The sequence below is a fragment of the Nelumbo lutea genome, chromosome 1 (assembly GCF_056320005.1).
Source record: "Nelumbo lutea isolate HS-2025 chromosome 1, American lotus-T2T, whole genome shotgun sequence".
Taxonomy (NCBI): Eukaryota; Viridiplantae; Streptophyta; class Magnoliopsida; order Proteales; family Nelumbonaceae; genus Nelumbo; species Nelumbo lutea.
The window spans coordinates 93,116,297-93,188,385 of NC_142684.1; the positions used below are offsets into that span (position 1 = coordinate 93,116,297).

At 38.9% G+C, this 72,089-nt stretch overlaps 4 protein-coding genes and 1 pseudogene across 4 annotated transcripts in view; 2 read left to right on the forward strand and 3 right to left on the reverse strand.

Moving 5' to 3' along the window:
• The first annotated feature begins 11,921 nt into the window (after positions 1-11,921).
• LOC148876165 (pathogen-related protein-like) lies at positions 11,922-13,342 on the forward strand. The gene is made up of 4 exons (XM_088977031.1): positions 11,922-12,074; positions 12,182-12,314; positions 12,425-12,723; positions 13,181-13,342. The coding sequence occupies exons 1-4, from the start codon at positions 11,922-11,924 to the stop codon at positions 13,340-13,342; spliced, it is 747 nt and encodes a 248-aa protein (XP_088833157.1).
• Positions 13,343-16,311: 2,969 nt separating this feature from the next.
• Positions 16,312-17,026, reverse strand: LOC148876166 (adenosylhomocysteinase pseudogene; annotated as a pseudogene).
• Positions 17,027-19,474: 2,448 nt separating this feature from the next.
• On the forward strand, positions 19,475-20,931 carry LOC148876167 (pathogen-related protein-like). The gene is made up of 4 exons (XM_088965178.1): positions 19,475-19,694; positions 19,791-19,923; positions 20,046-20,347; positions 20,719-20,931. The coding sequence occupies exons 1-4, from the start codon at positions 19,557-19,559 to the stop codon at positions 20,860-20,862; spliced, it is 717 nt and encodes a 238-aa protein (XP_088821304.1). The 5' UTR covers positions 19,475-19,556; the 3' UTR covers positions 20,863-20,931.
• A 5,358-nt stretch (positions 20,932-26,289) lies between these two features.
• On the reverse strand, positions 26,290-36,523 carry TRM11 (tRNA modification 11 protein). Its single transcript, XM_088975743.1, has 6 exons — positions 35,757-36,523; positions 32,680-32,891; positions 31,827-32,144; positions 31,617-31,691; positions 30,927-31,001; positions 26,290-27,255 (listed from the first exon to the last, which is right to left on the reverse strand). Exons 1-6 carry the CDS (start codon positions 35,968-35,970, stop codon positions 26,701-26,703), a joined length of 1,449 nt encoding a protein of 482 aa, XP_088831869.1. The 5' UTR covers positions 35,971-36,523; the 3' UTR covers positions 26,290-26,700.
• Positions 36,524-71,477: 34,954 nt separating this feature from the next.
• LOC148876169 (uncharacterized protein C57A10.07-like) overlaps positions 71,478-72,089 on the reverse strand; it is a 6,466-nt gene continuing 5,854 nt past the window's right edge. The window contains exon 3 of the mRNA XM_088948718.1: positions 71,478-72,087. Within this exon, the coding sequence (XP_088804844.1) occupies positions 71,767-72,087 (321 nt within the window). The 3' untranslated portion in view covers positions 71,478-71,766. The remainder of the gene's footprint in view (positions 72,088-72,089) is intronic.

Below are 72,089 nucleotides of genomic sequence, written 5' to 3' on the forward strand. Positions count from 1 at the left end.
AACCATGGGCTAAACCGTTCTGACCTGGAAACCGGAGGCCAAAATAGTTAGTTTTCGAGTTGGTTAAACCTTGGATTTGAAGAATGAGTAAGAGGTTTCACAACGTCGTCTGGGTATTAAGTCAAATATTGAACCTCTTTAGTGGGTTAGCCTGCTTGGGCGTTGGCACCAACATCCATTAATGTAATTTTGACGGATTTTTAGGGCCTGCTTATGCGATATCTTTGCGACACTTGACCTTGTTGAATTGCAAATGTTTCTGTATATGAATGCAAGGTTTTTAAAACTGACCCGAACAACAAATCGGTCAGGGGTCTGCTTTCTAGGTCAAACAATCTGATAGTTTAAAATGAACAGTCAGCCTGTTTTGACAAAAAATATAAAAAAAATAAAAAACAGTCAAAATTATTGAACGGTTTAAATGGTTCAACCACCCATGTCAGCGGTTTGCTAACCAAATCAACATTTTTGGCAAAAATCGGGTTTTAGGGTCCGATCATCCGGTCCAATCCAGTTTTGAAAACCATGCATGAATGTGAATTTAACATGTGAGAACATGGGTGCTTTTTGGCAAGTATTTTCGCATAGTCCTTTGATTATTTGAAAGATTTAGGGGCTGTTTGGCAAGTCTTTTTTGAAAGATTTTCTAGAAACATTGATAGTCAAAAAACGATGTGAGTTTTTGTATAAAGATCTTAACAGCTTGAAGACCGTTTGGTTAATGGGTATCTGTTTGCGCAAAGATGAGTTGAAAGAAAGGGGAAAAGCTCCATTTGCAACTTCCAAAAAATAGCCCGAAATGGGCTTCCCGTGTCTTTTTGGAGCTACGGCTTTCGGTGGCTAAATCTTTTCCCAACCAAATGAGAAAAGACCAAAATGCGAGCTGCCAGGCTTCTAAAAGGCCGACAACCCGCACGAAAAGACACGCCAAACGAGGCCTTAACTATCAATTTTTGTCTTTTCTAGAAGGGAAAATTCCACTTTAGTACCCTGAACTTTCAAGGTAGTGTCAAGTTAGTACCCAAACTTTCAAACGTGTCACTGTAGTACCTAAACTTTCAAAAAGTGTCAAGTTGGTTCCTACTATTAACCGACTGTTACTTATCTATTGAAAATGTCAAAACTACCCTTCAAAAGAAGACATTGTTCATTGTCTTCTACCTTGAGACTAAACCGGTTATCTTAAAAAAAAGAGAGAAAAAAAAAGAAATATAATAGATGAAAACAATAAATGAAAGCAAAGAAATAACTAGACAATAATGTGTTTCAGATCTAAAGGTAGAAGACAATGACTTCATTAGTCTAGAATTTCAAACACCTCAACCGATTTAGTCTCAAGGTAGAAGACAATGAACATTGTTTTCTTTTAAAGGATAGTTTTGATATTTTCAACAGATAACTGATGGTTAGTTAATAATAGGGACAAAGTTGACACTTTTTAAAAGTTTGGTTATTGCAATGAAAGTTCAGAGTACCCAAAAATACCAAAATGGCTGAAAATTAGGAAATTTCAAATGAAAATTTTGGACTTTTGTAGTTTTGTGTCTCAAAAATCTTTTAAATCTATTTTTAACAGCTTGAAAGATCAAGATAGTTATCAAACAATCTTCGTTTTCAAAAAGTTCATTGCATTTTTTGGTTTGTTGGGCTGTCAAAAAATCTATTTCCCCCATTTGGACTCCACTCCCCCAATCCTGTAGAAGTATTTCTCAAAAGTCCACAGAGTATCATGAAAGAAATACATGATGTCAAGTTGTGAAGAAGGCAAACAACGTTGAAGATGGAGAAAAGATCCGAAGAAGGTTTCCAGATGATAAATAGTTGGAAATCGATTTTAAACACTGAAGCAAAGAAACTATTACTGGAGAGTGGAAGACTTAGAGGCAAGAACTTGATAAAAATTAGGGAAGACAGGAAGGCAATGATATTATCATTCGAAGAGGCGGTTCTATGGTTGAAGGGTTTTATTGATAGTGTAATACAATCGGTTAGAACAATTAGTTGGAGGAATGCACTAGAAATGGAAAGAAAGAGGTTCAAAGTGGAGCTAAGGCACAATGGAAAATGATGGTTTATTATGATTTCAGAATACTTCGGTGCCAGGAAGCCGATGGTCTGCTTACTAGAAGGGAATAAGACACAAGGTTGGAAGGCTTTCATAAGGGATTTGCAACATTTTCTCATCTCTGTGAACAGGCATGAGAAGTAGGGGAGAGAACAAAGTTTCGTAACTATTGAAATATTCAGAGCAGCACTTGAAGCAAAAATATTACAATGTAGGAGAGGTTATATTGAGTTCCAATACTGGTTTGAAGTTGTAGCTAGATGCTGAACAAAGTGACTGGGAACATAGCTTGGTGATATCAGTTAACAAGGAGATAAAAGATTGGAGGAAGGTTTTAGATTCAGTTGTGAGTAATCTGAACTTGGAGGCTGAGACTGCGTTGAAACCCTTTTTAGCAAGGAAGGAAGTTTTAAGAATCAATGATAAGATTGACAGGGGTTTTACTGCTTTCGAATGTGAAGAAGGCATGGTTCAAGTGCAAAAGTGGAAGCCATTATATAATGAGATGGAACAGCCTGGCAGAAGCTTCTTGTTCAAACTAGTGGGTCTTCTGTTTCATCTCTGTAACGAAGTAAATGTGATAAATATCGTGAGTTTCTTGGGAGGAGAAATAGAGGATTGTCTGTTGCAAAACTTTCAAGCTGCCAAGGTGAGGATAGTTGGGGTGAAGCCTGATTCGATTCCAAGAATAATAGAGGTTCTTGCGAATGGAAGCTGCTATAAAATATGGCTAGTTTCAGAGCTGGAGGCAGAGCTTTAGGGACGAAGCTCTAAGGTTGAAGACGATGCTGACGTGGAAGGTTGGATTACTAGGGGCTTATAGGTGGAAGCAGAGTTAGAAACTAGTGGTCAACTGAAAGTGGAAACTGAAAAGTTGATGGGGGAAGTCCAAAAGTCATGCAAGTTAATTAAGGAAAATAATTTAAATAGTTTTGAATTAGTCATAACCTCAAAAGGCCACCCTACTTTTGCTGATGTGATTAAAACAAGACCTGGGCCGCGAGTTGAAGCATCTAAACCGGTAGGAGGTCAGACCGGTTTAACTCTTGGGTGAAATCCTAATCCATGTGCTTGCCTAAGTGCGCATGTAACTCGGTGTTTGCAGCGGGAGACAATAGACGATAGTAACCGTCTATTTTCTTTCACCTTGAAGAAGGCTAACAGAGAAGGTGCGACTTCCCCTAGAAGGTCGATACTCGAGTTCATTATAGTGGGTTTCTCACATAACGTCGAACGATCTTAGGGCAGGGATATCTTCACCAGATCGGCCAAATCCCAGGTATGCCAGAGATTTCAATGTGGAGGAGGGTTTTGAAGAAGGCTAGGTGGACTGTACTGAAGATGCAGACACGGAGGAAGATTTGGAAAGCAAGTCGAGTATAGGCAGCGCTAAGTTTGGTAAAGGTGCAGAAGAAGAGATCACCACAACTCTTAACTTGGAATCTCTGTTTCAAGAAGTGCAAGCTGGGGAACCTCTTTCTCATGCCAATCAAGAGCTAAACATTCAAAACAGAGTGGAAAATTTCCCTATTACTGTCAGTGATAAGCCTGTCTCATTCTCAGGAGATGCTTATCCCAATCTTTTGGTCAGTCAGGAACTGGATAATGAAGTATTCCAGATTTTCTAGAAGCAAAATAGAGGTACAAAAGAGAGAAACAAATAGGAGGGTGAGAGAAGTGATCTCTGGTTAACAAAGGAGATGGAAAGGCCTTCTTACCAGAACCGAACCTAGGCGTTAGAAGAACCTCATTTTCAACCTCGGGGTCTGACAGGGTCTGCTTCAAATTTCGGCAATCCCATTCTTCCCCAAACCAGCCCAGGTAACTGTCTTTTCAGTTTGTAATACTAATGTCTGCTCTTTATCCTATGTTCCAAATACAGATCTAGGTCCAGAGGTTGTTACCCATGAAGTTGGGGAAAGGGCAAGAGATAGCAGTAAAGGCAGGGAGGGTCGGGTGGGTGAGATAGGAAATGATGAAGAAGCAATAAGAAATAAAAGATTTATGAAAATTCTTGAATGTCTCTTAAAGGAAGTAGTTGAAAGCAATAAACAGAAGGAAGGGCCAGAAGGAATTAGAATAGAAAAAATTAAGGAGACTGGGGTAAAAGGTAAGGAAATAGAACAGGAAGGGAGGAATAAAAAGTCTAAAGAGAGAAAGTTGAATAGTGAGAATTCTGTGGCAGCTTTTTTGCAGAAGTTGGGATGCAAAGTGAAAGATCCAAATGATTTAAAAATGCTTCTACAAAAAAGGGAGAAGAAACTAAGTCTAAAAGGAAAAAAAATTAAGTGAAGTGGAAAGACTGATAAAGGATGTGGAAGGAGCTAGTAGCAATAGGAAATAAAAGATTTATGAAAATTCTTGAATATCTCTTAAAGAAAGTAGTTGAAAGAAGGAATTAGAATAGAAGAAATTAAGGAGACAGGGGTAAAAGGTGAGGAAACAAAATAGGGAGGGAGGAATAAAAAGTCAAAAGAGAGAGAGTTGAATAGTGAGGATTTTGTGGCAGCTTTTGTGCAAAAGTTGGGATGCAAAGTAAATGATCCAAATGATTTAAAAATGTTTCTACAGAAAAGGGAGAAGAAACTAAGGCTAAAAGGAAAAAATTAAGTGAGGTGGAAAGACCGATAAAGGATGTGGAAGGAGATAGCAGTCTTGGAGTTAAAAAGGGATAGGAGGAAAGGGAATAAGTGAGGGTAAGAGGAATAAGGGGTCAAGAATATAGCGGAATGGAGATCTTAAGTTGGAATGTCATAGGGATAGAAAATTCTAGGAAGAGAGGAGTAATAAAAGAGGCCATTAAGAAAATAGACCTGGATGTAGTTCTCTTGCAGGAGACTAAAAGAGCAGACTTTGACATCAAGTGGGTAAGAAGTATTTGGAGAGGTAGGGGGATCAATTGGGCATTTCTGCCCTCATGGGGATCTATAGGGGGTGTAGTGACAATGTGGAAAAAAGAATTTGAGGGTAAGAAGGAGCTGATGGGCCAATTTTTAGTTTCCCTAAAGTTTAGACGGGTAGAGGATGGGTTTGAATGGATGTTAACTAATGTTTATAGACAGAATGACTATAGAGAGAGAAGGCACCTTTAGGAAGAACTAACTGATATAAGGGGTTTGTGGGAAGGACCTTGGTGTTTAGGAGGCGACTTCAATATAATTGGATTCTTAGAAGAAACTAATAGTACTAGGCAGAGGTCAACCACTGGCATGAGAAAATTTAATCAATTTGTGGATGCCAATGGACTTAAGGAAATCCCATTGTCACATAATTGTTTTACCTGGTCCAATGTCCAAGTGAACCCAATATGTTCTAAGTTGGATAGGTTCTTATTTTTAAATGACTGGGGAGAACATTGGGGGAGTTTGAATTCTAGAACACTTCCAAGGGTGACATCAGATCACTGGCCTATAGTAATTTGTAAGGAGGTGAGAAATACAGGCCCCACCCCTTTTAGATTTGAAAACATGTGGCTTGGACACCCGGGGTTTATTAAGAAGGATAAAATTAGTGGCTTGAAAGTAACCCAATAGTGAAATGGAGTGGAATGAGGTTTTCGTAAAAAGCTCTGACATCTGAAAGGTAGAATCTGTTAGAGTTTAGGAGACTACAGGAAAGGAAACAAATGATGATTGCTCAAATTGATGCATTGGATAGTAAGGAAGGGAGGGGATGTTTTATAGAAGAGGATAAAGAGCAAAGATGGAATCTATGTAAATATTAGAGGACTATCTTTTGCATGAGAAAATAAGTTGGAGACAAAAGTCAAGGTGCAAGTGGTTGAAAGAAGGAGATAGAAACACCAAGTTTTTTCATGCAATGGAAAATGAGAAGAGGAGAAAGAATTACATCTCAAGTTTGGAGATTGAAGGGACAACAATTTCCGATCAAAATGAAATTGTAGAGGCTTTTGCAAATCACTTTAGGTCAATCTTCAAAAGACCCCTAAACAATAGAGTTTGGATTGAATGAATGGAATGACCTATGTTGAAATTGGAGGAAAATGAATGGCTGAAAAGGAAATTTGATTTGGAAGAAATAAAAGAAGCAGTGTTCTTTATGGACAAATCAAAGGCACCAGGCGGCCCTGATGGTTTTACAATGGCTTTTTATTGGGATTGTTGGAAGATTCTAAAAGAGAATTTAAGGATAGTGTTTGATGAATTTCATTCTTGAGGAGTGGTAAACCCGGGGCTAAATTCCACATTCATTGCCTTGGTTCCCAAGAAAATGAATGCAAATCACCCAAGGGACTATAGGCTGATTAGCTTGGTAAAAAGCCTTTGCAAGATCATTACTAAGGTGTTGTCCATTAGAATTAGAAAAGTGCCTCCAACAATAATAGCAAACAACCAAGGATCTTTTATGAAAGGGAGGCAGATAACAGATCAAATACTTATTGCAAATGAGAGCTTGGAGGGGTTCAAGAGATCTAAGAAAAAAGGGTGGTTTGCAAACTTGACTTGGAAAAAGCTTTTGACACGATGGATTGGTCCTTTTTGTTGGAGGTGATGGTCAATTTTGGGTTTGGAGACGGGTGTTGTAAGTGGGTGATGGGATGCATCAGGAAATGTCATTATTCCATTTTGATAAATGAGACAGTGGTGGATTTCTTTCCTGCTTTGAGAGGGATAAGACAATGAAATCCTCTTTCCCCATTCTTATTAATGATGGTTACAAAGGTTTTGGGGAGATTAATTTCTAGAGCAGACTCTAGGGACCTAATAAGAGGATGGATAGTTGGAAGGGAGAATGTGCCAATCACTCATTTGTAGTTTTCAGATGACACAATACTTTTTTGTGAAGGAGGAGACCTAAATAGGATAAAAAGCCTGAAACTCACTATACAACTCTTTGAGCAAATGTTAAACCTCAAGATGAATTTTGAGAAGAGTTGTCTAGTGGGAGTAAATATGGGGGAGAGGGAGATGTTGGAGTGTGCGGGTATCCTGGAGTGTAGTCTCTAATTGGCCCCTTAGTTACCTTGGTTTGTCGTTAGGAGATAACCCTAGGAAAGATGAGTTTTGGAGTCTGGTTGTGGTGATGTTTGAAAAGAGACTTGCAATTTAGAAAAATAACTATTTGCCTCTTGGTGGGAGGATCGCCTTAATTAGATCCACTCTAACCAACCTTCCTGTCTATTTTTTATTAGTCTTTAAGATTTCAGATAAGGTAGTTAATAGGTTAGAAAAAAAAATGAGAGATTTCTTTTGGGAGCCGGGAGAGGAGAAAAAAGACCATAGGGTTAGGTGGGAGATGGCTTGTAGGAGCAAGAGGGAGGGAGGTTTGAGTACTGGGAATATAAAGAGTATGAATTTGGCACTACTAGGAAAGTGGTTGTGGAGGTTTTCTTTGGAAAATGATAAATTGTGGGTGAAGATAGTGGGTAGTATTCATGGGGTAGTAGACAATGGATGGGACTCTAGGATTGTGGCAAGGACTACAAGAGCAATACTTTGGAAAGCTATTCAAGCTATTTTGCCTTTGTTCTCTCCATGGATCAAGTATGACCTGCACTCAGGTAATCTTATTAATTTTTTGGAACATATTTGGATTGGAGATTCTCCTTTAAAAGATCAATTTCCGAATCTTTTCACCCTTTCCACTCTTAAAAACCAGCCAGTCTCCTCCTTCCTTGTTCCTTCCAACTCAACCTCTGGATTCAGTTGGAATTTGGGCTTTAGAAAGGAAATTAGGGACACAAAATTTGATTATGTCCTATACTTGCTATCTATTCTTGAAGGTTTTTTTTTCAAAGCCTACAAAGATAGATAGCAGAATTTGGTCTCTCACCCCTTCTGGTTCCTTCACATGTGCTTCCTTCCTTAAAGCTCTAATCCAACCTTCTTCTTTGGGTCTGTCATTCCCTATTAAAGAGGTGTGGTGTCTTCCTATACCCCCTAAGGTTCGGTTGTTGGGAAGCCTTTCTGGAAAGAGTTAATACATGTGATCTACTTCAAAGAAAAAGACCCAACAGCTATTTGTGTCTTCATTGGTGTACTCTCTACAAAGTCGATGGTGAGTTTGAATGCCATTTACTGATTTCCTATCGATTTACTAAAAGTATTTGGGAATGGTGTACTTCTTTGTTTGGGTGTAGGTGGGCCCCCCCCCTTTGAATATTTAGGTTCATGCCGAGTAGGCCAACAAAAAGGGCCAAAGCTATGTGGAGATGTATGAGGGCTTCTGTATGCTGGACTGTTTGGGAGGAGAGGAACTCAAGGATATTTTCAGAAAAGGAGAGAACCTTGGAAGTAATATTGGAGGTAATCCATATTAGAGTGATACATTGGCTGAAAACTTTGGCCTTGTTTGCAGACTTCTCAGTAGATGAGATGGTAAAAAATTGGAAGGAAATTGCAGAACTAGACTCAACTAAGAAGACATCACTCACTTACTAGAGTCCCCCATCTAATAGCTTTCTTAAACTAAACTTTGATGGCAACAGTATGGGAAATCCGGGTCCATCTGGAATAGTGGGAGCAATAAGAGATGAACATGAAAATCTGTTAGCTATGTTTTCAGGACCAATTGGGGAAGGGGATTCCTTGAGGGCTGAGATTCTTGCAGCCACTGGAGGGGTTTGAAGAGCCAAGGAGATGAAAATTAGAAAGCTGATTATTGAAGGAGATTTTGAAGTGGTGGTGAACTAGTTAAAAGAAGACAACTTAAGGATATGGAAGTACAACAATGAAAAACGAAAATTTAAGTGGTTGGCTAAGGATGCTGAAATTCAATACAAATGGGTTGAGAGAAGTGCAAAACCTTTGGCAGATGGTTTAGCTAGGCAAAGGGTTAATATAATCTCTTTGTTTTGGGCTTTATTGTAATTGTATTTGCTGCTCATAGACTGTTTAAGGGAGCTAAGATTGTTTAGCCCCTTGCTTTATAATTCTTCTTATCTTTAATGAATACATTTCATAGTTATTGATAAAAAAAATCTTATTCAATCATTGCACACGGTAGTAACGTGTTCAGGATTGCAGAAACATTGCATGCAGAGAGACTACTGTATGGAAAATTAATAATAATTAATAATCTGTGTGACCTAGAGCTCCTCTCCGGATCTCTTTAAAGAAAAAACAGAAACCCTCCTCTTGGAACCTGAACTATTCCTCCATCCACACTACCCTTGGTTGTGATTGGTGTAAGTCCCGACTCTTGAGAAACTTGTGAGAGCATGTTGCAAGACCAAGAACGACATGGGACTGCTCATTCGAAATTTAATTCTAAAACAGGCAGACTTTGTAGATAATATGTATATAGATTTTGTAAATGGTTTTAAGCAATGTTACAAAAATTGACTTGGAGGTTGAACTATTTTTGCCTGTGGGTCATCGGTTCAATCATCGGGGTTGAATGGGTCATGTTGTACCACATCTTATCATTAGTGTATGTGCAATGTTTTTAATTATATTGTTTAGTTTCAGTTTTTAATTTTTTATTTGTAAAAAATGTTAAAAATTTGGGATTTAAGGCCAAAAGGAGCATTTTTGTGAAAATAACTAGGCTAGATGTCATTTCAACAAATAGATATCAAAAAGTTACCCAAAAAAAAAAAAAAAACCCTAATTGAACAAGTCAACGGTTCAACTGCTTAGGTCAAACAGTTTTTGACCAAGCCATCAATTTTTTACCAAACTCTAGTTTTAGAAAAGTTGGACCCTGAATCATGGTTGGGTGATAGTTTGAACAATTCAAATATCCAGGTTAATAGTGGGTTGAAAACATTGATTTTAAGTTAAACATATCTATCTACCCATGAGTATCTGCCCATACCCTTTCCAAAACCCGTAGTTAGTTGGATTTTCAAAAATCTAAACTCTCGCTCCACATTGAAATTCAAAATCCTCTCTGACCCTACCCTTGTATTTGAGAGGTGAATTGGGTTCAAATCCATATCTATTTTTTGTTGCATATAAGTAATAAACAAGCAAAATAATATTAACAAACATGTAGAAAGTACATAAACTATCAATTATAATTTTACATAAGATTCAAAACATTATTAAATTCAACACATAATATATAAGTTCATATATCCCTTACAACTGGCTTCAATATATATATCTTACAACAATAAGGGTATCTTAATAAATTGAATATATATGAGTTAAGGAGAGTCAGGTTTAACTTAATATCATATATCTATGGGTCATAAAATCCCAAAACCTGACCCACCTCAAAATGAGATTGGATTTGATGGTGGATCAATTCAAATTTCAGGTCAAATCTGCTACTTCATAAACTTATAATAATAATTTTAATAGACATTGAAATACAAAAAAAATATAGAAATTGTCATGTAAAAAGCACATACACATATACTAGTTCCTTAATTCGAAGTCACACCATACACATTAGCATAAATATTTATGCTAATGTTAGAGCTGGTTATCCCTGAACTTCTTAATTCGAAGTCTTAAAACCTAGGACGTTTTATTTTTCATAAAGACAAAAGAAGTGAAGAACGTAACCCAAGCCCATTCTGAACCGAGCAGATCCTAATCCAAACCTTCTACTCAGGTTGGGTTAGGATTAGGGTTCGTTAAACATCTCAGGCTGGGCTATACACAGAAGAATGGAACTATTATGAGAATTGAGAATGTCAGTAGACTCAGTACACCCATTCTGATTTTAATCAGTGCTGATAACTCAAACCTGCATATCTGATGAGCCTTCTCCTCTTAGATTTATTATGCCTTTCTTAACAAAAAAAGCAAATGAGTGATGAGGCCTTTCATAACTTTGTTTTTTGAAGCTAGGCATTCCATGACCTGCCCCATTTGCTTTTCGGGAAGTTACTTGGTAAATGTACTTACCTAGATAAGTATTTTTTGTAAAATATTTATCGGGATAAGTGCATTTACCCATATTCTTTTATTTTCTAGGTAAATAAGAAAATGACCATTTTAACTATAAAAAGCCATTATTAAAAAGAACATTTTTGTCCCATCTAAGTGTTGACAACCTTCTCCATGGAAAAATTACTTACCCTCCTGGAAGATGGGATAATTCAAATATTTGGAAATAATTGAGCTGTTATGTAAGATTTTTAGTTTTTATCCTTGAAGAATTCATGCCATCTCATTGAATTGAAACACCAGGCTCAAAAGCTCCAAACCTACAACCTTAGTCAAAAGACACAAACCGAACGTCATGGGTTTTGGGTAATCATGATCTGATGGTCCACTCAATTTTAATTGTTTGGGATACACCAATTCAACTGCTAACAGGATCTTCTTCACCTAATCATCCTCTGATCTTATACCATGTTTTTCCTTTCTTTGTTGGGTTTATTCTCACTCAGTAGGTTGCCATGTACCATGGAAGTTGGATCTCCAGGCTTTGTGGTTTTCCTAGAATGCCTTTTATGTATTTAGGACTTGAGATAAGATTCCTTATTTCCATTTAATAATTAATTACATGCTATAGTTGTACTTACTACCCAAATAAATAAATAAATAAATAAATACAAATATATATAAATGAAGTCAAGGCCAACATGGAGAAGATAAAAAATGGGATTCGATCAACTGCGTGTTGTTGGGAACTTGTGATTCTTTCTTTCGTTCATACATACCAGAAGATGGGGACATTAGGATCAATATATTGATGTTGTCCTCTTAATTTTATTATTGCTATTATTATTTTAATCGTAAAAGAGAAGAAAAGTAATAGTAAATGGTGTAATCCACGGAAAATTCGTTGTGGATGTTCATGTGATTCATCACATGCATGCTGCTCATGTTAAGTGTTTGAACAAATTCAACGTAGTGGCTCTGGAATCTGTATTAAATTTAACCTCTGCTTCTGCTTCTCCAGTTCCCTACATCTCTCACTCTCTCTCTGAAAGATGGCTTCCTCTTGTGATACTGAAGATGAGGTCAAGGGCCACAAGTACAGATCACATATCTATGGGGAAGGAGAGAAGAATACTAAGTGGAGGTTTGGTGCTCCTCCCAACTATGATGTTGTGAACAAACTCTTCGAGGAAGGCAGAACCCAGGTAATCCATTTTTAATTTCTTTCCCAACTCTCTTTCTCTCTCTCTCTCTCTCTCTCTCTCTCTCTGAAATAGCTTCTTCTTCTTCTTCCTTTCCTACTTTATTGTAGGAATGGCCAAAAGGGTCCTTGGAGGAAAGAGTGCAAAATCTGGTGAAGACATGGGATATGGAGCTCGTGCATAAGATCGATCCGGCTGACTATAAAACTGTAAACACTACCAACTTTACAATTAGCATAAATGGTATTAGAATGCTTATTCTCTTCTTTTCTGTTTTGATTTATGTCCCAGTTTTCTATCTTAGCTGCAAGCTTCTGATTGCTAAAACGGTGGATGAAATTAAATTAATGTAGGAGGTAAACCCCTGCTGCTTCAAGAGGTGAGGAAAATTGGAAGCTACAATCTATTCCCGCAAACCTCCCTGCCGCAGAATTTAAGTGTGTTCGACCCATCAACTGAAACACCTGAATCTTCTCACCAGGCTTTCATCACCACATTCCCTCGTGGGTTCGCTGTGGAAATTCTTCAGGTCTATTCGGGTCCTCCAGTTATTGCCTACAAGTTCAGGCACTGGGCTTTCATGGAGGGCCATTTCAAAGGTCATGCTCCCACAGGAGAGATGGCACAGTTCCATGGAATAGGCATCTTCCATGTAAGTTTTCATTAAATTAATTTGTTCCTCTTCTTTGAGCTTTTTTTTTCTTATATATCAAGTTATGAATAATCAATCTATTCATTGATTTGCACTTTATAATCAAATGCTTCAATAACCAAACCAGTCAGTCACATGCATGCGATACAAAGTATTGCATTGGTATTTGAATTTGCATAGTAAATAACTATTATCAGTAGACAGTAGATGGGGATAAGATAAAAGGGCAGTTTTGGTATGTCAGCTCTTCTTAGAATTAAATGATAAATTGGAATAATGGTTTACTTATTTATTTTGAGTTAATTTTGGTTAGCTTAATAAGTCCTAGCAATTCTGAGGCTTTTTTTAGTCTTAATTTCATCAATGGAATGAACCCAAGTTTTATTGTTTGTGAGCCCACACAAATTAAAGAATATCAATGTAACACAGGGACTAATTCAACATGGTTTTGCATCAGGTTGATGAAATTATGAGAGTTGAGAAGGTGGAGTTCTTTTATGACCCAAACGAATTACTTGCAAGCCTTGTGAAGAGTCCTTTGTCAAATGACTCTGAAGCTTCAACAAACTCATCATCATCTGCCGGTTGTCCGTTCTTGCACAAACTAACTCAAGTTTAGTTATCGTCTTGGGACTACTTATCATGTTTATGCCACAAGTAGTAGTGACTAATGGTTGTTATTAGTGAAATAAATTAAATGGGATTACACTTTAATTATTATCATGTAATTATGTCTGGTTACGTTTTGATTTGTATTACCTACGATTGGAATGATTTGAAGTAGTGATATTCTAACAAAAAACCTCCAAAAGATATATTTTTAATGTTTTAATAATTGGAAGGATAGGGTAATTATTAAATTCAAATTAGCTTACATTGTTATTTTCGTAAGATAATTTGGGTAATGAATGACAATATATCTTTAAGTAGATAAGTCAAGTGCTAAACCAATACCCAAATCAAATAAATTTAGAGCATAAACGATGAATGACGTGTTGGCGTTTTGCCTAGCTAGATGTTTAACCCAAAATGGGTGGGGGTGAATTGGGTTTATGATTTATCCTTTGGTTACTTTATTTTTCAATGTCTCCAAATTTCTAAAGTAGAAGTAGATATAATTAAAGAATTAAGAATAATACAAAGAGTACACAAGATTAATTTGTTAAAATAATTAGAGAGAGATAGAGTTGTAAAACGGGTCGTGCCTCTCTCTTTTGGAATATTTTGGGGGGTTAGCCTGGCATGGTCCATGGCCCGAACTTGCATGGGCCCGTATTGTGCCATGGGCCAGGCTGGTCCATGGGCCGAGCCTTAGGCCAAGCCGGGCCATAGATTGGGCTAAAGCTATTTATTTAAAAAATTGAAAAAAAATCTTAATTGTTTTTATTTTATATGAATCTTAATGTATATGATTGTTTATATATATAATAATTAAATAAAATAGTATAATAAAATTAAAATATTAATATATTATTATATAATTTTAATTTATATAATATTATATGTATATGGGCCATGCTCCCATAAACTGTCGTGCCAGATTGGTTTAAAATCATGTTGGGCCATCCCAGACCACGGGCAACAGGGCCTGATTTACACCTCTAGAGAGACATATAGAGAGAGCTGGGGTTGGTGGAAAGGAAATTTCATTCTGTTCAAAAAAGATGACTCAGAAAAGATGCTAATCCGTCCTACCAATTAATTAAAGAATCCTGTTCCAATATATACCCAGCACCATGGGTGTTGACTCGTTGTTGAGAGAGAGGTTGTAGAAAAATTCTAAAGCAAAAAACTCTTTTATCCTACTTTCTTTTCTTCTCAGGAAACCCTAGAAATGATATTATAAGAAGATGCTACCAAGGGTGGTTTGTCATGTAGGTAATGCCTTGAAAACTTTACTAAACAAACTACACTAAATATATCTGTTTATGCAGTAAATTAAAGAAAAATTAAATTAAAGGAATTTTTAAACTTTATTCCACCACAGAATTCGGATTTAAACGGTAGATCTACAACAATTCAAATAAATTTATAAACAGTTCCACATATAATACCTATATCTGCCTGTGAATTGGCATCAATTTCGAGTTAACACCTATCCAAAACTGTACAGTTGAACTAGAATTTCTGGAGTGAACTGAAGGATAAAAACCCTTAAATTAAATTGTAAATTCACAAATAAACATATATAGTATATAGGGAAAAATCATGAATAGATGATGGGTAAAGACTCTTCTTTACGGAACTGGTCGTAGTCTACACAGGACATCTCTAATAAATTGGGACTCTTCAGTTTGATTTGATGCTCCTAAGTAATCCTTGGACTATCAAAACCTTCTTCCACTAATTGGTGTTTATTTGACCATTCCAAAATGATTATAAGTATTCAAGTGAAGTTTGAGCTCGGAAATCTTCACAGTGGGACCTATAGTCTTCCCAGTGTTTGCCATCCAAGTAATAAAAAGTAAATTATAGAGAACCCCGGGTGGATGTATTATTATATAATAATTAAAAAATATAAATTTTTATTTATGTTTTTCTAACAAAAGATTTAGACCATATCGAATTCATGCCTCAAAATTAGTCAATTAATCTTAAATAATCCATGGAGGTGATATATAAATGATGTCAAAAGTTAATCCAAAGATTTGGGCCTCCTAATAAGATCAATACATTAATTAATCTGAAGTTCTCAACCACCCAAAGATGTAGCAAAGAGTCAACTAATTCCATCCACCTACATAACGCACCAAGTTAATTTTCATTTTATCTTGTCCATGCATCCAAATTATTATTCAAACAACCCAAAGATCTAGGCCATCAAAGTGGTGTCTTAAGATCAGTGAAGTGAACTGATCTCAACCTTCCAAATGATGTACCAAACTTTCAACCAATCTAGGCTATCCAAACGGTCTACTACTGAATCAACCCAAATATCTAATGATCTTGGCCTTCCAAACAATTGTAACGTGCCAAAGTTTATTAGTATAGGACAGTGAATTATATTAAATCGCCATTTTTTTAGAAAAAAAAGGCAAATAAAATGATGTATAAATAAAAGATCTAAACCACCAAAATGGCCTCATATATAAAATCAGTGAATTAATCTTAAGAATCCAAATTATTACGGAAATTTGAGCTAATATAACCAATTGAAACGAAATAGGTTGCAGATATCCCAGACATTGAAGTGGTGTCCTAACTCCTAAGATCATTGAATAATCTCAAACATTAAGTGTTATCAAGGTTATTTTGTTTTTGAAAATAAAAACAACTGCCATGTCAGCAAAAACAAAATGGGTTTTCATACTGTCATTATAATCCTTTCAATTCTGGATCTTTTGTCCATGAGAACTCTGCCCACGTCTACCCACAACACACTACACCCGTGAATTGGGAACATTTCCCCCTGCATAATACTATGTAGGAGGATTAGATGTTCTTCATGTGTGGCTGCAATGTTATGTAGGTAAATGTGAGTAGAGTTTGTGTGGACAGGAGATCCGGATTCCGGACTCGATCCTTCCAGTCGTGTATTATTCACATACTTTCCATAAAGCTGCATTTGTTTTAGGTGTAAATTCAAATTTACATTGATGGAAAATTTGACCCCAGTTTAATGATCAATGGAAAATTGAACCGGAGTGTTTGGGATTTTCTCTCATGTTGTTTAGTTGTTCTGGTGTAAAAGTGAAAGGTTTCATGCTCCTCTGCTCTCAAACTCTCTTTGTTGTTGATTTGGTAAAGCCTCTTGACACCGGTGGTTGTCTCTTTAGAAACACCAACCAATCTGTCTTTCATCTTTTGATACTTCATCAAATCCATCTTCAATCCATTTCTGATTATCGTGAGCACGATCTGGAACTCGGCATTGTCCGTTGATGTTGAATCTTGGCGTACTCTTTCTCTGCCTTCACACCCTCATGGATGAGGAATGTAGCGTCACCACCACTGTTGACGATGAGATCAGGGCCGCCACTAGGACCCCAGTTGAGTGCCCTCTCAGTACAACACCAGTACTCCTGAAGGGTCTCCCCCTTCCACTCGAATATGGAAGCATTGTTGCAATAAGCAATGGCAACAGTGGTGTGGTCCTGGGTGAAGAAGATGTTGCAGGAGCACACACGGACCTCAGCATCGAGGGTGGTGAGGGTTTTGATCAGAATCACAGTCCGGATCGTCATCATGTGGAGCGAGCCAGTGATCTGGGCTCCCTTGAAAGGCTGCGAAAGGTTGAGAGAGGCCAAACTCCTTTGACCTTGTATTGTCGATCAGAGGAGGTCTTCTTGACGAGCGGTGACATGGCTACAGATAGATCTGAGACTGAGATTTATTGTCTCTTCTTTTGTCTCTCACGCTCTCTCGTCTGAGGCTGGGAATATGTATGGGCAAAACAAATCAGACATTTCGTCAGCTTCATTGGCAGCCATCACCGGCTTGTATTTCTTCTGGCTGTTGGACGGAGGAGACCGTTGAAGGACAAAGAGGAGCAAAGTTTGTTCATATCCATGTAAAATTTTTCATTGATTTCATTGTAAATACTGACAAGAATGGACTTTTACATTTACCTCCAGCAAACGCTTACAAAATTGGAATGAGATGTAAAATTTACCGCGATTCTGATTTACATTTCAAACAAACACAGCCTAAATGAAAATATGCAATTACAGATATGTTTTTAATGCATGGCTGCAAGTGCTGTGAGGACGATATGAAGACCAGGACAAAATCCCAATTCGTTGTACAACACCCCCTAAATTATCTATGTACCAAATCAGCCTAAAAATCAATTTCACCATTCCAAATATTGTAGTAACCCTAAACAAAAGATCTGATTTGCCAAAGTGATATTATAAATAAATGAATAGGGGTGGCAATTTTTAACCCAACCCGCTGAACCCACCCAACCCGCCCGTTTACTTGGCGGGTTGTGTGATCAACCCATCACTCAATCCATCCACTTAAATGGGTTGGGTTGGGTTGTGGATAACCATTGGGTTAATCATTATAGACATAAGTGTTAATTCCTTAGATTTTTTTTTTTAATTTTCTTCATTTGAATTAAATAATTTATAATTAATGCATTAATTTTCTATTAATAATTGACTAAATTTAGTTTTCTTGAATCAATACATTTCACCCAACATAAATCCAAATCAATTTGACCCGAGTCTGGATCAGTTCAATGCGGTCTGACCCGATCCAGCATATATTGATTAGGGCCGACCCGAATCCAAAATAGACCCCGAGCGGGATGGTTCGGTAACCGCTTGCTCTGCACGGTTTGGGCTGTCCGGTCCAACCAATAGTCACACTTTCTGACCCGACCCGGCACAATCGATTCGAGTCGACTCGAATCCAGACCGTCCCAATTTAGCTGCATTGACTCGGTTTGGGCCAGGCAGTCTGGTCCTGAACCCATGCACAAACCTAATATGGTCCGACCGAAGTCAATCCACCATTGATTGAACCGATCCGATCCAACCGGATTGATCCAGATCTAAACGGTTCAACCTCCTTTGAACCTAAGTGGTTTAAGTTGGTCTGACCAGTTTGAACCTAAGTGATTTGGCAAACCCAAAATCCGAACATAGTCAAATGGCTTTGCCACTTGTGTAAAAATAACTTACTTGTAATGTGATTTGAACCTTCACCACTTATGTAAATAATAACTACAATAACCACCAAAATATAACCAACTTATTTGTTAAGAGAGAGAGAATTTGTTTTTTTAAGTCCATAAATATAAGATTAATGGATTTGAATGAATTAGATCAGATTAAAGCAGGTTTAGGTTGAACTCAATCCATTTAATTTTATATAACTGGCCATTAATGAATTAACTGATTAGATGAATTGGATTGAACCCAATTGGCACCTCTAAAATGAATGGATCTAAAGTAATTCGTCAGCCTTTTTCATGGTAAAATGTATGATCTCTGAATTCTAACGAAAACCAGACATCACTCCCGTCTCAACTTTTGCCTTAAAATCATAAATATGACATGTGGCCATCTAAAGCAATTATATTAGTGATTGGTAAGGGAATCAATGGAGTAGTGGTTTTGAATTGGACTTTATCCGCATCAAAATTAATTTGGACGGATTGAACAGACCAATAACACGTATAGAATTGAACCAATTCATCCAAAATATTTATTAAATTAGATTGAACCTGATCCGTCCGTTATAAATTTATGTTAGATTGGATTAGATTAAGCCAATATCTGATCCATTAATATAACATAAGAAAATAGGTATTAATGAACCGGGTTTGGGTTAAACTAATCTAAGTCAAAACTACCTGATCCATGGAATCACATTCAAATCCTGTGAAATTAACATCCCTGTTGGTTGATGGTTCTGTCATTTTATGAAAGTATAAACGACTAGTGTCAAAAAAAGTTCTTCCGAGAGCCAAGTGTCACACCCCACCCCAGCCCGAAGTACAGGTTTTGTTTGAACATGTTTTTGGTGGCCCCCACACCTAGCCCCGAGATGAACAAAATTGGAACTGACACATCGGTCAAGGATTCAGACAAATAATTTAATTTAAGTCCCTACGGCCAACATTTTTGACTCATGCATCAAGATTCAAGAAAAGCACATCTGACGTAACAACTTGGTAGGGAGCCATCAGCCAGCCATAGTCTTCAACTTGGCTGCGTCAATACAATTTTTTATATTATTTATTTTTTGTATGTTTGAGATAGTCGGATAATATTTGATTAGTTGTTAGCTTGCCACTCGTAACAGATGATGCTCCAAGTGCATCTCTATATATGATATGACACTTATTCCTCCATAAACGACCTACTCCACACACAGAGAAGATGGCTTCTTCCACAGTTGAGGGAGATAAGTATCGGTCTCACATCTATGGCGAAGCAGAGAAGAACACTAAGTGGAGATGGGGAGCTCCTCCCAACTATGACGTAGTAAACAAACTCTTCGAAGAAGGCAGAACTAAGGTTAATTCCAAATAATAAAAGTCATTGCCTATCTATTTCTTTATTTCTTTCTGTGTGATTTTCTGAGAAACCTTCTAATTAATCTGTTATTGCTAGATATGGCCCCCTGGTTCTCTTGAAGAAAAGGTCCAGAACCTTGTCAAGACATGGGAAATGGAGATGTTCCATAAGACAGGCTTTAATGACTACAAAACCGTCGACCCAGAGAAGTACAGGTTCAGTCTCAATGGTAACACCGACTGACCTTTTCTTCTGCAATTCATTAGTTTTAGTTGATTTATTAGTTTATTATGTCAGAAGATTGATTTGCTTAATTATGATCATCATCGTCAATGGATGGGTATTTCACAGGAAGGCCACTGATATCTCTAGAAGAAAAGCGTCGTCTCGGTGGAGGCTATAATTCACTGTTGCAGACCTCCTTGCCGGAGGAATACCGCTGCTATAATCCGGATGTTGAAACGGTAGATTCAGCTCACCGGGCCTTCACCACAGCATTCCCTCGTGGGTTTGCTCTTGAGATTCTGCAAGTTTATTCTGGTCCACCTGTAATTGTGTACAAGTTCAGGCACTGGGGATTCATGGAGGGTCCCTTTAAAGGGCATGCCCCAACAAGAGAGATGGTGGAATTATATGGGATGGCCATTTTTGAGGTACCCCCCTACTTCATAATGTTTCTTTCTTAATTATTCACTTTTACTCTGATCAGTTGCTTCCAGTAGCTTCAAGTATTGCTTCAAATAAAAGAATTAGAAACTGTAAGGGCTCTCTCTCTCTCTCTCTCTCTCTCTCTTTCTCCTTGTTTTTTTTTTTTTTAAACCGATTTTTTCTATATGGGCCCCCTTTTCAGGGGGACCCTTGTTTAAACTGATATTAATTATTACCAATTGATCAGATGATGATGGATTCATGCATCTCATTATCAATTTTGTTGAGAATTTTGCTTGTTAGTTGTACAAAGCCATTCATAGGACTTGGGTAAAATTACTCATCAAAATATGGTATCCTTGTCGTTTTGTAACAGTTGGACGAACAGATGAGGATAGTGAAAGTGGAATTCTTTTACGATCGTGGAGAACTGCTTGGAGGTCTTATGAAGGGTGAAAGTTCAGCCAACTCCATAGAACAAGGCCCTTCAAGTTGCCCTTTTTTAAGAAATACGGGATAGTTATATTACAAAATTTCAGAAGATGGTTGTAGTTTTGAACGTTTCAATGGAAACATTTCTTTGGGATTCCGATTTGGCTCCAGAAGTTAGATTTCTAAACGAAATATGTCCTAAATTTTTAGGGAAAGAAGATCAGGAATTTAAGCCCACTTTTTATTCGCATAGGAAAAAAAGAGGTTTCTATATTACTAATCAAAGATTAACCTCATGAATTTGGATTTGCTCCTCACTAGAGGTGAGCAAGAAAAAAAAAACCGAAAAATTCAACCAAATCAAAGAGACCAAATTGAAAATTCTGGTTAATCAAATGGATGAACTGAACAGATCAATCGGCTAATTGATTGGCTTTGGTTTAATTTCGGTTATCGATTGTCCAAAAATCGATACCACTATATCGATTTGAAATTTAGGCCTACCGTTTGTTTAATCGAACCATGAGCACCCTTTCTCCTGACAGTGTGCACTTTACACCAACCTCATAGCACATGCATCTCAGTTGTGCATTGAGAACATGCATCTCCCGATGCACTCTAAGGTTGGTGTGAGGCATGCTATGTGAGGAACAAATCCGATGAACACCCCTACTCTTCACAATGTGCACTTCACACCAACCTCATAGCACATGCTTCTCAGTCGTGTATTGAGAACATCTCCCAATGCACTCTGAGGTTGGCGTGAAGCATGCTATGTGAGGAGCAAATCCGATCTCACTAAAGAAGAAGAGAATTCATGTCAGCTACGAACAGTGCCAACAACGTCCCAATCAGCCATTACAACCCTACATCGTAACTATCTCCTAATGAATGATAACAGAGATGTTCCCAAAGTGTGGTCGTAGTGGTCTGTTGGAATTGTGTTGGAAGCATTTTGTCGGTACCAGATCCCTACGAAGAAGTATCAGACAATCTCAATAAACCCTCTATTTATAGCACATTTGGCACGGGCAATATTTTTGACTCCTACCCCATTGGCAAGCCAGGTCCGAGTTAGGCCTATTATTTTCTTTTCCAATTTTCCTAAACTAAGAAAATTTAGGAAAAAAAATAACATATAATAGCGAAAAATTAACATGAACAATAGATAATAAGTTGGAAAAATTTGTGAAAATTTTATTTCATTTCAAATTTAATGTGTACAAAAAAATAAAAAGCACATTGAAAAAATAATACAGTGAAGTTGCATTTATAAAATGATAAAATTGAAGATAAAAATTAAAATGGGATTGGATTATTGGAAATTATTACAAATAATTTTCAAATAAAATAAAAAATATAAAATTACAAGAATACAAAAAATATTGGATTCAACACTTTTTCAAGTTTCATGTCCATCATTTTTATCTGGTGAACTACCTTCCTTGTCTTGTATCCTATCTTTTGTATCTAGCCGGTCCTTCAAGCAGATGCACATCTCTAAAGATTGATCATTCAAGTTGCTCCTCTTCTCATCCAAAACTCAACTATCTACAAAAAAACAAGACTCCGATGCAATTATTGACATTGGAGGGGTTAGTATATCACATGCCAAGGAGAAATATTTAATACTTTTTAAATTTTATTTTCATAATTTCAATAATTTCTTGAAATTGTTGAATATTTCTATATTTTGAAAACATCACTAATTATAACTAACTAATTAACTAATACACATGAAGTAGGATAATAAACTCCCGAAAATAAATTAGTTGCATCATAAAAAGTTTGTAAAAAATCTTTTATACAAATTGCAATTTCTCAATCTTCATCAATTATGTAATCATTTGGCATTTCTTTTATTATAAAAACTTGTTAAAACATCTTTATATATTAAACTTTCTAACATAGAATATGTTGAATTCCACCTATTTGTGCGTCTAATACAAATCTTTTATATTTTTTTCCACATCGGTGACATAAATTTTTAAATTCTTGTTTTCTAACCATTGAAGTTCTAATCAATGTTTTAAAAACCGACTTGGAGTCGAACTATTTTTTCCTTTGGGTTGTGGGTCATCAGTTCAATTGTCTAATTAATTCGAATGAGTCAGACCGTGCCACGTTAGCAATACATAAATTCATACATATATATGTATGTATATGCATTGTATCAATAAATAATGTATAATTATGTTCTACATGTAATATATGTATTATTTTATATTTAATTTATGTTTCTATGTTCTGTTTTAAACTTTTTTATTTGTAAAAAAATATTAAAAATTACAATTTGATGCCAAAAAAGGGTTTTTTGGCAAAAATAGCAAGGCTATGGCACCTTAGGATGTATAGGTCTTGAAAATTTACCCAAAAAATCATCTCAATCGGACATCAGAGTGCAAATTTATGGCCTCCCGAATTTTGCATACACATTTAGTGTACAACCCATGACCCGATCACTGGGTCAAATGGGTCAATGATCCAACCATTTGGGTCAGAAAGTTTTTGGCCAAGTTGACGGTTTTTTACCATCTTTGGGGTTTTACTAAAACCGGACCCAAAATCTTGATCGGGTGACGATTTGAACAATTTAATCAGTTGGGTCAATGGAAAGTTGAAAACACCGGTTCTAATATACACAATACAATTTCTAACTTTATTAATATGGGGTGAAATAAATTCTAATGCATCTTGTACACATAAATTTAATATATGACATGCACACCTGATATGAAATCATTTTTCATTAAAATTGATTTTATTTGATTTTTTAACATATTTATTGGGAGAATTAGTTTTACTAACATTATCAAAAGTAATAGAAAAAAAAAATTATTTTCAATGTTATATTCTTATAAAGTATTTAAAATACTCCTAGAAATTTCAGTGCCAATATGTGGCCATTCTAATTTAGTAAAACTTAAAATTCATTAATGCAAATTCTAATCTTGATCAATAAAGTGTGTAGTGACACAACTATAATTAATGTTATATTTGGATGTCCATATATCATATGTAAGAGAAATTTTAGAATCTAAATTAGAAAGAGTTTAAATTAAACTTGTATTCCGAAAAACTTTACTAAAATGAGGATTAACAGAATATTGTAGAAAATTTTCTAACCTAGGGTCTTTAGAAAACATAAAGGATTATTCAGCATGTATAATATATTTCACTAATTCTTGCCTCATTTCCTCTTGGAAATATTTGAAATTACCAAATACCCCAATAGAAATTTGCATTTGGTTTGAGTCGTCTTCTCCCTATTTCAGGTGAGATGATATGCGTTTGCACAAATGACTAGTCCCACCACTACTGTGGCAATTGAAATCATGTCTACTTTTTGCAAACTGCTCTTCTTCCCTTTATAGGGATTTCTTCAATATAAAAAATAGTCCCGATATCGCTAGTTATTTTGTTACTAGAGAGGGACTTGGCGATGCAGGTAGTAGCACCAATCGGCGAAGCCATATTTAGAGCAACATTACTATTACTAGCACCGACATTTTTGGTGTTGTCATACTGAGATTGGGCTTCATCAACAAAATAAAAAGGATTTTTGGAATAACCGGCCATTGTAATGAAAATTTAAATTTAGAAAAATAAATTAATTAATCTATAGATTACTTGGTCCAACCGCCAATAAACTTGATTTCAACCGAAGAAACTTTCTAAGCCTCCCAGGTTCTCAAATTGCACTAGTTGATTGGCAGTCTTGAAACACTTGATGCAAGCTCCTCCTCCTTGTTGAAATTAGGAAATTGGAATAAAAATAAAATTGAAAAAACATTAAAAGAGCTAAGAATACGAGAGTATATAGATTGTAGAGAGTAATAGAGTATGAGAGTATATAAAATAGTATGAGAGGTGTTGCGGTGAGAATGAGGAAGGGTAGGGGTATTTATAGGAGTTGGGGGATTAATTTAACCAAAATACCCTCCAAAACTAATAGTTTATCGCGGTTGGGTGAGGTATTTTGGTTATTTTTGGGGGTTATATGTTATTTGACTTAAATACCCACTAAACTAGCTGTTATATAACTATTAGGGGCATTTAAGTCATTTCCTATTATAAAAAATACACAAATACCCCTAGTGACAGTTATATCTGTTGAGGGTATTTTAGTCAGAATACCCAAAAAGGCAAATATAGCCATTGCCCCCCTCCAACGGCTATATTCTCGCATGCCGCACAGGGCCGATATCAAGGATGTGCCATGCTGACCTGCATATTGTGCCTCTGGGCCATGCTGGGCCATGCCATTCGAGTGGGCCATGCCTTGGAGGCCCAGTCCCTCCACAACCTAGGCCCGGCATGGCCCAGATTCCCATGCCATGCCTTGGCCTGACACGGAATTGTGGTGATCGTGTCATGCCAAACACGGCCCTTGCTGTGCTGGGCCGTGCTGAGTCCACCACCGGCCCAGCTCACATTACAGCTCTACCTAAAGTCTAAACCGCTAAATCTAAAATGACTTTGGTAGACCAATGTTTTCAAAACCGGATCGGACCGAAAGGTTGGACCAGAAAAATTGAGAACTGATCACCTGACCAGCTCTGTTTTATCCCAAAATCGCTATTTGGCAAAAAACCATTGATTTGGTCAACGAATTACTGACTCACACAAAACGGTTTTTGACCATTTTTTGGGGTTTTTCAAAATTTTAATTTTATCAGAGCGGGCCATCTGTTCGAACCGCACGATCGGACCATTTGACTCAGGAACCGGATCCAGAACGGTTCCCTGTCCAATCCGATTTTAAAAACATTGGGTGGGACACATGTCTAACGGGATAGGACCGTTGGAGCTCAGTATTTTCTCTTTGGCACCAATGTGTTTCACGAGTGCTCTGTTTCACCAACTTGCTATGTCAGAAAAAATGGAAAGTTGCCATTTTTTAAGAAAAACATTGCTGCAATGATTAGCTTTAGGAATTGCCGTAGGGGAATTTTTCAAACATCAAATCAACATATCTTGAATCACCGGAGTATAAACAAATGAAAGACAAACAAAAATTTAAATATGAATTATAAATGGATCAACCAAACCCTTGGATCAAATACAATCTTCGGAATAAGTTTTAAGAGAAATAAAAGAGGAACATGAATGGAGTAATCAAGAGTCAAGACTCTCCATGGCTAGCTGAAGAACAAGAAGAAAATGTCCCCCGTGAAATCACATTGACAAGTATCCTACTAAAATGGGAAGGACAAACTGTAATACACTTATGCAGGAGAATCAATTATAGTACTATTAAAAAAGGGCAGCAGTGCAGAACAAAGCCGTCCTAACCAAATCAAGGCAGGATTAATTGCTTTCAAGTTTAACCCAATTTTTGTACGAGTTCAAGCAGTTATCTCCACCCAGTACCAGGCTACTAGCGTTGCGGGTGTCGAAGATCCCGGTCACCCTAAGCTTGACATGACCATATCAGTTCTTATTTTTTTGGTAATAAAATTACATCAGTTCATCACTGCTTAGTTTGATCTCCAGCCTAGGAGGACAAAAAATCTTGGGATGTTAATGCATTTCATAAATTGCAAACACTATCCTCAAAAATGTAACTAGTTATTACATGAGTTCATATATTCAGTAACTTCTGGACCTCTTGATTCAAGTCAACTGGAAGTCTCCTACAAAGGAGACTGACGTACAAGTTCAAAGAGCATGGATAAAAGGGTTCTGCAGTGTAGATATGATCAGTGGTCGATGCAAATCCTTCTCTTAGGGGCTCAGCAATTCAGCAGTCAGACTATTCATCCTGCTCTCTGCTACAATCACAATTTGAGGCTCTGCCGTGGTCCCAAGTGGTGAGAAATTTGCGTACAGAAAAGACCATCTATTACAGTTGTTGGAAATTAGAACGCGAAAATTGTCGGACTTGGACAGCTAAACAGTGAAAATGACTGTCAAAAAAATGTAGCTATACATATTTTCCTCTGTACTTTGGCTTTGACTCTTTATTTAACTGGGAATCCTCAGCAAAACCAGTTTGAGTATCAGCAGGGCTGAATACAGCAGAACGAAGATTACCATCTTCTAACCACTTCAGATGGTTTTCCTTGAACTCCAGATGCTTCTTCTTAGCTGATTCTGCAACTTCTTCACTATATGGTCCTGTCTTCACCATTGTCAGTAAGACCCTACTGTAGCGTAGGCTAAGGATCTGTTCGGAGGAAGCAATCAAGGTGAAACATGGGTGCTCTGGGTAATGGGTATCAGTGGAACCATCTTCTCTTAGCACAGGATAGAAGAAGACAAGCCTCCCACCCATAACTAGCATCCGAGCAGCAAGGTCCAACAAATCATGCATGCACTCAACTAAGCTGTAGGGGGCAGTTGATGGTATATGGTCTGACCTCTTGTCATCAGGAACAGTATACGGACCCACAGCACCCTTTAGTAGCTTCCGGCCACCAGATTTACGTCCTCCAGCACGAACTCCGTATGGAGGGTCACAGATTATAGCATCGAAAACCTTGTCAAGAAGAACATTAAGCATAAATAGTATCATCTTAACTTGCAGCTAGAAAAAAGGGAAAAAAAAAAAAAACAGTATTATCTTAACATCAACAAGAAGAAATAACCAAATAAGCAAACATGTAAAACAGTAAGAAATACAGCAGCTACAACAATACAACATTAATAATTCAACTTCAGCATGCATGTATCTATAGAACTTGTAAATGTATGTTTCTATTCGCTCCCATTTCTGAATTGCAGATCTTCCCTCAAAAGTAGCACTTGCCCAATCATAAAAGAAATATTTTTCTACTATCTTGACAACTTTATGCTTCCATGCCGGAGAACATGGAAATCTTTCCTAGTTGATGCTATCCTAGCCTTCGTAGAATCATGCTCTTATTTCAATTGATATACATATTTGTTCTTCATTTCAGTAGACCCATCATCTGGCAATAGTTGGTCCTAAATATCTATAATTGTTTACTAGCATCTTGTTTTTAAACATATCAGGGCTCCCAAGTAACAGCAGCCATATGCAGAACTGACAAAGGGTGCCAAACAGATTCCAAATTAACATAATGATTGGTTGAGCTTCTCGGAATCTTGTTCCCTCTGTTGGGTTGGGATATGTGGGGAATTCCAAGGTATTTCCATTAATGATTTGCTTAGGGAGCGGCAGGTGGTGACAACAAAGGATGGTTGAATGGTTCCCTCCTGACACAAAGGTGTTCAAACTCAACTTTGATAGCTGCGGCCTTGTAAACCCAGGGGCCTCGGGTATGGGGGATTTATTAGAGATCATGTTGGCAATATCATACTAAGTTTTTCAGGTCCGGTATGTCGAGGAAATTCCTTAAAAGCTGAACTTCTGGCTTTAGTTCAAGGATTAAAGTTGTTGGCTAGGCAGGAAATGAGAAACGTGGAAGTAGACGTTGACTGTCAAATGGTCTGAAGATGGATGACAATCCAAGGTCATATCCATGGAAATTCAGAACTCTAGTAGACTGGCTCAATCTCTAGGTGTTGCCTTGAATGTCTCATTCAAGCGGGTGCCTAGGAGTGTCAACATGCTGGCTGATTCTTTGGCCAAGGCTGGGGTTGTTAAGGACTGTTTAGATTGGGGATGCCCAGGACTAGCTTGTAATATGTAATATGCAATCTGGATGTTGTTATTTGTAATAGTTTTTGCTTTATTTTACTTGTGGCAAAGTTCCTGTTGGGATCAACCAGCTGCATAGTTTTGTGTGCAGTTTGGCTTTTAATAAAATACATCCTGTTACTTATAAAAAAGGTGGCAATCCCTCCATCTGGAAGTCAATTATAGGAATTAGCATGTATATGTGGATTTCCTAATTGGCCAACTAGGGAACCCATCAACCCAACTAGACAACCCCACCTATTTCTTCCATAGTTTTCAAGGCGCCAACGTGAGGCTAGGCGATAGGGGGACGTTTTGTTGCCTAGTCGCCTAGGTGATGGATTTTTTTTAAGTAAAAACCACATATCCTAGGGTAGTTCCCTAGGTTTCATAAGCATCTTTCTTTAATAACTATCCATAATTTTCATAAGAAAATTATAAACTTCATGTTTAAGTTTAAAAAATCAACATATTTATGAGAAGAAAAAGAAGAAAGAAAAGAAAACTCAAAAGATATATGGGCTGAACCCCTATTTTTGTTATAGGAAAAGAAGAAAAGAAAAGGCGGAAGAAGAAGAAGAAGAAGATGATGATGATGATGTGGAAGAAGAAATATTAAACAAAATTTTAAGTTCTTCCCATACTAATTGGTTCAGACTTTGAAGTCATTGAGGGTTCAATACAGCAGTTAGCAATGTTTGTGTTGATTAAACCCTAACAAATAAGAAAATAATAAAAAGAAATTAGTTTATAAACACAAAAAATGAATATTTTTGTTTAATAATGTCTATTTTATAATTATAATCTAAAACAAATAACAATATAAAAGTATTTTATTACACATTATACAAAACTGCTTGGCAATTGGGTGAGGTGCTCCAAGGGTGCCTTCTCACCTAGGCGTCACCTATGATTTCTGCTATTTGGAGGAATCACGTGAGCAACCCAAACCATCCATTGGATAGGGGACCTTTTGGGTAGCCATATTATCAACCCACCAGTCCACGTCCACCTATACCCTACCTTGTTTGAAGTTCTTAGGCCATCCAAAACTTGAATATCCTAATCCAAGAGCATCCCCAAAGAAAGGTTAATTTGGCCAAGTACTAAGGGGTTTAAAGTTAAAATATATGTACATAAGTCAGTGTTACATATAGGGAGTGGATTGTTTGTCCTGACATTTAGTGAGATTCCGTAAATAACCCAGGATTCTTCCACATGGAAACATAGTCTCGGTTCAAAAGGAGTCTCCTTATTCCTTGTTTCACCATTTATGCATGGAAAAAGATTAGTCCAAACTTCATTACCAAGAATTGAAAATTAAGGGTCTGAATTCTAACAATATATACTTGTAGTAAAAGCTCTAAACATTTATGTTTGCTACTAAAATTTTAAAGGAAAATGGCATTAGTTGTGTACATTAGCTATTTATTTATGTCAAAGAAGGGAAAATGTTAGAAGTGTCCCTCAAGGATTAATGAAGTGCCAGAATCCAATGCATGTCCCAACTCCCAACTTAGACACTTATCCATCTGGGAGAATCCATGGAACACTAATTATTTAGCACAATGCTCTAACTAATTGAGCTAATAGTTTTTTTTGAAATGTCATATTTCTTTGAATGTTTAGATTTGCAATATTATTATACATTAAGCTTTGCTTTTCTTTTTCAAAGTGGCACTTCACTTCATTCAGGTGTGTGCCACGGTTTGCATCTCATGCCTCAGGCCTTAGGAACCCCTTGCACTTTAGTAGTACTTCTCACTTTTAAAAAACTGATCTATCCAACATTCATCCTGTAGGGACACTTTGCAATGGAAATGTGTACAGCTCCATTCATAGAGACCCCTATACCCTATTGTGTATGGCAATGTCTCTTTGACTAACAGCTTAAAATAATATTTTCAAATATATAAACAAAAGGAAAGGGAATTTTCTTTTGCCTGCACATGGTAGGCTTCCATTACACTGATCATATGTAGACACATCTTATGAACCTAACATAAATATTTTCATTTTTTCCGTTTTGCTCAACATTTATCCATTGCTAAACCGTTCTTTTAGCTCCTGCTTGAATGGATTTAAAATATCTATAGCAGTAAGAGAACAACCTCTGCCTATACAAAATCAAGATATCCATCCTTTTGTTACTACCAAAAAGGGAAATGCCTTTGATGTTTCTGTTAGTTGGTCCAACCAACTTTAGGTTAGTTTAATTTGATGTGATGATTAGAAAATATTGGACAACAATCTAACACAAGTAAACTAGTTGAGGACTGTCCAAATAGATCTAAACTAGTTAGAATTTGATGCAACACAACGTATAAAAAGGACACCAACAATGACTAGAACAAGTAGGATCCTGAAAATTTGATATTACAAGGTAAAAAGCATGTACATGTCTCTGAAGTTACAACCAATAAAAACTTTCAGACACTACTTGAAATGTTAATGTCAAATTCATATTCATCGGCAAACCAGACATAGGATAAAACCACAATATGAAAAGTTATATAAATAAGCAACCAAAGAGCATAGGAGCTTACCTCTCTTAATCCTGTACGCCAGGGAGGAAGGTTATTATCTGCCCTGAGCAGTGAAATTGGCATTGCTAAGCCATACTGCAAAAAATTAAAACATGAGTAACTATTCCCTTCAAGTAATTTATTAGAACATCCACAAAACTGATATTAAAAATAAATTAATTGGAAAATAATTTCCAGCAAGAGGGAAATGACAGAAAACACCAAAATATATGTAGCAAAGAACCGTTGAACACTGGCCAGGTTTGAACATCCCAACCAGTTCCCACAACCCACCCAGGTTACTAAATCGATGGAAATCTTAAAACGCAAATGGGAAGACTTGAACTCATGACCTTTTGGTTAATTTATGTTGACTTGTTACCATTGATCCATCTTGTCATTTGCATTCGTGTTCATATATATATAGATATAGATATAGATATAGATATATATATATATATATATATATATATATATATATATTAGAGAGAGAGAGAGAGAGAGAGAGAGAGAGATGATGATGATGATGCTTGTGATCAAACTGTTTGACCTATGACCCAGCAAGGATCCAGATTTGTGTCTGGTCCAAGTCTTACAACAACATTGGGGCTTAGGATAACCTTAAATCAAGCCCAACTTGCCCCGACTTGCACCACTATTAAATAGTTGTCCATATTCATGCATGAACAAAAATCTAGATCCAGAAGTTACCTGCTTAAAATTGCTCCAAACATTACAGTCAGGGCCTCGCCCATCACGTACCACTCTTATGTCAATATCAGCACCCTGCAAATGATGGAAAACTGAACCCAGTTAAAGAGAACTGAGATACAATAGTTCACAGAAGTTCCTAGGAAAAAGTCTACACCACAGATAAGGGAATCATTTAAAAAATATTGACAAGAAGATCAAAGTACAGACCATTGTCATCGCTCCAAAGTGTGCAGCAGCAATAAGAATACTGCCAGTGCCAACAAAAGGATCATAAACAAGTTTCCCTGGCATGGCCAAGCCTTGGTTGGCCATAAGAAAAGCCATTTCTGCGTCCATAGCAGTAGGACCTAAGTAATTGCGGCTTTTTAGTTGGTAGGTTGGCAAAAGCTTCCTATCTGCAGCTCCAACCTCTCGACCAAAATAGATCCTCCTCTGGACAACTGGTGGAAGCCCATTATTAGATCCATAGTCGTCAGTTTCTATCAGCCAGAATTTGTGATCTGGATTTCGTAGATTAACTTTACCCTGCAAATACTCATTTTCAGGAGCAGGACTAAGATGTGAGACAAAACCATGGAGGCATCACACTTTGCAGTCTTTCAAGTTGGAGTCATTTGATTTGCAAAGAGATACCAAGCTTATGCATCATAGCCCAGGTGCAATCTCATTGTGAAAACCAAAGCATCAAGAAAACAACAACTTTATGAACTTTATATTCTTAGATCTCAGGGGCCATTGATAACAGACTGAAGTGGCATTGTTTTGTCTTTTAGTGAATAAAATATTTGAGGGTATGGCATTCAACTCAACTTCAGTCATTAAATAGCTCACAAGCCCCTTAATAACTTAGTTTCTAAAAGACAAGATAGTTAAATCATTCACTTCAGCCATTTCATCTGCTATCAAATAGCCCCTAAAAGAAATCCACTATAACTAAGGTTCATTTGAAAAGTGCCTATTATAATATACCAAATGCAATTAGCAGCTATAACATAATGAAGTTTCTAGAATGGTGTTGAGATATGCATGTATAAGCAGTTAATCACAAAAAAAAACGAACCTTGAATGGTATATAAGTAAGCCCTTGAATACGTTTGTTTTGCTCTTGAAAGGTCATCACCTTGCCAAAGCTGTCGACAATTATCTTAAATGTGCTTTCTGATGCCAAGTATGGCAGCTTGCGCTCATCTGGATAGCCTTTTATTGCCTCTTCCAATTCTTCATAACTATTGCCTTGTCCCCAAAGTTCATAGATTCCCTTCACTAATATACCTGTTAGTTGTAAACAGGGATTTAGATTATTTCCATTTATCTAGGGAAAATTGCTTGGATGTACCAACAAGTCCATTTATCTAAATATTACCCTATTTTTTATTCATCTACCCCCACCCCCAGTTCCTCAGCTGCCTAAGAAAAATGCAAATGCATATCCATTAGTGAGTCTCTGACTCTTTTAATCTTAGAAAGTAAAACAAGATCAAAGTTTGTTTATGATCCAAGAGTCTAAATATTTGATTACTGAGTTCTTCTAGAACCAACATATAGTAATGGAATGGATCTTCCAAATTATTTTACTTTGGTAGAAAATGTTTACAAAATCAACCTATGTATGATCCATTATCATCCAAGTGATCTGCTTCCATCTGGATAGATAATAGAACTTGACCCTAGGTGCCTCCTAATGGAGGGAAAATCAAGATAAATTTTGATGGGTGTAACATTGGTAAACCAGGTCCCCCGAGGGAAACTAATGTGCTCACAGATAACGTAGGCAATATTCTGTTGGACTATTATGAAGGGATGAGAGATCCATCATATGGATAGCCGAACCTTGCAGGTAGGTTGGGCGAATTTTCAAAAATTTCTCTCTCTCCCATGTGGGAATCACATTCCCTATTTTAGAAAACTGCATTTTCAATGATCAATCTTGAACCCAAACCGAACAAAATCTGAAACCAAAAGGTAGGAGAGGGATATACCTGATACGAAGTAATAGTAACCCCCTAACGAAGGTGTTCACGCCCAAGGAGAATACAAAAAACTGTTCCCACTAAAGATGGCACAACGTAGGGTGGAGCAGAATCAGTTGGGTGGTTCTTCAGCAGGAACTCGATGAAAGGCACGTGAGCACGACTTTTGATTATCTTTATTCCAAAAGATAATATCAAGAACTCTTCTTGATCGCTCTTACAGGTGGAGATCGAACTGGTAATGGTGGCAATAGTGGGAGAAGGCAAGAGTAGAAGATGGCGTCAGTCCAACTATATGTTGTCTTCTCTCTTGAATCAGTAAGTTGAAAGATGATTTGGGGTTCGCCCTTCTCCTCTATTTATAGCATTAAAGAGAAGTTCTCCTAATCCCATTAGGAGTTTCCTAAAACAAATCTTGTATTTGGATCTGGACTCTCTTTAAGAGATATGGATAATCCCCTATCTTATCTACAGATAAAGATCAACCCTCCTAATCTAATTAGGAGTTTCTTGATCCAAATCTCTATTTGGATCTGGACTCTTTGAGTGGATAAGGATAATTCCTTGTCCTATCCGCTAATCTAAATCCCAAAACTGCCCCTCTTTAATTAATCTCATTAAGCCAATTCGAATTGGGCTTTAGGCCCATTTAAGTCTATGTGCTCACTTATCCTCTAAACTGTTGTCCAATTGGATATCCTTGTATGGCATGGGATTCAAACATTGATCTACACATCAGCCACATGGGTTCAGCCCAGCCTCTTTGACAAGGTCTGGCTGAATTCATTGTAGGAGACAGTGAACCCCTGAGCCCATCACTATGGGCTCTTAATAGGCCCAACATTTACACTAAATGGTCATTGGATCAAACCACCTTATAAAAACCCAAGGACTATAGGCAGATGCAAGATTAGCCCATCAGGTATCACCCTCAATGGTCTTACACTTAACCTCTCAGCCCATAATGATCAAATACTGTCCAACAAGAGAAGACATTTCCCTCGACTGCAAGGTACAGTGTTGCACTCTCTACTCACATGGATCCCGGGAATTAAAACATTTTTCAAACATTTTGAAACCATAATATATATATGTACATCTCTATATAAATATATTTTGCAAAACAATTTTCAACGGTTGAAATCAACTGCCGGCAGTTTTGGTTTCCATTAGAGAGAGTGCATCCCCGATCATTCACTTTGTCCGACAAAGGGGCTGGTCTTGTCACTATGATCACCCATTAAGATGAATTCTCGGACTGTCCCAACATACCTAGGTTTGGACCCCTCTAAGGATCTCACTAATTGACATATCAAAGACAGCCAAATCCGACACCTAGTGCAGTATAATAATCGAGTTTAGGGGTCAAGTGTAACATTCCAGTTTTACCCATCTATCTCTAAGGTCTAGGGTAATACTGGAATTCTAGTCCGGTTCAGGGTTTCAAGAAAAACCCACACTGCATTTATCTCAGGTCTCACCCTAGCAGCTGAGACAAACCACCCCAACCAACATCAATGTCAGCCTTGACAAGATAAATCTCCTCAGATCTATCTAACGGCTGTGAAGATTCTAAACTAACACGAGTCTCATATATGTCCAGTTTAAGGGTATTACATAAAAACACACCACAATAAGATGAATCAAATATATACTTTATTCATTTACATTAAATGTCATAATATACATCATTATTATCAGACGTCTAACCCTCATTGAGAGAAGAGCTTACGCTAATCAACTAGGCAAACAGTTTTTTAGAGCATAAAATACATGTCTGTAAAAATTTCTAGGCTTTTATTCTTATATTGCTTTTTTTCTCTCAAAAAAAAATCTTATATTGCTTTTATTTACAAGTTTGTTAACGGGTTAGGAAAACAGTTAAACTTCCATGTGAGAGTAGGAGATTTCTACTTATCGAGATATAGTAGATCTAAATGATATTAAGAATTCTAGCGTAAACTGATTCTCAAAATGACCAGAAACTCGTTTCCCATTCAAACACAAGTTTCTCGAAAATTGCGTTTATGGCATTTCCAATTTCCGTTTAGAATATCATTCCTCCTAAACAAGTTTACCATCTGGTTTAGAAGACAATCAGAAAAAAAAACTAGAACTCATGAATTGCAAATACATAGACAAATGAATAAGAATAAGAGAAGCTCACTTCGATTGGCGATGCTTCTCACAATGTCCTCGGAAGGTAGATTGACGAAATGGAAAGGAGAATCAGGGTGGTGGCTCTCAGGAAGCTTCCATTCCAAAGACCGGTGACTGATTTCATTGTCTTCTCCAAAGGCACCAAAAAGCTCTGCTAGAGCTTCAACTTCAGGTCTCCTGTAATCCAACAACCTGTGGTAGAACACGCACAGATACCACATCTTAAATTTTCTGCTCACAGACAAAACTCTCTCTCTCTCTCTCTTCCGTTTTCTCGCTTGAAATTAATGGTGGTAGTGATGAAGGTGCCAACGCTGGCGGCGGCGGAACCGGCGGTGCAGTGGTGACGGGGAAGAAGAGGGATAAAAACCCAAAACCCTTGTAAGTCTAGTCGTTTTGGCGCTCGTTGGAGAACGTTATAGTCAGTTTGGGCGCAGTAGTGGATTGTGACAGGGTAACGTGGACGCTCTGCCCAAGATTTGGCCCCAATTTGATCCTCCTTCAATTGGATCAGGATTTTGACATTTGGGGAAATGGTCAAAGAAGAGTTGTGCTGATTAGACGGTCTTTCGAAAGGATGCTTTGGTCATAAGCCAGCCAGGCACATTAGGGCTGTGCCTGTTTGATTCACGGGAATTGTTCTGTAATCATAACCACTCCGATTCCAATTGTTTGTGATCACGATTTAGCAGTTCCCTACTAATTAATGACTCAGAAGTTAAGCTAGAGAATTCCTCACTAGAAGGTGACTCAAATGTTGAGCTGAGTAAGGACGAGCTAGAAGATAGTTTGGATGTTGAGCTATATAACAGAGAATTGTGTAATTTTCTGGGAGACCCGTAGTGAAGTAATATTAAAGTGCCTAGGTTTCTTTATCTGGGGTGGTTATTCCGATGTTTAAGTCAACAAATTGGAGATTTTTGAGAGAGCTAAAAGTAAGAGAGATAGAGAGATGCGAGAATTAAATTGCGCATGTACCTTATGAGGTTGTGGCCAATATATAGGCATTGTTTGGCATGGGCTTCATGCACGATGTCCGAGATCTCTGGGAGGTTGTGGCTAGTCAAGCCAAAGTCTTCGGAGGTAGTGGCACACGTAGACTAGGCTTTATGCCTCCGAAACATTTGATGTAAGAGCTAACTTCCGAAAGACTTGGGAGTGATAGGATTCACAAATGGAGGAGGTCAATGAGCACGTCTCGCAGGTCGCCACCTACACCTCAATCGAGTCGACAAGTCCTCAAGGAAGGTCACTTCTCGCGCCAAGGTCACTTGGACCAATAACAACGAGGTACCACAGGTCGGCCCTAAACAAGATGTTCCTAGCCACCTTACCGAGGTGCCCAAGTTGTAAATGAGATCGCCAACGTGGTGTCGGGGTGTAGCCCAACTGTTCTGAGATGCCACATGTCACAATATCATTGGAGGGCCAAATCTGCCCTCATCAATTTGATTGGATGAAATCCGAATTCTACTCCCATTTCGTGTGAAATGATATTCCATATTCCCTCGTTTTAGGCAATGGATATTTTTCTCTCCATCCTTTGAGAATTAAATCTCATTTCAGCTGATTTCAATTCCCATTCTAATTCCTGGCCAAAAAGAGATTGGGAATAGACGATTCCAATTCTGACTGCAATCAAATGAGCCCTTAAGCATCAACATATTTGGTGAGGATGATGAGGGAGCATTATCATCTTTATGACTGCAAATGGATCGGATTGCAAATTTGATTTTTATATTCCAATTCAAAATGTGATCTTATCAATTGGATTTAGTTGGGATTCAGATTCAATTTGAATTGGAGTAATAAATAAATTAAACTAAAAATGATCAAATTATTACACAGTAATAATATAATGAAGTGCTACAAATGCTTTTGATATTAATTTTATGAAAAAAATCAATTAAAAATTACTTATATGAACCTTGAATATATGGGAAATTTAATATAAACACAGCATTCAAATCAGCTTTACCCGTAGACACAATAACTATACATCAGCATTTATATTTGATTACAACTAACAATTAAGCACATGTGTTGCATTGTACATGAGAAATTTTTCTTTATATTAATTACTTGAATTTTAAGTATACTATAGTTAAGATAGAAATTGAAAATTAACAAAAGTAACAATATGATTAAAAATAAACTTAAATGCTTATAGTAAATAACAATTATTATTATTACTATTAAATTTTGCATTGCATTTTTATTTCATAAAATGAATATATAACATCAGAAATGTTCTCAATTGTTTTCGACAAAAATCCATAAATTTTCATTTTTGGTGTTTCTATCTTCTCTTAAATATTTATTATTCAATTTATGGCATCATGGGTTTCTTCGAAAAGTTGGATGATTAGTTTTAAATTAAGGAAAATTGTAGTTGGAGCCGACTTTACATTTAAAATTAGGCTACAAGTTGGCACATAAACCAACAAAACTCTAACAATCGACTCTATATTTCAAATTATAAAAACCCTCGCCATGTCATCGGAGACTTATACCAAAATTGCCCTTTAATGATGGGTGATTGGAAAATAAAAAAAGGGGGCTTTAGTTTTTCTCTCTCTCACTTTCACTCTCACTCACTCACTCTCTCACTCTTGCAGTCATCTTTATCTACTCAACGACTAAGTGATTTGAAAATAAATAAAAATGGTTTTTAGTTTTGTACTTATCGTTCTCTATATCAATTCCCTCATTCTATCTCTACTTATCGTTCTCCCTCAATCTCTCTCAATCTCTTTCTTAGTCAATCTCTCATTCTCCCTTAATTTCTAACATTCTCTTTCAATTTCTCTCCCACTCCCTCTCTCATTCTTTTTTTATTTTCTTATATACTCATATGGTATTAATTAGATTGTATAAAAGAACATGAGATATACTTCGTATGGTTAAAAAAATCAATATACTTATTTGATAAACATTCACAAGAAACTCTTGGTTATGGAATTTACACCAACTAGAGAATAATAGAGATTGAGGGTGAATGAGATATTAACCAAGAGGGAGAGTGAGGGAGAAAAATAAGAGAGATTGAGGAAGAATGATAGAGAGAGAAAGAGAGAGAAGTTTTGATTTGGCTATAGACCAAACCTAGAAGATTTGGAGAGACAAAGGGAGCGAGATAACAAGAGATGACTATGAGAGTGAGGGAGAAGGGAGGGAGATCTAAATACAAAAGGAGTGGGAGAGAAACTGAAAACCTATTTTCAGTATAGGCTTTTTGCTATGTCCAACATGGACTAAGAGTCTCATGTTGGAAACAACCACATAAGCCTCTAATAACATGGTTGGGGTTTTTATAATTTGAAATGTAGTAACAATTGTTAGAGTTTTGTTGGTTTTTGTACCAACCTACAACCTAATTTTAAATGTACAATCGACTTTAACTATAAATTCCCCTTTAAATTATATATTTCATTTACATTATATAAAATGTTTTTTACTTAGTACACTTAATTTTTGTTTGCCTATGGTATCACTTGACTCAATACATTTCTATCATTGATAAAATTATTTCTTATGTATAAAACTTATTTTTGTTCAATATAATGAATGCATAATATTAGAGATATACCCAATATTTTATTTTTTATAAATATATAACATTAGATATGTGTCCAAATTTTTCTTTTTTTATTTTTATTTTTGTGACTCTTTGTATTTTCTATTATTAAAAATTTTATTATTTGATTATGACATCATTTCATTTATAGGTAGATTTCAAATTTGGCATTCCATTTTCATCATTAATAAAAATACTTCTTACATTTCATATTTATTTATTTTAATTTTTTTTATTTAATTATAACATTATTTATTAATCCATTTGACCCCAAATGGTCGAATTGTTTGCCCACCACCAGGAGGGAAGAAAATGATTTTGTTTTCAAATTACTTTTCTAAATATTTATTTTATACTATTAAAATAAATATTATGTATTTAATTACAAGAATTTAATGATGTGAAAAATATATCTTAAATATAGGATTTAATTGAGAGAACAGGAAAATATTTTTATTTCCAATTGATTTTAAATCTTACATTCTATTTCCATCATTGATAAAAACATTTCTTATTTATCATACTTATTATTGTTTAATATGTATATTAAAAATGTTCCCAATTTTTTTAGTTTCTATTTTTTCATCTTATATATTTTTTTTTATTTTATTATTTAATCGTGGCAACATGGATTGACCCATTTGACCCAAAATGGTTTAATTTCTTACCATCACCTAGATGAAAACACTATTTTTGCTAGGTAAACTTATTAAAAGTATAAGATTTTATGTTATTGGAATTATTAATTTATTAAGTATGAATTTAATTAATAGAACTTAATGATGAGAAGAAATAAAAATGACTTAAATGTATAATTCAATGAACATGAAAGCAAGTTAATAACTTAAATGTTGGATTTAATGAGAGAGAATTGAAAGCAATGAATATCTTAAAATTACCTCTCTTAAAATCATTTAATATCAAGAACCGATTACCCTATTTGCCCTCATTTTTATCAATAAATTTAAATATAGAGGGGTAAATTTTATCCTTAGAAAATTCTAGAAATATTTTTTAGGCCATTCCATATCTTGTATCCTTCCTTCACACTACTAATTCATCTTAGTCTTAGTGATTGTCCTTCAAATGTTCCCAAATGACCCAACAAAAGAAATAAAATAAGAATGGAAGAAAGAAAGGTTTTTTAGATGATGAGAAAATTAACTTTAAAAAAGAGTAGAAATTGTAACATTTGGTTTCTACTCTAGCATGCTATATAAGCTTCTATATGTGCCCTCCTATATAAGCTTCTATATGTCCAAGGTAAGAACATTGAGACCCACCATGATAGGTCCAACATTAAACAATAGTTGAACAGAAAATCAGCACATTCAAATGAGAGGGTAATTTGGGACATCCCAATTTTAGGCTACATTTGGGTTCCTTCAAAAGGACTTGTCTCCTTTTAATTTTGTAGTTGAAATGCCCCTATGAACAATGAGTTTTTAATTGAAAAAGAGAGATTGTAAATCCTTAAAATAAGGAATTCCAAATGCAGCTTTAGAGTTATACATGATATACAATGACCCGGTTAGTATGCCACTATCTAAACCTTGAGTTTGATCATCTAGGTGATTACGACAATAAAACAGATTTTGATCTTCTATGTATGTAGTTGCAAAGATGTAAGTTGATCATAACCATAGATTTAATGCACAAGTCCTAGGATTTATTGTCCCTCATGCTCATATACAATTTCGGGTAGATCCTCATGGTTGGGGCATGGGGTGCTAATTACAATCATTTGCAAAACAGTCATCACGCGACTATTTTGAATGCATTAAGAGACATATACATAACATAAATGAATTATGGAATAATAAGATTTTGCATGTCTCTCACATGGGTGTGGGAAACACTCCCTCTTGAGGTTAGGAAAGTTAGTAGGTTGGGTTAAGTGGTAAATCCACACTATTCTAACCTATCGAATTAGGGTCAGATAATGATGGTAATAATGTATTCAATTTTTTTTTTATAAAATTCATATATATATATATATATATATATATATATATATATATTATTTTATATTTTTCTTCTTATTATTAATTGGATGCAAATTACAAAATCCCAATCCAATTATGTAAACACTTCATATTGAGCTGCAAAGTTTTGTGTATCCTTGACAAGCTTACTTGTTTGGCTGGACTCTTATTTTTGTAATATTTTATCTTTTTAGTGTATATTTTTTTGTTTATTTATTAAAAAATATAAAATTTAAAGAGAGGGAATTCAATGAGGTGAAAAGTAGTAATTCAAATTATATTTTAAACCTTACAACTAAATAGGGATTAAATTTAAAAAAATTGGTATTTTAGTCAAAAGAAAGTTTCACATGTGTCCAATTTTGTCATATGCAGTTATACACTTATTTTTTTAATATAATAAATGTATGATATTATACATGTGTCCAATGTTTTTTGTAAAATTAATTTTTTCATTTTTAAGCTTTTTATATTTTATTAATTTTTATTATTTAATTATGACATTAAAGGTTGACACATTTGACCCAAAAGTTGAACTATTGATCTCTGCTAAATATGAAAATAATTTAATTTTTTGTTAGTTTTATATTATGTATTTAATTTTCATCATCATTAAAAATAATTTTTGCTTATTACACTTTTTTGAATTTGATTAATGAAAATATCATAAATGTGTCTAATTTTTATATATTTTTAAATATAATTTTCTATGTATATATAAATATATATTTATCTAAAAAATTTATTATTTGACTATGACTTCATGGGTTGACCAATTTGATACTAATGGTTGAATTGCTTAGTCATTACTTGGATAAAAAGTGTTTTGTTTTTCAATATGTTTTAAAATATATGGATTGATATTGTTAAAATTATTGGACATGGATCTAATTACTATCATTTATTAGTGAAAAAAGAACTTAAATATAAGATTTAATAAGTGAGAATGGGAGTTAATACTTTAAATATAAGACTTAACGAGAGGGGATAAAATGAGGTGAAAAGCATTGTTGAATTACATTTTCAACCCTCATAATTAGAGATAGACTAAATACATTATGGGCATCCACACCTGAAGGGATAGGAAATCCATCTCATGGACGCCCAAAGATTGTGGATTAAGGGGGCGAATTTCAAAAATTTTTCTCTCCCTTCAATTGGGAATTGAATTCCCTATTTAAAAAATCATATTTTCAAGGATCATTCTTGAACCATAAACTGAACCAGATCTGAACCAAAAGGAGTAGGGAGAGATAATACCTGATACAGAGAAGTAGTATCTCTCAATGGAGGTGTTCACGCCCAAAAAAGGATCTAAAATCTGCTCCCACTGAAGATGGCGCAATGCAGGGTGGAGCGGAATCAACAGTGTTCTTCCAAAAGAATTTGAACCTTCTCAAAAATCACCTAGATGGCTTGTGAATACAATTCCCACCAATCTTTTCTCCAAAAGATTGGTATCAAGATCCAACCTTGATTTCTCCCAAGAACTGGAGATCAAACTGCTATAAGCGGCGGCTGCAGGAAGGAGGTGGCAAGAGAGTATTTGCAGGGTGCAGATTCTCTCTTCAGTGATTTCAGCTCTGAAAACAAGACTATTTATTGCTTGCTTGTGATGTGTAAAGGCTGCCACCCCCTCTTCCTTTTATAAACTTAAAGGGATCAACTCCTAATCCCATTAGGAGTTGCTAACCCAAAGCATATCTGGATTAGAAGTCCCTTTAAGATAAGGGATAACCCTTATCTTATTTGCAGATTAGATCAGCCATCTCCTAATCTAATTAGAAAGTTTTTAGATCTAAATCTTATTTATATCTTGGACTCTCTAAGTGGATAGAGTGTGGGCCCAATCCTATCAGCTGATCCATCTCAGAATTCGCCCCTTAAGTGACTAATAAAATTAGCCCAGTTCGAAATGGGCTTAAGGCCCATTTAAGGTTATGTATTCCATTAGCCTTCCAAACTGCTGCCCAGTTGGGCTTCCTTGTATGGCGTGGGACCCAAACATTGATCTACACATCAGCCACATGAGTTCAGCCCAGCCTTTGTAACAAGGCCTAGTCGAATACACTGTTATGGATAATGCACCCCCTGAAACCCATCAGATGGGCTCTATGGGCCCAACACTTACCCTAAGTGGTCCCTCGACCAAGCCACCTTGTAACACTCAAGGACTGTGGGCAGATGCAAGATTATTCCATCAGGTATTATCCTCAATGGTCTTACACTTAACCTCTCAGCCCATAATGATCATACACTGCCCGAAAAGAGAGGACCTCTCCCTCGGCTGCAAAGAACAATGTTGCACTTTCTACTTATATGGATCATGGGAATTAAAACCTTTTGCAAATCATTTCGAAACCATAATATATATACTTTTATATCTCATATAAAATATATTTTGCAAAGCAAATCTCAACGATTGAAATCGGCTGCCGGCAGTCTTGGTTTCCATCAGTGAGAGTGCATCCATGATCATTACCTTTGTCCGACAAAGGGGCTGATCCTATCACTATGATCACCCACTCAGATGAATTCTCAAACTGTCCCAACATACCTAGGTTTTGACCCCCGCTAAGGATCTCACTAATTGGTACATCAAAGACAGCCCAATCCGACACCTAGTGCAATATCATAATCGAGTCTAGGGGTCGGGTGTAACTTTTTAGTTTTTCCCATCAATCTCCAAGGTCCAGGGCAATACGGGAAATTTGGTCCAGTTCAAAGATTCAATTAATCCTACACTGTATGTGCCTAGGGTCTCACCCCGGTGGCTGAGACAAACCACCCCAACCGACTTGGTGGTGCCACAGTGTCAACCTTGTCAGGATAGGTCTCCCCAGACCGACCCATTGGCTGTGAACATTCTAAACTAACACGAGTCTCATTAAGTGTCCAGTTTAAGGGTATTAAACAGAAACATACAAAGGGAACATGAATCAAATATGCACTCTTATTCATTTACAATAAACTCATAAAGTACATCATTTTGATTGAAGTTAAGGGCATACAAAACTGTCTAACAGCTCTCACTTGCACTTAGTTTCAATCAGGTACTAGCCGGAGTTCCATGCTTTCCATGTGTTTCTCAAACACTTTCTGTGATAGTGGCTTAATCAATGGGTCTCCCACATTCTTCGCTGTTGCTACCTCTCAACATCAACCTCCTGTTGTCACACAACAGTGGAATGGGTGATGTCCTGAATTCCAAATTCAGGAATGAACACTTTCATTCATAAGGCAGCCTCACTTACGGCAATGTGTTCGGCTTCGGTTGTGGACTTTTAATTTGCTACTTAGGACCCCTGTTTGCTGACATTCAGGAAACAGCACACGATCCTATCGTGAAAACATACCCAGATGTAGACTTTCTATCATCTGGATCGGACGGGAAATCGGCATCTGTATACCCTTGGATTTGTAGTGAGTTACCACCGAATATTAGACAATACTCTTTTGTCCTTCGAAGGTACTTAAGTATGTTTTTCACAGCAGTCCAGTGCTCCTGCCCTAGGTTGGCCTGAAATCTGCTTACTACACTCACTGCCTGAGCAATGTCAAGATGAATGCACAGCAAGGCATACATGATGCTCTCTATGGCAGAGGCATAGGGAACGTCTTTCATGCCATCAATCTCTTCAGAAGTCTTGGGAGACATCCTCTTGGAGAGAGTGACTCCGTGCATAAAAGGAACATTTCCTTTCTTGGAGTTTTCCATGCTGTATCTTTTGACTACTTTGTCAATGTAGGCAGATTAAGATAATCCTATTATCTGCTTCGACCTATCTCTATAGAGTCGAAGACCTAGTATACAGGAGGCTTCTCCAAGATCTTTCATGGAGAATTGCTGTGAAAGCCATACTTTCACCGTAGTTAACATTCCTACATCATTCCCAATGAGTAGAATGTTATTTACATACAAAACCAAGAAGGTAACCTTATCTCCACTGTACTTCCTGTAAACACAGGGTTCATTCGGATTCTGCTCGAAGTCAAACGATTTGACAGCAGAGTCAAAACGGATGTTCCAACTTCTAGAAACTTGCTTAAGTCCATAAATGGATCTATTGAATTTACATACCATGTTTTCCTGACCTGCAGTAATGAATCCTTGCGGCTGCTGCATATAGATATCTTCAATAAGATCTCCACTCAGGAAAGCAGTTTTGACATCCATTTGCCAAATCTCATAATCATGGTATGCTACTACAGCTAACAGGATCCTAATGGATTTAAGCATGGCCACAGGCGAAAAGGTTTCCTCATAATCGATGCCCTCTTTCTGAGTGTACCCTTTCGCCACTAGAAGAGCTTTGAAGGTCTCAACCTTACCATCGGGGCCCTTCTTCCTCTTGTAAATCCATTTGCAACCGATTGCTTTTACCCCGGAGGGCGGATCTACCAGAGTCCAGACTTTATTGAACTTGTTGGCCCTTGGACATTTGTGTGGTCATGAACTGTTTCAAGACCTTTTGTCGAGTAGAACGGTTCTACTCTTCATACATCATCCTCAGACTGTCCAATATGTTCTTGGCAACTTCGATCTGATCGAACTGCCTCTGTATTGGGTTGTTCAAGGAGGCAATGATGTAACACCGGGCAAGGGAGTTTTTCTCCTCCCATTCCTGATAGTCTCTCTCTTTTGGGCCTCAGAAGCCCTGTCACCCGGACGCTCCGGGGTAGGATTCTTTGCCACTTTCTCCAGATTTTCAGAAGCTAGGACCAGCATAAGGTTCATGTACCAGTCGGCATAGTTTGGGCCCTTAAGCTTGTTGTCGTCAAGAAGCTTTGCAAATGATTCATTTGCCATTTTCTGATAAAAGAACAAACATCAGTCCACAATCTAATTTGATTCATGTTCATTTCATAGATATGGATTTTAATCTATGATCCATTTCCATTTATTCATCTCTGAGATTTCCCTCCTTTCTCAGTGACGGAGACTACGGGTTGTCTCTAGAAATGTGGGAAATCACATAGGGTGCATTGAGTCAACTGTTTCAGCTGCATAACCCCACCACCTTTCTGTGAAGAATCATATCCACTCATCATATGAGTTTTCCCTTTGAACTCTATTAGACAAGGTTCAGAGCCGTTTTCAGGTAAACCTTTCTGTCTAGTGAGTGCTTACCCATCTTATTCGTGAATGCCAAGGTACCGTGAGAGAGTTCCCATTTTCTGGTGAAGCCCCTCCCACATCGGTCTATGACGCCCCTATCATCTTATGAAACACTTAGACAAACCCAACAGCAAATGGATAACTCATTTTCTGGTGTGTTTCCTCATTGCTGAAGGACTCATCCTCAAGCTAATGATGGAAGGCCTTTAGAGAGTTCATCATATGAATCTCTCTATCACGTGCACTCATATTAGCTAGAGGGAACAGTTAATTACGCCCTAGTTTGATTTAGGTCAAACCAAAGTGGCTCCCACTGACATTCATAAAGCCAGATTTTGGTGGGCCTTAAATTAGCTAGGGTTCCACACGTAACCTCTTGATGAGGTGTGGGGCCCACCACTAAGGGAGGTCATCCAATGACCAAAAGGGACACCATGGCAATGATGTGCATTCAGCCATGGAGTGCGCAAGAGCCACTATCGAATGAGCATGGACCAAGCACTTATGGCCCATGTACGGAGCACATCACACATCTCATGCAGGGATAAATTGATCCAATCAATTAATTATCTGTAAGGCCCATTGGAAGCCCGTTGAAAATCCATAATATTAACCATTAATATTATCTAAGTATATGGGGTGAATTAGGGTTACCCAGTTCGGCCCATATAGCTTTATCCTTTGAACTGGGCTTTTAATAGTTTTAACTATTTAAAACTGGGCCTTTACAGGTTGGGCCGAATTAACCATTTAATTAAATATCAATCATCAGGCCCATTAGTGGGAAAATTAGGGCTGACTTTCAGCCTTGATTAAACCCTAGATTTGGTCCAAACAGTTTGAACCAATCTTGGTTCGAATGGGTTTAGGGTTTGATCTTTAATTAAATCTTTAATTCAAGAAAATAATCTGAAATTAATTAACTGATAAAAGAAAACCAAGAATCAGTTAATTAGGGTTTTTCACACACTCCATCCTGCAAAACAGAGGTTAGATCACAGTTTGTAGTTTCTCAAACTACAAATCGCAGATAGCGAATGTCCCATCTGCGAAATCTCCTTCTCTGTGCTGTCATCTTCGATCCAAAATAAAAATAAATAGAAATCCTATTTCTATTAATAACTACATCAGATCGAATGCCTATACATTGAGTCTAAAAATAAAAAAAAAATTATTTACAGACCAAATGTAATAAATAAATTCAAGAAACTACAAACCTTGCAGTTCTCCCTACGCAAACCAAGAATTTGATCTCCTCTTGTACGAACAGCCCATAAATCAAGAAAATCATATAGAAGTTTCTAAATAATAATCAGATTTATATAAATTAATTTCATATTATTTGCCCATCAATTTTGGGAACAAATTTCCCAAAACCCATATCTACGCAAATTGGGTAGAACGCCTTCTCCCTATTTGCGTAGGTTCAGATCTGAAACAGAATGGTTCAAGATTTGAACCATGGCTCTAATACCACTGAAGGGATAGGAAATCCATTTCATGGATGCCCAAAGATTGCGGATTAAGGGGGCGAATTTAAAAAAAAAATTTCTCCCTTCAATTGGGAATCGAATTCCCTATTTAGAAAATCATATTTTCAATGATCATTCTTGAACCATAAACTGAACCGGATTTGAACCAAAATGAGTAGGGAGAGATAATACCTGATACAGAGAAGTAGTATCTCCCAATGGAGGTGTTCATGCCCAAGGAAAAATCCAAAATTAGATCCCACTGAAGATGGCGCAGTGTAGGGTGGAACAGAATTAGCAGTGTTTTTCCAAAAGAACTTGACCATTCTCAAGAATCACCTGGACGGTTTGTGAATACAACTCCCACCAATCTTTTCTACAAAATATTGGTATCAAGATCCAATCTTGATTTCTCCCAAGAACTGGAGATCGAACTGCTGTAGGCGGCGGCTGTAGGAAGGAGGCGGCAAAAGAGTATTTATAGGGTGCAGATTCTCTCTTCTGTGATTTCAGCTCTGAAGACAAGACTATTTATTGCTTGCTTGTGATGTGTAAAGGCTGCCACCCCCTCTTTCTTTTATAAACTTAAAGGGATCAACTCCTAATCCCATTAGGAGTTGCTAACCCAAATCATATCTGGATTAGAAGTCCCTTTAAGATAAGGGATAACCTTTATCTTATCTGCAGATTAGATCAACCATCTCCTAATCTAATTAGAAAGTTTATAGATCTAAATCTTATTTATATCTTGGACTCTCTAAGTGGATAGGGTGTGGGCCCAATCCTATCAACTGATCCATCTCAAAATTCACCCCTTAAGTGACTAATCAAATTAGCCCAGTTCGAAATGGGCTTAAGGCCCATTTAAGGTTATGTATTCATTTAGCCTTCCAAACTGCTACCCAGTTGAGCTTCCTTGTATGGCGTGTGACTCAAACATTGATCTACACATCAGCCACATGGGTTCAGCCCAACCTTTGTTACAAAGCCTGGCCAAATACACTGTTATGGACAATGCACCCCCTGGAACCCATCAGATGGGCTCTATGGGCCCAACACTTACCCTAAGTGGTCCCTCGGCCAAGCCACCTTGTAACACTCAAGGACTGTGGGCAGATGCAAAATTAGCCCATCAGGTATTATCCTCAATGATCTTACACTTAACCTCTCAGCCCATAATGATCATACACTGCCCGACAAGAGAGGACCTCTCCCTCGGCTGCAAGGAACAGTGTTGCACTCTCTGATTATATGGATCCCAGGAATTAAAACTTTTTGCAAATCATTTCGAAACCATAATATATATACTTTTATATCTCATATAAAATATATTTTACAAAGCAAATCTCAATGATTGAAATCGGCTGCCGACAGTCTTGGTTTCCATCAGTGAGAGTGCATCCCCGATCATTACCTTTGTCCGACAAAGGGGCTGATCCTGTCACTATGATCACCAACTCAGATGAATTCTCAAACTGTCCCAACATACCCAGGTTTTGACCCCCGTTAAGGATCTCACTGATTGGTACATCAAAGACAGCCCAATCCGACACCTAGTGCAGTATCATAATCGAGTCTAGGGGTCGGGTGTAACTTTCTTGTTTTCCCATCAATCTCCAAGGTTTAGAGCAATACTGAAAATCTGGCCCAGTACAAAGATTCAATTAATCCTACACTGTATGTGCCTAGGGTCTCACCCCGATGGCTGAGACAAGCCACCCCAATCGACTTGGTGGCGCCACAGGGTCAGTTTTGTCAGGATAGGTCTCCCCAGACCGACCCATTGACTGTGAATATTCTAAACTAACACGAGTCTCATTAAGTGTCCAGTTTAAGGGTATTACATAGAAACATACAAAGGGAACATGAATCAAATATGCACTTTTATTCATTTACGATAAACTCATAAAGTACATCATTTTGATTGAAATTAAGGGCATACAAAACTGTGTAACAGCCTCACTCGTACTTTTTATACTAGTATAGATATAGATAAATAAGTTTAATTGAAGTTTCTCTGTGTTTTGGTAGCAATGAATCCATACCAAATCCAACATGTTGACTTCTTAATAAGGTATTTAAAAGTTTGGTGAAGTCAACAACATTAGTAAAATTAGAGGTGCAACTTCGATTAGATTAGGTTGGGAATAGGGGTGCAACCTTTGTGGGCCCAACCCAAAATTTTACACTGGTTGGGCTTGGATTTTTGGTCATCGGGCCTAATAAATCAGGCATTTTAATTTTTTGAGTCAGGCCCAAGCCTAGCCCTTAGGTAGCCTAAACCCGACTCAAGCCCGACCCAACTATACATTCATACACACATATGTCCATAAATTTTGCATACATATTTACATATATATGCATAAATATTTATATATACATTTGTATATATATTTACATATATACATAAACATATCCGCTACGCCCATAAATATTTATTATACATACATACATACATATAGACTCTTTCGATAGTTTTTAAGTGGATAAAGACATTATGTCCGCTACGCCCATACTAATTCCTCGAATCATTCCTAAACAAATCAATTTTGGTTTAAGGGTATTTTATTTAATTTTTTGGTTAAATATTTAATGGTTATTTCAGGGTTAAAGGTCTAAGGGTATTTCAGTCACCAAACATTTGATAATTTTACTTAAGGGAAAAATTGACATTAGAATATGCTTAAATCCATAAAATCAACGGTTGTTGCTAGATTTTTAGCGGTAAAATAATAGAAGAGATCTATAAATCCCTTTATCCCCAAAAGTTAGGGGAGGTTTAAGGGCAAGACAAAGTTGAGGGTCCATTTCAGAAAACCCAAGGGTGGTTTAAGGGATTTACCCTAAAATAAGTTAACTTTAAAATTAATATCAAATTAAAAAATTGTTAATTTTATTGGTTTTACTTTGTGAGATAAGTTTATATATTTCAAATGGAATTTAAATGGACTAAAACTTATGTTCATAATTTTTACATACAATTTGATGATTTTTAATAAATTTATTAATAAAATTCTTACTTTATTTTTGATTCTTAGTAAATTTATTAATAAAATTTATATTTATTCATAATATTTTGTTATTTTATATTTTTATGGAACTTTAACTATTAATTAATTTTTTTCTAATAATTTTAATTTTAGTTTTATTTTATATTAATATTATTTTGGAATAATAACAAATTGACATTTTATTATTTTGTATTAAATACTAATTTTGTTTAATAAATCTTATTGCACTTTATTTACCAATATTAATTATTTTTATTAATAAATTTGTTTTTATTAATTATTGCTTGATAATTATTATTAAGTGTTATTAATTTGATTAGTTCTTGTAAATATATTAATTATGAAGTTAGATTTTTTTGAAGTACTATTTTTTATTAATAAAAACATTTTTATTGAATAAATTGCATTGATTCTAATAGAAATTATTTTTATACGTAATAATGAATTTTAAAACCATAATTTTTCATTAAGAACCTTAACATTTTGTTTAATCAACTCAAAGATGGAGCATGGATTGAAAAATCGGTTGGATCGAAGTACGGATCGGTCTGTCCAACAGAAACCCATTTACATGGATTGACAACGGGTGAAAAATAAATGTTTTACTTCGCCTTCCTTACCCGAACCGAATGTATAAACGGTCTATACGCAACCAATTTACTTCTAACCGCCCAAGCTCAAGCCCAAATGCCCAATCAATCGGAAAGTAGAAAATTTAGAAAAGGGACGTTAAAAGGACCGAAGAAAATTGAGAATTGAGAGAATGGATTTGTCCAACTTGCAAGGAACTTTTCGTCTTCGTTTCACCCAACGTGGACAGGTTGTTTCAAGTTAAGTAACTTTTCGTCTTTGATGAAGGGTGATATACCCCGACCTGACAATTCAGCCTGACATGACCAGTTCGCAATAGGTCGAGTTTGGATATTCAACCATCTCGGAACAAGGTTACCTTGGGACGAGATCACTTCGATACTAGATTGCAACAAGATCACTTTGATCCCAAGGCACTTCAGCATTCAACCCAGTTCGGAACGTAAAGGCATCAGCTCGGGGATACCGACAGACCACTACGTGGTGACCCCGAAAATCTCTCCAACAGATTCTGAACTTCACGGGACCACGCCACGTAACAGCTAGTATTATCTCCTCCCTGCCCAATTCGGGCGGAATTGATAAGCCTTATCAGTTGACAGCGTTATCCCCCAATTAAAGCGGAAATAGATCTCATCGTGACGAAGATGCCGCAACCAATCCGCAAAACCCGCGAGGACTCAACTATATAAAGGCTCCACCCCCGATGGCTCAATGTACGCATGATTTCTCTGCTCTCTAGCTCTCAATATTCTCAGCATTTTTTAGCTCACAACAAGTTTGTTAACTTAAGCATCGGAGTGACCTCGCCGGGTTAGCCACCCCGGGTTCTCTGATCCTCTTGCAGATCAACCTAGTCCGCTGTCCAGCTGGAAGCCAGATCACCTCCAATAGGGAGTAGCTAGATCGTGCTACATCATTTGGCATCGTCTGTGGGAAACACTACAAAAAAACCTTTTCCACTATCAACAACAACTCAGAAATCCATGGCATCTTCCAGCAACGCCAGACAAAATACTGAAATGAACACCTCCTTGGGAAAGCCTCAGTTCCCGTCCGTCTGCATCGATTAGTTCACCATACCACTTACTGCGGCTGGGGTCCCAACGCTGACCATGCCCCAAGCGACTATGCAGGTAAACGCACCACTCCTTCCTGTAGTTGGCGCGACCTTTGCTGAATCGTCTGCGGTCCCCCCTGGAGTCAGGCAATCCCAGTTTGACGACCTGGTACACTGTGTGCGGGCCATTCAGGTCCAACAGTTCCAGCACTATCAATAGCAAGTCCTCCACCAGGTCTACCAGCAACAATTCCCTCCACTGCAGCAAAATCAGCAGTCGGTTCCACCCCAACACCCTACAGTACACCAGAATCAACCTCGTCTACAGAACACTCACTCTCCCCGCTGAAGCGAGACTTCCCAGGTTCCACTTCCTCTTGGGAGTCAGGTCTCACCCCGTAGTAGGAGGGATGGACAAGTCACTCCACCCGCTTCACAGGGCAACGTTGGAAGCAAATCAGGAGATACTCAGCCCACTAGGGCTATTCTACCTCGACCTTTGCATCAAGAAGGTTTGCTCGCAGGTAACCGGTTTGGGGTTCTGGCCGCGAACTCAAGGCGAGGCCCTTCTGTCCATGGCAGTCAGCCTCAGCATCCAGAGCCACTCCGCACCAGCATAGTACCCGACCCAGCCAGCCAGAGCAAGTAAAAGGTAAAGAGGAGGCGAGCTTAGTAGCAACAAAGACAGTTCCTCTCCTCTTCGGGTCATCCCCTCTCTCTTTTGAGCTCTTGGCGACCTCGATGCTGAAGGACTTCAAAATGCCTCCTCTTTACAAGTATGATGGATCCTTTGATCCAAATGACCATGTAAACTCCTTTCAGTCCTAGATGCACCTAGCTGCGGCTGACGAGTCCTGCATGTGCGTGGCTTTCTCCACCACATTCAAAGGAGCAACTCGCACATGGTACCGGAACCTTGCACCAGGAACGATCAGAAGTTGGGTGCAGTTCGTAGAATTGTTCACCTCACACTTCATCACCAGCAAGAAGTGCCCGAGGTCTCAAAAAAGCATCCTCAATGTAGTCCAAAGAGAAGGGGAGTCTATAAGAAGCTATATCAAACGCTTCAATGGCACCTGCCTACAGATCCCCAACCTAAATCCAACAGTGAGGCTCACGGCAGCGAAGAAAGGTATAACCCACAGGGAGTTCAAGTGGCATGTCGTGGCCAACAAGCCAAAAGACATCACTGAATTCCTCAAGCTCACCGATCAGTTCATCGGGACCGAGGAGGAGATGAATCGAAAGACTGAAAATCCAATAGAAAAGAGGAAAAGAGAAGGTGATAACACAAGCAATGGTGACAAAAAATGAAGAAAGCGCAAGTCCCCGACTAGGGGAGGAAACAAGTCCGGGAGCCGATCTCATAAGTCAAGTCGACGTTCCAAAACTCCGCCGGTTGAAAGGACAAGCTATACACCCCTCAACGCGAAGCGAGGAGAAATCCTTATGGCGATCAAGGACTCCTCTTATGTCAAGTGTCCACTTTGGTTGAGGGGGGACCCCGCCACCAGAAATAGGAATGTGTATTGTCATTTTCACAAAGACCACGGTCATAGTACCAAAAATTGTAGAAGTCTCCGCGACGAGATCGAAGAGCTTATCCGTCACGGATATCTAAAAAACTTTATACAAAAAGAAGACAGGAACCAAGCAGATCACCAAATAGACCGCCAGGGGGAGCAAAGAAGAAATGCTCCCGAGTCCAGTAGCAAACAAAGTGAGCAGTCGTCAAGGCAGTTTCCAGAAGAAAGGCCGATCCGCGGAGTAATCAACATGATTACTGACGGGTCCATGATCGCGGGCTGCACTTCGGCAGTAGGTCGAGCTTCAGTTCACGAACTAGAGAATGAGGAGTAGAATCTGCCAAAGCGACCCAAACTTGAAGACCCCATCTACTTCACGGAAGATGATGTGTGCGGGATCCAATATCCTCACGATGACGCTTTAGTAATAAAGTTGAGGATAAATGATTTCGAAGTTAAGCGCGTCTTGGTCGATTCGGGTAGCTCGATCGACATTCTGTTCAAGGACGTCTGCGATAAGCTCTAGCTCCAAGAAAGCGATCTCAAGCCAATAGATTCACCCTTGGTAGGCTTCAGCGGTGAAGAGGTCAGATCGCTAGGGCAAGTCTCAGTACCTGTAGAGGTCGGCATGTGACCCAATATTGTAAGGTTCAAGCACACTTTCTTAGTGGTCGCGACTCCATCCCCGTACAATGCCATAGTAGGTTGGCCCATTACGCATGCCTTACGATTGGTAGTACCCACCTACTACTTGGCGATGAAGTTCCCTATGGACTATGGAGTAGGGGTTGTGCGAGGCGACCAGCTCGAGTCTCGCAAATGCTACGTTGCTGCCCTCAAGGGGAAAGCGAAGCTAGCGGCTGACATTGAGCTCGAGGCTAGCGAACTACACCAATAGAAGAGACAGTTCACATCCCGGTCTCAACAGAAGATCCAACTAAGACTCTCTAGATCGACGCTTCGATCGAAGAACCGCTCCGCTCTCAGCTGGTAAGTTTTTTACTTAAAATTTAGATGTATTTGCATGGTCCGCAATAGAAATGCCCGACATAGATTCTAAAGTCCTAACTCACAAGCTAAATACTGATCCCTCATTCAGGCCCGTTAGATAGAAAGCCCCGAAGCATTAGAGGATAGTCTACGAGGAGGTCGGGAAACTCTTAGTGGCCAATTTCATCAGGGAGATCCATTACCCGAGCTGGGTAGCTAACCCAATTCTGGGAAAAAAAGCCACGGTAAATGGTGCATGTGCATCGATTATACTGACCTGAATTGAGCCTGCCCAAAGGATTGTTTCCCGCTACCCAAGATCGACCGCCTAGTGGATGTGACCTCAGGGCATGAGTTGCTGAGCTTTTTGGATGCGTACTCAGGATACAACCAAATTATGATGGACCTTGCCGATGAAGAAAAAACGGCCTTCATAACCGAGCTCGGATTGTATTGTTATAAGGTTATGCCCTTCGGACTAAAAACCGTTGGGGCAACCTTCCAAAGACTTATTAATAGGGTTTTTGAACCATTAATCATTAACAAAGTTGAATGCTATGTAGATGATATGGTCGTTAAGACCCAATTTTCAAAATTCTAATTCAATGATTTGCAAAGTGTCTTTGAAATTTTGCGTAAATATAATATGAAATTAAATTCCAACAAGTGCGTCTTCGGTGTCACCTCGGGTAAATTCTTTGGCTACATAGTCAATCGACGTGGCATCGAAGCAAACCCCGAAAAAATAAAGGCCATCTTAGATATGAGACCACCTCGCAAACTAAAGGAGGTTCAGAGACTGAACAACACGATAGCCGCTCTGAGCTGCTTCATGTCTAAGTCAACAGATCGCTGCCTGCCCTTCTTTAAGGCCATAAAGAAAAGCAAGTACTTTGAATGGACAGCGGAGTGTCAGCTTGCCTTCGACAAGCTGAAAAAATACCTAGCTAGTATCCCGGTTCTAACTCGACCTGAGGAGGGAGATGTTTTAAAGTTGTACCTCTTTGTGAATGATGAGGTAATCAACTCAGTGCTAATAAAAGATGTAGATCAGGTCCAACGACCCATCTAGTATGTTAGTAAGGTTTTGTAGGATGCTGAGACAAGGTATCCAGAGATCGAGAAGCTGGCGTATGCACTAGTCATAGCAACTTGGAAGCTTCGTCCCTACTTCTAAGTCCACATTGTCGTCATCCTCACCAACAAGCCTCTGAGGCAAATCTTGCTCAAGCCCGAGGTGTCTGGTAGACTGACGAAATGTGCCATCGAACTCAGTGAATATGACATCTAGTACGAACCTCAGACGACAATTAAGGCCTAAGCCTTAGCCGATTTCGTGGCAGGATGCACATTCAGCACTGTGACCCCCAAGTTGGTGGAGCTCAAGCACATGAAGGAAGCATCAACCAATGCGACACTAATTCCGATTAGAGCAGGTCCGACCTGGGATGAAGAGCCATGGATCCTCCACGTCGATGGCTCGTCCAATCATCAAGCAACCAGAGCAGGCATAACTTTGTACGGTCCAAGCGGGGTGAAATTGGAATATGCGCTCCGATTCGGGTTCGTAGCATTCTACAACGAACCAGAGTACAAGGCATTAGTAGCTGAGCTCACTTTAGCGATGGAGGTAAAGGCTAAACACCTCATCATCTGCAGCGACTCCCAGCTCGTGGTCAATCAAGTCAACGGTGAGTACGAAGCCCACGACCCTACAATGGCTGCTTATTTGGCCAAGGTTAGAGAGCTTTTACGTAGCTTCCTATCCTACTTCATTAGGAAGATCCTGAGATCCGAGAACGCTAAGGCCGACGCCTTGTCCTAGTTAGCTAGCACAAGCAGCAACACCATGCGAACCGTGTACATAGAGGACTTGCCTCGGCCTAGCATTCTTGGGGGGGGCGGTAGGAGAGGTTGCTCCTATAGTACAAGCAGATCCGAGCTGGATTGACCCACTTGCGAGCTATTTGCTTCACGGGACCCTCCCTGCAGATCATAATGCGGCCCGAAGGGTAGAGCGCTAGTCAGTTAAATACGTCATTATAGACGGACAACTGTACCAGAGATCTTTCATGCTCTCCTACTTGCGCTGCTTGCAACCCTTAGAGGCCGAGCTCGTTCTCTACGACACCCATGAGGGCTTGTGTGGTAGACACTTGGGGGGCAGGGCTCTTGCCCAAAAAGCGCTACAATAAGGGTACTACTGGCCTACAGTGAAGGTAGACGCACTCGAGCTCGTCAAGAAGTGTTATAAGTGTCAGAGACATGCCAGCATCCACCACCGACTTGCTACGGACCTCAAATACCTCACCAGCCCGTGACCCTTCACATAGTGGGGAATCAACATTCTTGGCCCATTCCCGCCAGCGACAGGACAGAGGAGATTCTTAGTGGTGGCAGTGGATTATTTCAACAAGTGGGTGGAAGCGGAACCCCTAACGACAATCACAACCCGCAACATACAAAATTTCTTCTGGAGGAATATAGTATGTCACTTTGAGCTACCTTGGGTACTCATCTCCGACAACAGAAAGCAGTTCAAGGACATCAAGTTCTAGAATTGGGGTGCCGAGATGAGAATACAACAAAACTTTACCTCAATGACACATCCCCAGGAAAACGGGCAAGCGAAAGTCACCAACAGAGCCATACTCCGTGGACTGAATGCTCACTTAGCCCGAGCCAAAGGACTGTGGGTAGATGAGCTGCCCAGTGTGCTATGGGCCTATCGGACTACTGTCAAGACCGCCACGGGTGAGACCCCCTTCAACCTCACCTACGGAATGGAAGCGGTGATCCTAGCAAAGATCGAGGTGCCAACACTACGCTTAGAGGCCTACAACGAGGAAACAAATGACGACAAGCTCTATACCAACCTCGACCTTGTGAAAGAAGTACGGGACCTGGCATACATTCGGACTGCAGCCTACCAGCAAAGAGTGGCTTGGTACTATAATGCTAGGGTCAAGAAATGACACTTCTGTGTCGGTGACCTGGTTTTTCAGAAAGTTATGGTACCTAAACCCGGTGTCGGTAAGCTCAGACCGAACTGGGAAGGTTCGTACCGAGTAAGATGGATACTTAGGGAAGGTACATACGGGCTCAAAACCCTAGAAGGAAAACAAGTACCTTGAACGTGGAACATCGACAACCTAAGACGATACTAACTGTGACCGCCGAACTGGAGAGAGGACTGCGAGTCACTCCCAGAAGCCCAAGGGCCATGATGCTGAGTTGACATAAGACCTCAGTATTATGACAAGTCCCAGTTGCCTCCTCGGCATGGGCAAATAAGTCCCAGTCACCTCTCCGGCATGGGCAGGTAAATCCTAGTCGCCTCTTCGGCAGGGGCAAACAAGTCCTAGTCACCTCTTTGGCATAGGCAAACAAGTCCTAGTCGCCTCTTCAGCATAGGCAAACTACCCCTAATGCCTAAGGCTAAGACAGTTCGGGTATAAACCCTATGACGTCTAGCCCAGTTTGACATATAATAATAGGTTGGGCCCACTAGCTCTAAGGGACAACCGACATCTAAGTGAGTAGCCTATGGGCAGACAGGTCGGGTGTATACCCTACAATGTCCGCTCACCACGGCGTACATTATGCAAAGTTACCCCTACTAGTAGTCCAGCTTGGTAGCTCGACAGTTCAGAGTAACCTCCACTTTGAAAAATTCTATGCAGTTATCCTTACTTGTTGTCTAGCTTGGTAGCTCGACAGTTCGGGGTAACCTATACATCTACTCCTACTTGGTTAGTTCGTCAATTCGGGAGTTATTTGCACTTTGAACATTTTTGAACAAAAAGATTAGTCAAAAGTGTATTTCATTAATATAAGAGTTCAGTACAAAAAAAAATCACTTCGCCCTTGTCCGAGGCCTCAGTAGGAGGGTCCATACTCTCGTTAGCACCAGTCTCTTTGAAGTCACTGAGCAAAACGCCGTCACTTTCCGCCTCGAAGTCCAGATCTTTGACAACTTCGAGAGTCATTTCATCTGTGACCCTCGAAGTAGTGATGAAGCTTAGATCGAGATGAGGGAATTCACGCCGGGTTAGCCACCTACTAAGCCTAAAGCCCGTGTGATAGCCTTCCGTCCCCGCCTCGATCAGCTCTCCACAAAATTCCTCCGAGGTTTTATATTCCTCAAGGCCTTGGTCTTGGCCACCTCCTCCACTACTTGGAGAAGTATCTCAGTTTGCTCCTTCACGAGGGCCTCGAGATTCTCTACCTCCCGCTTCAACACTGCCTTTTGCCCCGCGAGCTCTCCTTCTCGGACATCAGTAGTGTAATCAACTCTTTTTGAGCCCATGCATCTTTCTTCAACTGGTTATTTTCATTGCGGGCCAGGTTTAGCTTAGTGTGAGCCTCGTGAGATGAGGACTCAGTTGCAAGAGCTTGCTTCAGCTACAATTCGGACTGGTACGTCAGAGCATGTACAACGGAGTTCACCTGCCAAGAGAAGAACAATAGTTAGTACAAGAAAAGTTTCAAGCGCAAAATTGAAGAAATCAAGACAGAACTTACCACCATACAATGGGTAGCCGCTCAAGCTCCGAGCTGAGCGACCAACAGCTCGGCCTAGTTAGCGACCTCCTCGGCTTATACTACGCTCTTGCTCTTGAGAAGCCTGTACGCCAGAGTCAGGATGCTCCGAATTGCTTCATCATTGCCCGAAGAAGCAATAGCCGCAGGGGCAGGCTTCAAAGATGTTGCCTCCTCGGGCGCGCGGGACCTTGTTTGGGAGTCTGTGCAAGAGCATGTAACCCAGACGAGGGGACAAGTAGTAAGTCTGCTTGTGCTCAGGTAGAACACAGGAGGAGTTATTCTTTATTGAAAGGATAGAAGAAAAAATATCAAGATCAAGGGGCAGGTTATAGTCGTGGAAGAGCGAGATGGTTCCTACTACATTGCGGATAGAGTTCGGGTGCAACTGATCTTTGGTAATGTTAAAAAGTTTAATGACTTCGACGATCAGAGGGTGAAGTGAAAGACGAAGGCAAACTGCGAGCTGCTCCTCGAAGATCACAATCTCGTCATGATCATGCTCCCAGGGAAAGTTACCTAGGGAAGACTATAAACAAGGTTGCTCGGAAGCCTATACCGAGCTACTAAGGTCTAGAGCTTGTCTGCTATCATCGTTGATGGGCCAAAGTTATCTGGCTACCGACCTCGGTGCGAGGTGGACGCCAGACCACCGAAGGCCTCTTGCACCTCCCGGGGTGATTCCATCTCAGGAGGACCGCAGGCCGCTTCTTGACCCGAAGTAGCTTCTTCCGTGAGGCATTCTGCGACTTGAGCCGAGGTACCCACCTCGGCCCCAACGAATTCACTACTCCCATGTAGGAGACTATCAAAGCTAAAACTAGACATGAAAATGACAACTGAATCAGAAATGACAGCTAGGGAAGACTCACCAAGGAGAGACTGAATTGAAAGAAAACATCGAACTGGAGAAACCGAGCTAAGGAACTTGAACGCGACCTCAGATCGAAGGCTAGTGAATTTGTGGCAAAGCAAATGAGTCTCGAGCCCCTATTTATAGCCGCTGTGTCCGAGAATCAATGATCGATATTGAAATAATCCAACAGCTCCTAGGAAAACTGGCTGCGCAACCCCCAAGGTTGAAATTGGTTTAACGCATTTTTTGACGTCCGTAGAGTTTATAGATCGCGTGACGTCCGCGCGTAGACCAGATGTGACCTGGGTTATTCCTGGTTGAGTCGGGCAGTTGAACAGGTCTGACTAGCGATTCGCTTGACAAGCCACCTGGACCTCGGGCCAAATCCACTTGGACTCATCACGAACTCCCCTCACCGGGTTAGGAGCCCTGGCTCGGGGAGTAGGGGCAATTGATGAAGGATGATTTGGCCCAACCTAGTAAAGAAGGGACACGTGGACACGACTTGACCAAAAGATGACAACTCAGCCTGACATGATGAGTTCGCAATAGATCAAGCTCGGATATTCAACCACCACAAGACAAGGTTACACGGGACGAGATTACTTCGGTACCAGATCGCAACAAGATCACTTCGATCCCAAGGCAATTCGGCATTCCACCCAATTTGGAACTTAAAGGCATAAGCTTGAGGATACCGACAGACCACTACAGGGTGACCCCGAAAATCTCTCCAACGGATTCTAAACTTCATGGGGCCACGCCACGCAACAGCTAGCATTATCTCCACCCTGCCCAATTCGGCGGAATTGATAAGCCTTATCAGTTGGCAGCGTTATCCGCCAATTAAAGCGGAAATGGATCTCATCGTGACAAGAATCCCACAACCGATCCGCAAAACCCACAAGAACTCAACTATATAAATGTGTTAGACAGTTTTGTATGCCCTTAGCTTCAATCAGAATGATGTACTTTATGAGTTTATTGTAAATGAATAAAAGTGCATATTTGATTCATGTTCCCTTGGTATGTTTCTATTTATACCCTTAAATTGAACACTTAATGAGACTCGTGTTAGTTTAGAATGTTCATCACTAGTGGGTCGGTCTGGGGAGACCTATACTGACAAGGCTGACACTGTGGTGCCACCAAGTCGGTTGGGGTGGCCAGTCTCAGCTACCAGGGTGAGACCCTAGGCACATACAGTGTAGGATTAATTGAATCTTTGAACTGGACCAGATTTCTAGTATTACCCTGAACCTTGGAGATTGATGGGAAAAACTGGAAAGTTACACCCGACTCCTAGACTCGATTATGATACTGCACTAGGTGTCAGATTGGGCTGTCTTTGATAAACCAATCAGTAAGATCCTTAGCGGGGGTCAAAACCTGAGTATGTTGGGACAGTCTGAGAATTCATCTGAGTGGGTGATCATAGTGACAGAATCAGCCCCTTTGTCGGACAAATGTAATGATCGGGGATGTACTCTCACTGATGGAAACCAAGACTGCCGGCAGCCGATTTCAATCGTTGAGATTTGTTTTGCAAAATATATTTTATATGAGATATAAAAGTATATATATTATGGTTTCGAAATGATTTGCAAAATGTTTTAATTCCCGGGATCCATATAAGCAGAGAGTGAAACATTGTTCCTTGCAGCTGAGGCAGAGGTCCTATCTTGTCGGGCAGTGTGCGATCATTATGGGTTGAGAGGTTAAGTGTAAGACCATTGAGGATAATACCTGATGGGCTAATCTTGCATCTGCCCACAGTCCCTGAGTGTTACAAGGTGGTTTGGCCCAGGGACCATTTAGGGTAAGTGTTGGGCCCATAGAGCTAGGTTTCAGAGGGTGCACTGTCCATAACAGTTTATTTGGCCAGGCTTTGTGACAAAGGTTGGGCTGAACCCATGTGACTGATGTGTAGATCAATGTTTGAGTCTCACGCCATACAAGGAAGCCCAACTGTGCAGCAGTTTAGAAGGCTAAGTGTGTACATAACCTTAAATGGGCTTTAAGCCCATTTCGAACTGGGCTAATTTGATTAGTCACTTAAGGAGCGAATTCTAAGATTGATCATCTTATAGGATTGGGCCCATACCCTAACCACTTAGAGAGTCCAAGATCTAAATGAGATTTAGATCTGGAAACCTCTTAATTAGATTAGGAGATGACTGATATGATCTGCAGATAAGATAAGGGTTATCCCTTATCACTTAAAGGGACTTCTGATCCAAATATGATTTGGATCAACAACTCCTAATGGGATTAGGAGCTGATCCCTTTGAGATTGTAAAAGGAGGAGGGGGTGGCAGCCTTTAGAGATGCAACCAACACACTCTTGCCTTCAGAGTTGAGATTACAAGAAGAGAGAATTCTGCACCCTGCAAATACTCTCTTGCCGCCTCCTTCATGCAGCCGCCGCCTCCAGCAGTTGGATCTCCAGTTCTTGGGAGAAATCAAGATTTGATCTTGATACCAATCTTTTGGAGAAAAGATTGGTGGAAGTTGTATTCATAGGCCATCCAATTGATTCTTACGAAGGGTCAAGTTCTTTTGGAAGAACACTATTGATTCTGCTCCACCATGCACTGCGCCATTTTCAGTGGCAGCAGATTTTGGATCCTTCCTTGGGCGTGAACACCTCCATTGGGAGATACTGTTTCTCCATATCAGGTATTATCCTTCCTTACTTCTTCTGGTTCAGATCTAGTTCAGTTTATGGTTCAAGAATAATCCTTGAAAATATGATTTTCTAAATAGGGAATTCGATTCCCAATTGAAGGGAGAGAAAAAATTTTGAAATTCGCCCCCTTAATCCGCAATCTTTGTGCGTCCAAGTGATGGATATCATATCCCTTTAGTGGTATCAGAGCTATTGTTCAAATCTTGAACCATTCTGTTTCAGATATGAACCTACGCAAATAGGTAGAAGGCGTTCTACCCAATTTGCGCAGATATGGGTTTAGGGAAATTGGTTCCCAAAATTGATGGACAAATAATCCAAAATTAATTTTACATAAATCTGATTATTGTTTAAAATAGTTCTTTATGATTTTCTTGATTTATGGGTTGTTCGTACAAGAGGAGATCGAATTCTTGGTTTACGCAGGGAGAACTGCAAGATTTGCAGTTTCTTGATTTATTTATTACATTTGGTCTGTAAATAATTTTTTTTTTATTTTTAGACTCGATGTATAGGCATTCGATCTGATGTAATTATTAATAAAAATATGATTTCAATTTATTTTATTTTTGGATCGAAGATGGCGGCGCAGAAAGGGAGATTTCACAGAGGAGTTTTCGTAGATGGGAGATTCGTTACCCGCGATTTGCAGTTTGTGAAACTACAATCTTTGATCTAACCTCTGTTTTGCAGGATGAATTGTGAGAATAGCCCTGTTTAACTGATTCTTGATTTTCTTTTATCAGTTATTTAATTTCAGATTATTTTCTTGAATTAAAAATTTAATTAAAGATCAAACCCTAAACCCATTCGAACCAAGATTGGTTCAAACTGTTTGGACCAAATCTAGGGTTTAATCAAGGTTGAAAGTCAGCCCTAATTTTCCCACTAATGGGTCTGAGGATTGATATTTAATTAAATGATAATTCGGCCCAACCTGTAAAGGCCCAGTTTTAAATAGTTAAAATTGCCAAAAGCCCATTTCAAAGGATAAAGCTATATGGGCCGAACTGGGTAACCCTAATTCAGCCCATATACCTAGATAATATTAATGTTTAATATTATGGATTTAAAACGGGCTTCCAATGGGCCTTACAGATAATTAATTGATTGGATCAATTTATCCATGTATGGGATGTTTGGATGTGTGATGTGCTGCGTACATGGGCCATAAGTGCTTGGCCCATGCTCATTCGACAGTGACTTTTGCACACACCATGGCTGAATGTACATCATTGCCATGGTGTCCTTTTTGGTCATTGGATGACCTTCCTTAGTGGTGGGCCCCACACCTCATCAAGAGGTTACTTGCAGAACCCTAGCCGATCTAAGGCCCACCGAAATTTGACTTTATGAAAGTCAATGGGAGTCACTTTGGTTTGACCTAAATCAAAATATGGCGTAATAATTGTTCCCTCCAGCTAATATGAGTGCATGTGATAGGGATATTCATATGATGAACTCTCTAAAGGCCTTCCATCATTAGCATGAGGATGGGTCCTTCAATAATGAGAAACACACCAGAAAATGGGCTATTCATTTGCTGTTGGACTTGTCTGAATGTTTCATGAGATGATAGGGGCGACATAGACCGATGTGGGAGGGGCTTCAACAGAAAATGGGAACTCTCTCACAGTACCTTGGCGTTCACGAACATGATGGGTAAGTACTCACTGGATAGAAAGGTTTTCCTGAAAATGGCTTTGAACCTTGTCTAACAGAGGCCAAAGGGAAAACTCATATGATGAGCGGATATGATCCTTCACAGAAAGGTGGTGGGGTTATGTAGTTGAAACATTTGGCTCCATGCACCCTATGTGATTTTCCACATTTCAGAGACAACCCGTAGTCTCCGTCACTAAGAAATGAGGGAAATCTTAGAGATAAATAAATGGAAATGGTTCGTAGATTAAAATCCATATCTATGAAATGGACATGAATAAAATTAGGTTGTGGACTGATGTTTGCTCTTTTATCAGAAAATGGAAAATGGATCTTTTGCAAAACTTCTTGACGACAACAAGCTTAAGGGCCCAAACTATGTTGACTAGTACAGGAACCTTATGTTGGTCTTAACCTCTGAAAAGTTGGATAAGGTAGCCAAGAATCATGCCCTAGATCGTCCGAGAGATAAGGCTTCTGAGGCCCGTAGAAGAGAATACCAAGAATGGGAGGAGAAAACCTCCCTTACCCGCTGCTATATCATTGCCTCTTTGGACAATCCAATACAGAGGTAGTTCGATCAGATCGAACTTGCCAATGACGTATTGGATAGTCTCAAGACAATGTATGAAGAGCAGAATTGTTCTACTCGACAGAAGGTCTTGAAACAGTTCATGACCGCGCAGATGTCCAAGAACCAATAAGCTCACGACCACTGTCTCTAGATGATGGGTTTTATCAACGAACTGGAGGCTCTTGAATCCGGGCTAATCTGGTAACACTGATTGATGCTATTCTCAACTCTCTGCCTCCATCCTTTAATTATTTCATCATGAACTACAACATGAATAAGTTGAACGACAGTTTGCAGGAACTCAGCAATATGTTGAAGAGGGCCGAAGAATTGATTAAAAAGGATGAGCCCATTGCCATGCTTGTTGAAACTGGAAAATCGGGCAAGAAAAGGAAGGCAAAGAGAAAGCCCAGAAGAAGGCTGCCAAACCAAAGAAGCAGAAGAAAGACAAAGCATCGGAGAAGGAACTGTCTTGCCTACCCGGAATCCTAGAAAGGTAACTTTGAAACTTGTGTTTTATTGGTAGTTTCTACGTCTTAGTGTATTGACTCCGGGGCTTCAACTCATGCGTGTAACTCACTACAAGGGTTCAAGGTAAGCAGAAGGCTAAGTGAATGAGAAGTCACACTCTACTTGGGGACTACTGCAGTTGTTGCAACCGCGGCCTTAGGAACCGTGGAGTTAATTTTTAGAGAATGAATAATTGTACTGAAAGATTGTCTTTATGTACAAAATTTAAGGAGAAATTTGATTTCTGTTTCTAAACTGTGTGCAAATGGTTATTTTGTCTTTAGTAATACGATTATTATTAAAAGAAATAACAGATTCATCGCATACGGGCAACTGGAGAACGGTCTCTATGTTCTACATCCTTCTCTAAAAACTAACATAACCGAAACTACGTCGGCTGAAATCCCCAAGAAGAGAGCCCGTGATACAGTTAATCCCACGTGTCTGTGGCATTACCGACTTGGTCACATCGGTGTTGACCGAATCACAAGGTTGGTAAAGGATGGTCCTTTGGATTTTCTAACTGTAGAAGATCTTCCCACCTATGAGCTTTGCCTACAAGGCAAGATGATGAAACGGCCGTTTAACGGTAAGTCTGAAAGATGTACATGCACACTTGACCTAATACATACTGATGTATATGGTCCCCTGAGTGTTAGGACACAAAATCAACACGTGTATTTCATCACAATCACAGATGATTTCTCACGATATGGTTACGTGAACCTAATGAGACAAAAGTCTGAATCTTTTGAAAAGTTCAAAGAGTTTAGACAAGAGGTCGAGAAACAGTTAGGGAGAGAAATTAAGACCCTTCGATCTGATCAAGGTGGCGAGTATCTCTCTGACGAATTTAGGGATTACTTAAAGGACAATGGGATAGTGTCACAATTAACTCCTCCTGCTACACCACAACTTAACAGTGTTTCAGAGAGGAGGAATAGGACCTTATTAGATATGGTCCGATCACTTCTCATACACTCAGAGTTACCCACATCCTTTTGGGATTACGCATTAGAGACTGCGATTTACGTGCTGAATTGGGTTCCAACCAAATTAGTTCTGAACACTCCATATGAACTTTGGACCAGAAAGAAACCAAGTGTCAGACACTTGAAGATTTGGGGTTGTCCAGCATACGTTAAAAGAACGAGTGCGGACAAGTTAGAATCCAAGACCAGCCGTTGCCTATTTGTAGGCTACCCAAAAGGCTCTGTAGATTACCTATTCTATGACCCAAGTGAGCAGAAAGTGCTCTGCAGTCGAAATGCACAATTCTTGGAGACCGATTACATCCTGGACACCCATCGTCAAGAAAATGTTCTTGATGAGGAGAGCTCAGGAACAGTGGGAGATGTCCACAAGTTCTAGATAGTGACCAACCTAGAAGATCCACTCGAGTATTCAAGCCACCAGTCCGTTATGGTTATGACCAGGATAGTTACCTGTTGAAAACCTTGACTAGTGAGGAGGATCCCGTGACTTACGGGGAAGCTATGTTGGACATAGATTCCTAGAAGTGGGTGGAGGCCATGAGAGCAGAGATGGACTCAATGGAGACCAATGGAGTCTGGACTCTAGTAGATCCACCCTCCGGGGTAAAAGCAATCGGTTGCAAATGGATTTACAAGAGGAAAAGGGCCTCGATGGTAGGGTTGAGACCTTCAAAGCTCGTATGGTGGTGAAAGAGTATACTCAGAAAGAGGGCATCGATTATGAGGAGACCTTTTCGCCAGTGGCCATGCTTAAATCCATTAGGATCCTGTTAGCTGTAGCAGCATACCATGATTATGATATTTGGCAGATGGATGTCAAAACTACATTCCTGAATGGAGATCATATTGAAGATATCTATATGCAGTAGCTGCAAGGCTTCATTGCTGCGGGTCAAGAAAACATGGTATGTAAACTTAATAGATTCATTTATGGACTTAAGCAAACTTCTAGAATTGGAACATCCGTTTTGACTATGCTGTCAAATTGTTTGACTTCGAGCAGAACCCGGATGAACCCTGTGTCTACAGGAAGTACAGTGGAGATAAGGTTACCTTCTTGGTTCTGTATGTAGATGACATTCTACTCATGGGAATGATGTAGGAATGTTAATTACGGCGAAAGTATGGCTTTCATAGCAATTCTCCATGAAAGATCTTGGAGAAGCCTCCTATATACTGGGTCTTCGACTCTATAGAGATAGATCGAATAGATTATCCCAATCTACTTACATTGACAAAATAGTCAAAAGATACAGCATGGAGAACTCCAAGAAAGGAAATGTTCCTTTCAGGCACGAAGTCACTCTCTCCAAGAAGATGTCTCCCAAGACTTTTGAGGAGATTGATGGCATGAAAGACGTTCCCTATGCCTCTGCCGTAGGGAGCATCGTGTATGTCATGCTGTGCACTCGCCCTAACATTGCTCAGGTAGTGAGTGTAGTAAGCAGATTTCAGGCCAACCCAGGGCAGGAGGATTGGACTGCTGTAAAAAACATATTTAAGTACCTTCGAAGGACAAAGAGTTTTGTCTAGTATTCGATGGTAGCTCACTACAGATCCAAGGGTATACAGATGCCGATTTTCAGTCGGATCCAGATGATAGAAAGTTTACATCTGGATATGTTTTCATGATAGGATCGTGTGCTGTTTGCTGGAAAAGCAACAAACAGGGGTCCACTGCAGACTCCACGACCGAGGCCGAGTACATTGCCGCCAGTGAGGCTACCAAAGAAGTCGTGTGGATGAAGAAGTTCATTAACAAGTCGGGAGTAGTTCTGTCCAGCACATCACCCATCCCATTGTTGTGTGACAACAATGGAGCCATTGCTCAGGCCAATGAGCCACGAGCCCACTCGAAGTCGAAGCACATCGAGAGGAAGTACCACGTACTGCGGGAGATTGTTGGTAGAGGGGACGTCCTGATTCAGAAGGTAGTGTCAGCGAAAAATGTAGCAGACCCATTGACGAAGCCACTATCACAGAAAGTGTTTGAGAAACACGTGGAAAGCATAGGACTCCGGCTTATACCTGACTGGACCTAAGTACAAGTGGGAACTGTTAGACAGTTTTGTATGCCCTTAGCTTCAATTAGAATGATGTACTTTATGAATTTATTGTAAATGAATAAAAGTGCATATTTGATTCATGTTCCCTTAGTATGTTTTTGTATAATACCCTTAAACTGGACACTTAATGAGACTCGTGTTAGTTTAGAATGTTCACAGCTAGTGGGTCGGTCTGGGGAGACCTATCCTGACAAGGCTGACACTGTGGTGCCACCAAGTCGGTTGGGGTGGCCTGTCTCACCTGCTAGGGTGAGACCCTAGGCACATACAGTGTAGGATTAATTGAATCTTTGAACTTGACCAGATTTCCAATATTGCCCTAGACCTTGGAGATTGATGGGCGAAACTGGAAAGTTACACCCGACCCCTAGACTCGATTATAATACTGCACTAGGTGTCGGATTGGGCTATCTTTGATATACCAATCAATGAGATCCTTAGCAGGGGTCAAAACCTGAGTATGTTGGGACAGTCTGAGAATTCATCTGAATTGGTGATTACAGTAACAGAATCAGCACCTTTGTCGGACAAAGGTAATGATCGGGGATGCACTCTCTCTAATGGAAGCCAAGACTGCTGGCAATCGATTTCAATCGTTGAGATTTGTTTTGCAAAATATATTTTATATGAGATATAAAAGTATATATATTATGGTTTTGAAATGATTTGCAAAAGGTTTTAATTCCCGGGATCCATATAAGCAGAGAGTGCAACACTGTTCCTTGCAGCCGAGGGAGATGTCCTATCTTGTCGGGCAGTGTGTGATCATTATGGGCTGAGAGGTTAAGTATAAGACCATTAAGGATAATAACTGATGGGCTAATCTTGCATCTGCCCACAGTCCCTGGGTGTTACAAGGTGGCTTGGCCAAGGGACCACTTAGGGTAAGTGTTGGGCCCATAGAGCTGGGTTTCAGAGAGTGCACTGTCCATAATAGTTTATTCGGCCAGGCTTTGTGACAAAGGTTGGGCTGAACCCATGTGACTGATGTGTAGATCAATGTTTGAGTCTCACGCCATACAAGGAAGCCCAACTGGGCAGCAGTTTAGAAGGCTAAGTGTGTACATAACCTTAAATGGGCCTTAAGCCCATTTTGAACTGGACTGATTTGATTAGTCAATTAAAATGGGTGAATTCTAAGATGGATCAGCTGATAGGATTGGGCCTAGACCCTATCCACTTAGAGAGTCCAAGATCTAAATAAGATTTAGATCCGGAAGCCTCCTAATTAGATTAGGAGATGGTTGATCTGATCTGTAGATAAGATAAGGATTATTCCTTATCACTTAAAGGGACTTCTAATTCAAATATGATTTGGATCAGCAACTCCTAATGGGACTAGGAGCTGATCCCTTTAAAATTATATAAGGAGGAGGGAGCGGCAACCTTAAGACATGCAACCAACATACTCTTATCTTCAGAGCTAAAATCACAAGAAGAGAGAATTCTGCACCATGTGAAATCTCTCTTGCTGCCTCCTTCATACCACTGCCATTATCTCCAGTTCGATCTCCAGTTCTTGGGGAAAATCAAGATCTGATCTTGATACCAATCTTTTAGGAAAAGATTGATTGGAGTTGTATTCACAAGCCATCCAGTTGATTTTGCGAAGGGTCAAGTTCTTTTGAAGAACATTACTGATTTTACTCCATCCTACACTGCGCCATCTTCAGTGGGAGTAGATTTTGGATCCTTTTTTGGGCATGAACACCTCCATTGGGAGATACTGTTTCTCTGTATCAGGTACATCCTCCCTCTTACTCCTTTTGGTTCAAATCTGGTTTGGTTAATGATTCAAGATTGATCTTTGAAAAATGTGTTTTTTTCTAAAATAGGGAATTCGATTCCCTACAAAGATGAGAGAAATTTTTGAAATTCGCCCAGTCCATTCCGCAAGATTTGGGCATCCATGTGATGGATATCCTATCCCTTCAAAAGGCTCCACCCCCGATGGCTCAAGGTACGCGTGATTTCTCTGCTCTCTTACTCTCTTGCTCTTAATATTCTTAGCATTTTTTAGTTTGCAACAAGTTTGCTAACTTAAGCATTGGAGCGACGTCGCTGGGTTAGCCACCCCAGATTCTCTGATCCTCTTGCAGATCAACCTAGCCCGTCGTCCAACTGAAAGCCAAATCACCTCCAGCAAGGAGCAATTAGATCGCGCTACATCAGTCTTCGTTTCACCAACTTGGGTACGTAAGTCAGTTGTGGGGATCTGTTCATCTTCACATGCCTTTACTGTTTGTCGATAGTTGTTCTGGTATCATTGCCAGGTGACTAAAGACAAAGCTCCCAATCCTTTCAAAGGCCTTGATGATGTTGTGCCTTCTAAAATCTACCATTACAGTAGATATATACTATATGTTACAATCAACTTCCATTACAAAAATAGAGAATAAAGATTTGAACTACTACAAATTAACTAAAAGAAAAGAGATAATGGATAGCACAAAACTGGCCTGGATGCAACTGAAGAGACTTATAGGCATGCACTTAAGCCATGTGTTATAAATTTTTCTCTAATTAACTTGAGAAAGCATATGTTGAGATAATCATCTAGGAGTCCCAGATTAGGGACCAACATACATGGCAGCCATGCATAGGGAATATCTCGCAATGAAGGACAATGGAGATGCTCCCAATGCTCTGTTGGGAGAAAGAAGAAAAGTTAGGAAAATTGAGGTTTCAGTGTCTATAGAGCCTCCATAGTGTAACAGTTAGGTTACAGCTATACAGGTGCTATTTCCATCTCAGAGAACAAGAGGTGTTCAAAGGTTAATATTACATTACACTCATGGAGCCCAAGGCAGGCTGCCTGGATAGGGAGCTACACCGCAATATCTAAACAATCCTTCCAGTTCTGGACACCCATTAGGATAAGGGATTGACCGGTGGAACGGATCACGCCTCAGTTTCTTACGGAGAAGAGAACCTATACAACCATATGGGTCCTCTTGAAATTGAGTTCTCACCAATGCTTCGCCCTTGATTGCTGCCTCCTGTGAAGTTGATGAAGCTGGGGTTCCGGAATAGAAGAACCTTTCCTCTGGGAAGCTAATTGCAGATCGGTGTAGATGAGCAAACCTCTGTTCCTTGAAATCATAACTTACAACCT

Bases quoted from the DNA above. Each gene is read 5' to 3' on its own strand.
- TRM11 (XM_088975743.1), bottom strand. From the start codon at position 35,970: ATGTGGTATCTGTGCGTGTTCTACCACAGGTTGTTGGATTACAGGAGA. The intron at 32,892-35,756 runs GTGAGCTTCTCT...TACAACTAACAG, and splicing joins GAGAAGCATCGCCAATCGAA to GTATATTAGTGAAGGGAATC. The intron at 31,002-31,616 runs GTAACTTCTGGA...AATTTTTTGCAG, and splicing joins TTTGGAGCAATTTTAAGCAG to TATGGCTTAGCAATGCCAAT.
- LOC148876165 (XM_088977031.1), top strand. From the start codon at position 11,922: ATGGCTTCCTCTTGTGATACTGAAGATGAGGTCAAGGGCCACAAGTAC. The intron at 12,075-12,181 runs GTAATCCATTTT...ACTTTATTGTAG, and splicing joins TCGAGGAAGGCAGAACCCAG to GAATGGCCAAAAGGGTCCTT. The intron at 12,724-13,180 runs GTAAGTTTTCAT...GTTTTGCATCAG, and splicing joins ATGGAATAGGCATCTTCCAT to GTTGATGAAATTATGAGAGT.
- LOC148876167 (XM_088965178.1), top strand. From the start codon at position 19,557: ATGGCTTCTTCCACAGTTGAGGGAGATAAGTATCGGTCTCACATCTAT. The intron at 19,695-19,790 runs GTTAATTCCAAA...TGTTATTGCTAG, and splicing joins TCGAAGAAGGCAGAACTAAG to ATATGGCCCCCTGGTTCTCT. The intron at 20,348-20,718 runs GTACCCCCCTAC...GTTTTGTAACAG, and splicing joins ATGGGATGGCCATTTTTGAG to TTGGACGAACAGATGAGGAT.